Source organism: Carassius gibelio, chromosome B8 (genome assembly GCF_023724105.1).
Source record: "Carassius gibelio isolate Cgi1373 ecotype wild population from Czech Republic chromosome B8, carGib1.2-hapl.c, whole genome shotgun sequence".
Classification (NCBI taxonomy): Eukaryota; Metazoa; Chordata; class Actinopteri; order Cypriniformes; family Cyprinidae; genus Carassius; species Carassius gibelio.
In genome coordinates, this window is record NC_068403.1 from 21847920 (window position 1) to 21917315 (window position 69396).

Sequence of the window (69396 nt, forward strand, 5' to 3'; positions counted from 1 at the left end):
TTTTGGCCCATTTTTCCTCACAAGCAGTCTTCAAATCTTCAAGGTTCTGTGGGCCTCTTCTATGAACTCTGAATTTTCTATTGGATTCAAGTCAGGTGATTGGCTGGGCCATTCTAACGGCTTTTTTTTTTTTTTTCTGAAACCAGTGGAGAGTTTAATTGGCTGTGTTTTGGATCATTGTCTTGCTAAAATGTCCACCCTTGCTTCATCTTCATCATCCTGGTACTGTAGGCATTGGGACTCCTTTGACTAGGGACAGGACAGCTTTCTAAGTACTGATAGATTTCTTCTGGTGTCTTGGATTTTTACCTGTGTCATAATTCCATTTTATTACACATCCTTATTTGTTTTTTGTTTTTCTTTGTATGTATGGATTGCTTTTGTTGTTACCGACATCTGTTGAAAATTTTAAGTCAAGAAGTGAAGAAGAAGTGAAGTGACAAGTATGGTGAGCCATACCAGAATTTGTGCTCTGCATTTAACCCATCCGAAATGCACACACACAGAGCAGTGAACACACACACTGTGAGCAGTGGGCAGCCATTTATGCTGCGCTGCCCGGGGAGCAGTTGGGGGTTCGATGCCTTGCTCAAGGGCATCTAAGTCGTGGTATTGAAGGTGGAGAGAGAGCTATTCATGCACTATCCCCACCCACAATTCCGTCCAATACTTATTTTAACTGATGTACAGTTTTTACTTCCACAATCCTGAATGGAAATGACACATAATAAATAAACATATTTTGCTCATATGACATTTATCAACACAGTCTCGATGCAATGTGTTACCATTTTAATTTTTAAGAAGTGAAAAAGATTCAAACTCATCACTTCATAAGAAAAAAAATGCATTCTCTATTCAGGTTTGTTTTTATCCTAATTGTTGTTGTTGTTGTTTTGGACCCCCATTTATATAAGGTGGCCTTAACTTCTATGGACTTATTGTATTCATATAGTATTGCAAAATAATTGAGCTTCTTTTAGGTGGGTGAGGTTAGGGACAGATTTGGTGGAATAGGTAGTTTTAAGGTGTAAGGGATTTAATTACAGGTATAATTACATGCAGTTTTTATTTATAATATATGTACAATGTAAAAACGTGATTGTGCACAATAAGTCCCTTGTATCAAATAGTTTTCATTTGTTTACATTAAAAGCTATCATTTTCACACAGGATGTACTGAAATCTTTATTTCTGTCTTTGTTTAGATTATCTTTTATTACTATTATTTAAAAAAATTTTGTATTATATATATATATATATATATATATATATATATATATATATATATATATATATATATATATAATTAATGGATATGTTTGAAAGTATAGGTCTAGCACAAGAGCTATAAACATTTTAACAAGTCAACTGTTTAACTGTTTCTAGCCAATTTGATGTCCTAGGCAAAATCCCTATTGGCGCTCCCCCAGATAATCCCTAGTAGCGAAGACATTGCACATTTGCACATAAATTACACATAAATTAATTTTATAACATTTGGATTTGGATACATGTTTAGATATGATCAGTGGCTACTTTTTGTATTTATCTGTTTTTTGTTCAATTGTTTTGTTGTTGTTGCTTGAGACATTGATTTAAAGTGTCATTTATTGTGTTATTATTTCAGTCAACCCTATAAAACACTTTGTTACCCCAAAGTACATATAAAAGCTTGTTCAACGGCAAAAAAGTAATCAATGCAGCTTCTTAATCCTTAGCTACTCATTAACATTTGAACTTTCCCTTTAAATAACGTGACGCTATGCCCTCTTTGTGAATGACGCTGTTCTGTGAAGTTAGAAATGAATGAATTGATTCAGAATTTCAACACGTCCTTAAGGATGCATTAAACTCGACAAAGTGGATTAATAAAGGATTTATTGATCTTGTGAATTAGCAAATTGTACTATAACAATATTTTTTTATTGGCTGTTAAAGTTTAAAAAACAATGCATTGGCGCAAAAACAAACACCTTTTGGACAATCTCGCAACATGATTTATCAACTACCACAAATACTGCCTAAACAAAATACTGATTTTGTGCACTTTATGTACTGTACCAATATTTTGAACTTAGCCTTATTGCAAGGCAAAAAAAAAAAAAAAAAAACAGTGTCTTGCCAAAGCACTGACAGAGCCCATTGATCTAATGGTGTTGATTAGTGCTCCAAATGCAAACTTTACATGCAACAATCAGGCAGCAATTGACAGCACTCTGATCCAGTGGCATACAGCTATCATCATTTTGATAGTACAGTATACTCTAGCCCAATGATGTTGGGGGATCCAGTGGAGGCGGCAGTAATATTTCAGGGTTACCATGCCAATCTTTATCACAACCCTGCTAAAATGTAGCAATGTAGTTCCAGTATGAGCGCTCATGGCATCCCTTCAGCTGGTACCCTAGGCGACCACCTAGCTTGCCTATTCCTAGAAACGGCACTGCAAGTTGGTATGATTATTTTGGGTCTTCATGAATTGTTTACAGTATATTTTGGTCAAAATCCCTGGATGGTTGTACAACTACAGTTATTGAACCAGTCTGAACCAACACTGAACTGAACTTTTTTCAGAGGTGCTTTACAGCAGAATCTGTCTCATATTTGAAGTTTTATAATTTATCCTGTTTATTACTGAAAATACAGCTATGCCCTATTTAAATAAAAGTGACCTGACCTCATGTTTAAGTCTCTGTTTATAGCAAACACGCTGTTTCTGGCATGCACTTTCAAGTGATCTGACAAAGAGGCTTTACTTTATGCAATCTTTCAATGGGGCATTTTAGCTCAATCACTCAGAGTTATTTAAAACTGTGTCATTTTAGTTTAATAAGTGCCACGATTTGATGGAGAAACACACCTCACTCTCACACACACACATATTACACCATCCTCTGTCCACTAAAAGAGACCTAACGTCCTCACATCCCACAGGACTGGACATTTGAATGAAGGTTTGGCCAATCAAAGAAGGCTCTGTTTTTGACCAATAAAGGCATGTTTTGTTGGTGTTAATTAAATGCATTATTAATGGTTTATCACATCTGAAGGCAGGCTCACGGATGAATTCAGACAAACAAATGGGGTGGGATGTAGGAGGCCTAAGACAGAGGTTAACAGATTGTGTACATGTGTGTGTATGCGTCTAGTAAGGGTGGCGCTGATCTGGCTGATGGACAGAAGCCATGCCGGAGCCAGACATTTCTGATGATGGCATCAGCGTTTTGACGGCAGACTGGAAAGTAAAAACATCTTTGTCCTCCATCCATCGCGGCCCGGCTTGCTAATGCAAGCCTTGATTATTAGCCTAGGTAACGCTTGCAGGGTGTGAAAAAGAGCAGGACATTGGCTATCCAGTAAAGCCCTGTACGAAAACATTTAGGCTTATTTTGACAGCTCAGACAGTACATAAAGTCTCACAAGGCTGTAAAAATAAAAATATTAACAGTTACCGAAAGTTCACTAATGCTGACAGTTCAGAATAAAATGGAAATAGTTATTTTGTTCTTCCTTGCTTTTCTTCAACATCTTGTATGGTGCCTAGATTGATTAGCAGGGCTCCAGGGTAATGTGGGTGTTTAGGGAATTAACATTAGGGAGGCATTTTAGCTGCATGAATGAAGAGAAAGAACGAGCTGTTTTCTTCAGGTCCAAGAACCAGCACAAACCAGACCAAGGTGGTTATGTGTTGATGGTTTAAAAGAGGGGTTTGGGAACTCCAGCTCCAGCTGGCTGACTAGTTGAAAAACAACTTGGTTAGGCTAGTTATATAGGCTAAATATTGTGTGAGATGATAGGAATGAAGCAAGCAAACAAGAAAACAAACCAGTGAGAACTGCTAGTTTTTTTTTTTTTTTGCAAGTAGATGGATAGCACTATACTATACTATATTATACTGAATTATTAGAAAAGCAATGCACAGCCAAGATGGTGGTGCGGCCACGACACGAAGGGAAGTGGTATGAATAATTTTGAGCATAACTGTACTGTGTATATTAAATAAATTAAATGTAATGTAAAGTAATTTATAATATCTCACCACCAAACTAATCATTCTCTTTGCTTTAAAAAGTTGTTTGCACTAAATAGCCTAAAATGTTAATTGTCTAACAAAACGAGGTGAACGTGGACAGATAAAACACTGAGGAACACTGACTTCCAGAGTTTGTGGCCAGTCAGTGGGATCTGAACTGATGGACTCAGTTCTGTCTGTCTCAGCATCAGTCTGTGTGGCTCGTCTGAGGCTGTGCATAGGTGTCCAGTGATACAAACAATGGATGGCGTCTACATACTTGTCAAGGCTGTTCTTTAAAATGGTTTTGTTTGGCAATACATTTTACTTGTTTCCCCCCCAAAATTTATTTCTCCTCTTGCTACCGCAGTAACTTTACAGCCCCATCCTAGCCAACAAACCGGATCTTTTTGAGCTGACATGCACTGACCACAACAACTTTAATCACAAAGCCAGCTGCACCCTCACATGAGCAGCTTCAGCTCCTGCAGGGTCATATCACATACGGAAATCATATTCACATTACCATTCAAAACATTCTCACGCACATCATTTATCATCATCAACAAGGATCACAATATCCAAAACAATTGCAATATGTCATTACAAACATTATGCCCTATACCACTAAAAAGCAGTGTTTAATATTCCAGAACAACTCAAGCACGCACAAAAAATAGTTTGCATATGGAATGCTTGAAGTTTTCTTCTGCTGTTAAAATGCAGAGAAGTACGGCAGAAGCAGTAAATAAAAAGTGTTTTGTTTGAAGCAAATCCTCTCACTATTATTCAAAACTTGCAGCAGTGTCATTCTCTCCATCTCTGATTTTCACGGTCCAACATTTACAACATGTACAGTAGCAGCTATCCTCAAAATCACACCAAAAAATATATATATACTTCAACACTCCAAAAATCCCAGAGTTATGCCATGCAATTGGATTTTGAAGGTAAAACAAAAATAATTTTTAATTAATTTCCATTAGTTTGAAAAGCTCTTAATTTTTAAGTACCTAAATGGACTTAACTCTCAAAATATGCATATAAAACAGTCATTTTACAATTTGCTACATTATCTAAATTAATTTTGGTCACTTAGTTGGGGGTCTATGCAGTTTTCGCTATAAAATAACTATTAACTCAAAATTTACCTCAATTTTACCTCAATATTAACTGCTTATTAATAGTTATATGGTCATGCAAAATAAGGCATTAATATGTGCTTTATAAGTTCTTATAAACAGCCAATATGCTAGTAATATGCATGCTAATAAGCAGCTGGTTAATAGTGATAATTGTTCCTGGAAAAGTGAAACCTGATTTTTTTTTATAAATGTATTAATAAATAATAATTAGCAACTCATTCATTCTTATTCATAGCATCTTTAGATTATAATGACATTACAGATTTGGATTTTCAAAGACTTATACAATTGTTTTACACACACACACACATATAAATAAATATACTAATCTTATATATAGGCACTGGACTAAAAATGCATTCATCAGTCATCACTCCCAAAATGAATTCAACAGGTCATCTGGTTTGATATAAATGAATTACAACAAGAAAAGAAAATTTCATCATGAACAAGAACATGAACAATGTCACATTAGACCACAGAAATTACATTTCCCACATTCAACTTCCAAAAGTGCATTCATCTTTGCCATGTTACATTCATTTAGTTGACTAGTACTATATGGAGTATTAACAAAAACATAAATAGCTAAAATGGTCATATGATGCAATTTAAATTCATTCAAGACACGGGCTGTTCCTCTCTTTAGCCGCCAGCTGCCGCTAACTCAAGCTGCAGGTCATTCCTCACTCAAGCCCCTGGCTGTTCTTCACTCTAGCCGTCGGCTACCACTCATTCAAGCCACGGGCTTTTCCTTACTCAAGCCACTGGCCATTCCTCGCTCTTTGCAAGGACAGTCTGGCACTTCTGAGTCTGACTCACGGTATGTAAGTTTGGTTGCACCAGCAACTAAAGCAAAGTCTGAGGTGTGGAAAAGTTTTGACCATGTTTATAATGAGAATAATGAGTGAATAATGACGCAGCATCAGTGACTACGTTTACAAGCTGTTAAAATTCGGGTTATGGTCAGGTTAAGGTCACTATTCGGGTTTCTGAAACATTCGGGATAACCCATTTACATGCGTGAGCAGAGAGAGTTACTCCTGTATACATGGAATGTGTAATCAGTCGCCAATATCCCGATGTAAACGGCGACGCACGGTTAGTGTCTGGATGTACGGACAACATTAAGACGCAATATGCGTGATTTCCGATTCTTCTTCCTGTATTTTATGCACCGTCTCTACTCAAAAGACCAAGATTCCTTGCGAATAGAACATGCGCAGAACACACATTTTGATGGGAATATGCCGAAACGCGTTTACAAGACCAAATATTCGGGTTAGAAAAGGGGTACCCCAGGTATAATATTATGTATAATATAATAATAACAGTAATATTTCTGTCAGACCCTTGAAACATTTGGCCAATCACAACGCACTGGATAGCTGGCTAATCAGAGCACACCTCGCTTTTCAGAATGATGAGCCTTGTAAAAATCGATGCATTTCAGAATGCGGGGGCATAGAGGAGAACATAGAATGTACATTATGTAGAAAATTTATGTGGTAAATAGTTTTTACCTTAAACCACATAAACACATTAAATTACACCAAATACACCAAATAATGTTGTTTTTTAGCAACAACATATGACCCCATTTAATAAAAACACTTAACTTGACAAGCTAAGCAATATCATGTTACTAATCAAAGGCGATTCATCTAATGAACACTATATAGCTGGTTGGTGATCTACGACTCTGTGTACAATACCGCTCCATCTGAGAGCACGTGATAGAGATTTACTAATACTATTAATCACTTTACTGACGTGATTCACATGGCAATCACATATGATTTATCGTGCATACCTTGTTTGTTGATCACAAAGTACAAAGTAGATGAGGAAAACTTGGATGACGGATGCATTCAAAGCACCGCCATTACTGTCCAGAGTGTGTGCAATGGTGCGCTGTGATTGGTTAAGTGGATATATCGCATTCTGCAGAGAAAGATATAAATAAATATCTAAATATATATAAATCTTCATATAAATTATTTTATATAATTTATATGTTTTATAATATTACTATTATTTAATGTAATTTTAATACATTTAAAAATGTCAATATTTTATTTAATAATAACAACAATACTAATATCCTATGCTTATTATTTAATTTAATCATGTAATATATGTAATATATGTAGTATCTGTATAAAATATTATTATTATTTATTTATTTTTTTTACTTGAGATCCATGACAACTCATAATATGGCCTCTATAATCATTCTTAACATTATTAAAAGCATCATGTTCACAGGACAGGGTGTTGTTATTACAGTGTGTTCTTACATTGAGTAACAGAGCATTGAGTAAGAAGTCAGTCAGTGTTATGATAAATGAGTACGAGGAAACAGAGCTCAGTTCATTCAGTCAGCTGCAGACTTTATGAATATATTTGCAGTTTTAACACTATAACTTTCTGTTCAAATTTTTTTTCTTTCTTTCTTTTCCCCTGTACTACCCTAATTATCCACATGTTTTTCTTCCACCTGATTTTGAAAGCTTTCCCCTTTACACTGTGCTTTCTTTAATCTCAATTTACAACCTCATTCCCTTTGTTTTTGTACACTATTTTGCTTTCTTGGGCCTTTCTCTCAAGTCTGTGCCGCCCACACCATAGCATTATTCCAAGCACTCCTGTTTCCCCTCCACCGGTGACACATCCACTCATTCAGAGGAAGTGCAGGGAGGCTACACATTCCCTCTGAGCTTTCTGAAACCCTTTGGGTATGCACTGAAAAATTAATGATAAAACAGGGGTTCTCAACCATTTAGACTCCATGGCCATAGCTTGTGTAATTAAAATTTCATGATTCTAGAAGAGCTGAATGTTAATAATAAATATCACTGCTCAAAGAAATCAAATCCAATGCAATGCACCATATGAACTGATCAAAGAGACAGCAGCCTTCAGCTCTTGTTGGCCAAATAAAGATCATTTGAGAACGTGAGGGTCATCCACACATAAAAATCATGGTGGCATTATATGTCACGCTACACTTCTTTTGTCACAAATCGGTCAGGCTCATCACCCAGCCAATCACAGCACACCCCTTCCCCTAATCAGTTCTAATCACCGGCACCTGTTGGTAATCCACTCACCCATTAACTACTACATATAAGCATTCACCTCAGTTCACAAGTTGTCTGATTTTGTAACTTCACAGTGGAATCCACTCTGATCTAGTTACTAGCTTTGATTCATTGACTTACCAGTCTACTTGCCTCCTCTCCAGCAAATCTCTCCTCTCCTCCTACAAATATCTCTGTGTCTCTCGTGAATATCTCCTCGGATCTTCGTCCAAGTAGTCCTCCAGTGTCTACATTGAGGTGTGTGCTCCATTACTTATTTTGTCAGCCTGTTGAGTTGGATCTGCTCACCTTTCATCTCCCCTTCATTCACTCTCGACCTGTAGCTGGTGTGTAGTGAGCACACTGGCACTTTTGTCCTGTGGCTGCCATCACATCATCCAGGTGGATGCTACACATTGGTGGTTGAGGACCCCCCCCCCCCCAAGCCCCCCCCCCTCCCCCCACATGATTGTAAAGCACTTTGGGTGTACAACAATACACAAAGCACTATATAAATGCATCATTCATTCTCCTTAGCACAGGTAAGATGCCTCTATTGTCTGTGGTTCAGGAGTGGCTTAACAAGAGGAATATGACAACTGTAGCCAAATTCCTTGACACGTCTGTGTGTTGACCCCAGCCTCAGTCCATTCCTTGAAGTTCACTCAAATTCTTGAATCGATTTTGCTTGACAATCCTCATAAGGCTGCGGTTCTCTCGGTTGGTTTGTTCATCCTGATTGCTCAGGAAACCATATTCTAATTTGTTGAGATAGTGAATTGGTACAGTTTTGTTAAATGTGAGCCAAAATCCTCAATTAAAACAACCAAAGACTTAATTGAATATTAAATACCTGAGTTTCACAATTGTACAACTGTAATAATGTCAGATTTTGCTAAATATAAATAATATTCCGTTTTTTTTTTTCCTTGTGTTTGTTCTATATAAATCAGTATACATTTTTGTTTTATTATTTTACTCCTCTCAGAGGAAATTGCATGTTTGAAACAATGGATATCTAAATTCACTCATATAATTTCAACTGCATTTGAAATCAAGCTGTACAATGTCAAAAAAAGTTTTAAAATATGTGTGAAAAAATTACATTCTGCAATGATGCATGTATGTCCTCCGTTAGTGGACAAAATAGAGTATGAAAAGAATATTTTAAGAGCTTATTTCCTAAAGTTCATAGGACCATAACTGCATAAACACCAAGATAGTTCACAAAGAAAGAATATTGTCAATAATTACTTTGAACATGGTAGTTGCTGTCTATGCAGGGTAAGAAAGCTCTCAGATTTAATAAAAAAATCTAAATTTATGTTCCAAAGGTAAACAAAGGTTTGGAAATACCCGAGAGCGAGTAATTAGTAAACTTTCTTTTTTGGAGGGGGGGTGAACTAGCCATTTAAACTTAGTTTTTGCTTTAACACAGCTCTAATATATGGTACAGCTTCTGCGTATGTGTCACTGGAGTGTATCTTCACGTGAATTTCGTATGCACTTCAGTTCACTGAGTGCACAGCTTTTCAGCTCTTCATTCAACCTCTTACCCAACAGTCAGTGGCACAGTGATGTGTTGTAATGAAGGGCCTTTCCTATAAACTATGAATAAGAGGAATTAAGTACATAAACTACAGTGTTCCCTTTAAGTTGGTCACTCTTGACATCAAGCCAGATGACCGAATTGGGATATTGATTCGATAGAACAATGTACTTTGAGTGTAAACGAAATGAGCCAATGTACATTGGCATGCAATTATTGCATCCAGCTGCAGCTGATCACAGCGTGAGTATAAGGCAGCAGCTGCAATGTATTCCAGGTTTTTGCCTCGGAGTCAAGCAACAACATCGTTCTGCTCAATCCAGTGTCTTCAAGTGGGCTACGAGTTTAACACGCTCTTGGAAACCTCTGGTGTTGGCGGTATGGCACTTCAGTGGTGGTCGTTCTGTGTCGAGCAGGTTGTGCACTTCAGGCTGCACTACACCCTGTTGTGCTACAAATGGCTAATTCCACTGTGGGCCCCAGCACTGAAAGAGCATTTTCTCTAAAAAATCTTTTTTTTTTTTTTCTCTCCTTTCAGTGGAGCGGTGGGTAGCAATGCATTTGTGTCCTAAGTCTGCCGCCTCCTGGCGGGGAGACCCACACTATGATGTTACTGTAGGTGCACCAGGGCAAGGCACTGAAGGATCTACACAATGGTGGTTACAATCCGGAAGTTCTGAAAGGGCTTCAAACCAGCACTGACCTAGCCCTGCGAATCAAGATCATCACGAGTTCACTGGGTCTTACTATGTCCACGCTTGTGGCCGATGCTCCTGTCTTGCGGGCAGAGATCACAGTCCTACTGGCAAAGAACGTGATAGAGCCAGTCCCTCCATTTTAAATTAGGACTGGGTTTTTTTTTACAGCCATTACTTCATTGTACCAAAGAATGGTGATTGGTTATGGTCAATCTTTTCCTGAACAGAGTCCTGAACCGGGCCCTTCATCGGTTACCGTTTAAGATGTTGACACAGAAATGCATCTTTAGGTGCATCTGTCCCCGAGATTGGTTTGCAGCTATTGACCTGAAGCATGCATTCATTCATGTCAATCCTTCCACACCACAGACCATTTCTGTGGTTTGCCTTCAAAGGATGGGCATATCAGTACAACGTCCTGCCCTTCGGGCTGTCCCTGTCTCCCTGTGTCTTCACAAACATTACAGAGGTGGCTCTTGTTCCCCTCCGAGAACAGGGTGTTTACATCCTCAACTATCTCGATGATTGGCCTATACTAGCACTGTCTCGGGATCACTTGTGCGAGCACAGGGACTTGGTGCTCCGGCACCTCAGCCTGTTCGCTCTTTGGGTCAACTGAGAAAAGAGCAAACTCTCCCTGATGCAGAAACCCCCTTTAGGAAGGCTGGAGCTTCCGCAGTGTCCCTGTTCCAAGTGGAAATGGGTATGTTTTCCCATTGTTAAAGTTAACATTTGTTTACCCGGTTTTATGAAAGGCAGAAACAAAGGAGCTTAACGTTATATTTTAAAAAAATGCAGACGCGGTTTTCGCCTCAGACACTGGTCTTAACGGCCTAATTTACTGAACGGAAGAGGTACTTTTAATGTAACGTCCATGAATGTCTTATGTCATTTACATAAAATTTTACATTATCTGCACTTTTTGAAGTGTTAATAGACCGTTATGGTTACACTCATGTTAATTTATCTTATTTTTCGCGATTAAACTGAATGTACTGTATGTTAGTCTCCTAAAGGAAACGGCATTGTGTAGTAAAGACTAGCATAATTATTTTGAGGCTGTTGAAGTGGTAATTGTTAAAAGTATGTTTTTGCATGTTATATTTCAGACTTGTCGAGCTTGTGTCTTCATTGTCCTCGCGCCGAGAGTTAAAGACACAGAAGCTGTTTGTGTGAGGTGTCACAGATTGAGTGAGGAGGCGGCGATGTTCTTCAGAAGAGAGGGACAGACGGGTTTAAGGCGAGTAAACTTCAGAATTCCATTAATTTCTTTTTATTTTTACTAAGACTAAAATGTTTTTTTTTTTTTTTTTTTTTGCAGATGTTGAAATCCAGAGACAAGATAAGTTAATTCTTTTGAGACTGAGTAATTATTATTATTATTATTTATTTTTATTTTTTTTTGAAAATATGTTTCTGTTGTCCTGCCTGTTTACTTCACATTTTGATGCAACAACAGTGTGATTATATGTTCATATTTTATTGAAACCATTGATGTCCCTCTTTGCAGAACTCAAACTAACTTTGGAGTTAAGGGCACAGAAGTCTGCTTGTGTTAGGAGGTGGTTTTCTCCGCTTCTTCTGAAGAGAGGGAAAGATAGTTTAAGGCAAGTAAACTTCATAACTTCATGTCATCATTTATCGGTTGTAGTGTTTTTTTTTTTTTTTTTTTTTTTTTACTGAGAGTAAAATGTTTTTGTAGATGTTAAAAGCCAGAGACATGGGAGAGCATCATTCTTTTGAGATTTTATGCAAGTTATTTTTTCGAAAATAAATGTTTCTGCTGTCTCCTGCCTGTTTACTTCACATTTTGATGCAACAACCATGTGATAACACTCTTAAAATCTGAAAATGGATAGAGTTTAATTGTTTTATTTTTTCAAATGTGTTTGTCTTTTTAGGCCACTGAAGAACGGGCGGTGACTAGATGAATGCTGGTCAAAGAAGAAAATGTCCTTTCCCCTAAACTGATGCAGCAGTGGTTTTAAAGGAGGACGCTGCCCTGGATGATGTAGAAGATGTCACAGGCTGTGCTGATGGGGTTTCTCCATGACTACATCAAATATGCTAAAGAGATCATGAAAGTTGACATTGATGCATGATCTGTATTCATGGACTATGAAACAAACTGTAAGTGCATAATTTGTAAAAACAGTGTTAAATGCTGGTTCTGTGTTTAGTAGAAGAATTTACACGCTGTCATTCATACACATGTTCACATTCTTTCACACACAAGTCTGTTAAATGTTATAATAGCAATGTTAATGTTGTGGTTTATTTGTGTACTGTCATGCCAGAATAGTTCGTAAAGAACCTAACTAATTTTTACATTTATTGTATAATAGTGTTTTCGTATATTTTGATACAATATATGAAACTGAACAAAGTCCAATTTGATCGTAAGTTATATTTAACAAATGTTCAATGCTTTATGAACTCTAGCTATTAATGCCATACTTTTCTGCATTTCTTCTTACATGTTACTTTTTGACTTTTCTCTTGTTTTTAATATTTATCTTTTGATAGTTATTATTTGTGTATAAAAGTGATTTTTAAAATGAACAAAACTTGTAGGTTTAATGCCTAGCTCAGTTTGGGTTCATTTTAGCCTAGCAATGCAGTGTTTCCCCACAGCCTTACACTCAATTTGTGGCGGCACTACACAAGTTAATTTTCTGCCAGAAGGAGGAGCTAAGACCGGGAGAGGTAGAGGTTTCTCTGGTAACAGCTGCAAAGCGAACTGAGCTCAAATGTTGCAGTATCAAGCACTACCTGCCAAATGAAATCGAACATTTTCTAAATACAGTAGGTGTCCTTCTGAAACACAGTGATAAAAAAAAAAAAAACACCCGCTCTGGTTTTTGAAACCCTGCAATGTAGTAATTTTAAACCATAAAGAAGCTAAACATTTTTGCCAAAATAACCCAAATTGGGTTGTTTGCAACCCAGCAGTTAGAGTGCAGGAATCCCAATTTGTCAGTCATCTGATGTGAAGTCTCCGTTCCCTGAGGGTTACTTTATGTAATTGAGACATTATACTCACTATATTTCATACATAGACTAATTGTTGTTTTTACTGGACTTGTGGCCATTTTATTCACAGTCCTAAATCCTGTTTAGATTTGCACACATTTAAAACCCATTTGAAACTACTCATGAGCTGAAAGCAAACACAAAGCACACATAACCTATCAGCACTTATGGAGTGAACATATGCAAAGGGCCTAATTTCTTTAGGCGTTTCCTCTTGGCAAGACTCCGGTGTGGAGGAACTTACAGTATCAGTACTCAAGGGCTTTTAACATGAAGAGAGGAACCATATGAAGCCACTCGAGAATTTATCAACGCACTTGAAATTTAGTCTCTCACGTTCTCACATTAGGTTTACAAAACAACACAAGCTCATCAGTGTGATTCTGGAAAAAATGGAAAAAGCAAAGTGCAAAAACTATCATGTGTTTCCACTCTTTGCGTAATGACAGCGATTTCCCCTGCATACTGATAGTCACACTGCTCCAACCTGCGGAGTGTGTGCTAAACATTTGCTTTATGCTCTCATCCTTTCTTCAACAGACAAGAAGAAATGCTGGTGGGATTTCACAGGATGATTCCACCCTTTTTGTCTACATATCTTAAGGTTATTATTATTATTATTTTATTGGGTTACTGATTTTCTAAATGGTAACTCAGAGTTAAGAAATGGAGCCTAGCCTTTAAAACAATATAATCCTACATGCCATGAAAAAAAAAATGATGAAGAAAACATCTTTTAGCTCAGGAGACCCAACTGCTTAAGGCCGAAATGATCTAAAGTACACAGCAAGAACATGATCATAAAATTATGAAAGGCTCAACTGCAAAAAAGTATTTTCTTAAGCACACTGTATAAATGTAGTTCATATTTTTTACTATTTTCTTAAAACAACAACATGCACCCCATAAGAAAGTAGTATTTGATCATTTGTTTTAAGCATAAGCCTCTTTGCAAGATTTATGCTTGCAAAAACTGTTAAAAGGATAGTTCACCGAAATATTAAAATTCTGTCATTTACCATTCTTAAAGTAAAAACAAATAGCTAATGAATTTAGAAAAATACTAAAACTAATTCAACATATATTCTGAACATGTGTCTTGTTATACGGACATTGATGAAGTGATTTAAAGGTGGCTGATATTGTCATACCCTACGCAACCTTCAGTGTTTTTACAATTTTTATTGAGAAGACAGTGAAATGTGAGTGGAGAGAATGGGAATGGGATCAGGAAATGACATGAGCCAAGTTTGAATTCAGATTGTTTGCAAAAGTGTCGTCCAAGCACTCATGATCTGGCTAGTAGATGTCATAACTACACCATCTGGATGCAAAAAAAAAAAACTCTGTTCAGCTGCATTCTACTGGCTATATGTAATAATATTATAGCAGATGTTTTACCAGTTTCAGATTTTTTTGAGGCTCTTGAAAGATTGAAATGATGTCTTTGATGTCAAAGCAATGAAATTAGTGAAGTCTAGTCATTTCACTACAGCTCCAAAGTAATAATTCACATGGTATTTAGAGCTTAGGTGATTGGCTCAAAATAAGTGGTCAGTTGAACTCAACACCATGGCAGGTTTCAAATCACGTACCTTCAGGGTCCTGCACCAGCCAAACAACTGGCACTGACATGAATAGCAATCCAAACCAAGAGCTTTCTCCGGGTATCTTCAGGTATTTTTCTTGGTGCAGCTACATGTAGACCACATTTCCGTTAAAAACAAACAAACAAGCAAAAGCAATTCAAATATTTTGGATATGAACCCAAATGCACTTTTAGTGCACTCTTCTGTGAATTATTATTACATAATAGAAAGGACAACATCTCTGAACAATGGTTGGTTTTGCACTTTTCTCAATGTGTTTCCTTGTTTTTAGAAGAGAATGTTACTCTAGGTAAAATGACATAATGGTTTATACAGTTTAACTGTGGTCTTTTCTGAGGAGTGAACCACAAACTCATTTGACTCTGGTGTTGAAACAGCATTTTTCCTTGCTGTGTTGAAATGCACAGACAGATTGACCAACTGAGCTCCACAAATCATGTGGATTTTGACTTTAGCACGTCTCTGTGCAATTACTGGATAGATATGCTTGAGTGCTTATAGATAGTTTGGCCATCATTCCCAAAGCTCCATTATGCAATGAGGGGAGAGTTGCGCTCCTGAACTTTGATACATTGATTTGTTTCTTGCCAAGCTACAGTGGTTGGAACAGTCATTACAAAAACAAGAGTGAAACAAACTGTCTCATGATATCCTGTGGCGCACGTACATGTCCTTACTCTTATTTCAGTATGTCAACTGGACTTTGACTTCATGACTAAAGCATTTGTCCCTACATTTCAAACCATGGGTGTGCTTCTTCACATAGATGTTTTCTTTATGTGTTTTTTAATCGATTAAGAAATAATAAATATATTTTTCAACTTACTTTTATTAAATAAACAAACTTTTAATTGATGTTTTAAATGATGGTTAATGTTACAAAAGATTTGTACATAAAATTTCCCTAAGATTTTCACATTCTGTTCTATTCATCAAAAAAACCTGAAGAATATGTTGAAAATTTTGTTTCATGGTTTCCACAAAGATTTTTATAAGAAATGTTATTTGAGCAGCATATCAGTATATTAGAATGATTTCTGAAGTATCATATGTAACTGAAGACTGAAGAAATTATGCTGAAAATTCAGCTTTGATCACAGGAATAAATTGTATTGTATTTTATTTTTTTAAGACAGCATTGCTGAGAATAAGAGTTATTTCAAAAGCATAAAAACATCTTTATTATTATTATTGTTATTCACAAATTAGAATAGTAAAAAAAAGCATTAAACAATTAAACAATTATTATTATTATTATTATTATTATTATTATTATTATTATTAAATATATTACAATAGAAAATAGTTATTTAAAATTGTAATAGAATTTCACAATATTACTGTCACGGTTCATGGGTTAGTGCGCTCATCTTGCGTCTCTGTCTGATTGTGTGCATCTGTTAACTAGCAGCAGCTGCGTTAATGAGCACCAGCTGCAGCTCATTTGCGCTGCCTTTAAGTTTGGCTGGTTTCCTGTTCGTGTTGTTGGTTCGTTGATTCTCGTCTGTCTTTCTTGTGTAGTTGTGCTCATGTCCATCCAGTTGGGATTCTCTGGACCTTATTCCTTGCCCGCCTAGGATTCCTGTGCTTGGTTTGAGTTACTGCAGCTTGAGCGATCTGGACCTTATTCCTCGCCCGCCTAGAATCCCTGCGCTGGGTTTGAGCTACTGCTGCTTGAGTGGTCTGGACGTGATTCATCTGGGGTTATGCCATTGTCTTCCTACGTTCTCATTGCTAACTGTCAGAGTTACAAATAAAACATTTTTACCTCGCACTTGGATCTCATGACTCGATCACTGTGACAGAATGAACCAATCAAGATGAATCCAGCGAGCTCATCAGAATTTCGAGACTTTTTAACCAGTCAAAACTCTCGCATGGAACGCCAGGAGGAATAAATGATGGCCACGGGTTGTGTTGTCCAAGCCCTGGTCGTTCAGGTTTCGGAACTTACCAATCGGTTTCAGCGCTTCAAGTTAGAGACCATTTCTTCTCAGCAACCACCTGCGTCCAATCCACCAGCTGGCGTGGATCAAAGCAATTGTTCTCCTGAGCCTCATCTACCACCACCAGCCTTTTATTCCAGGGAGCCCAAGTTGTGTCGCTCGTTTGTGGCTAAATCTTCCCTCTATATTTCTCTTCAACCGTCATCATTTCCCACCGAGGAATCTAAGGTAGCGTTCATTATAACGCTGCTCACTGAACGAGCGGCAAGCTGGGGAACCACCTTGTGGGGACAGAGATTCCGTGCTGCGCCTCCTTCCAATTGTTTTAGCAGGAGCTGAAGAAGATATTTAAATGCGCTGCTTATGGGAGAGAGGCAGCTAGACTTCTCCCGGAACTGCGACAAGGGAATCGCACTGTAGCCGATTATTCTATAGAATTTCATACTTTAGCTGCGGAGTGTGGCTAGAATTCTGAGGCGCAGTTGGACCTGTTTCTTCACTGACTTTCGGACACCATTAAGGACAAAATGTATTCCTCGGATTTACCTGCAGGGTAGAATAAGCTCATTGAGCTGGCTATGGAGACACTACGGAGAATACCTGACGTCACTCATCAGAGCAGCCTATCATCAGTCTCTGGTGAGAGTGAATTCTCTTTTCCAAATCCCGAGCCCATGCAGATGGGCAGATCTCACCTTTCACAGCAGGAGAAGCAGAGACACAGAGAGAGAGAGGTTTGTGCTTATACTGTGGAGCATCCAGTCACGTCATTCTGTAATGTCCAGTAAAAGCCGGTGCCCACCAGTAGGTAAGAGGTTACAGACGGGTGGAGCAACTCTTAAATCCTATCTTTTTGTTACGTCGCTACCGGAAAGGCTGACTCTCCATTCTCTCTCTTTTGACTGTGAGGCTTTGTGGGGCAGAGGGTAATTTTTTAGACATTAATGTGGCTAAAAGACTTAAGATACCCATGGTGAAACTCTCTCAGCCAATCTCTGTGGGTGGCCCTAAATGGTCAGCCATTACCCTCCATCACACATTCTACAGTCTCCTATAAACTCATCTTCTCTGGACAACACACTGAGAACATTGACTTTCTGCTCACTGACACTCCTGCTGCTCCTGTGGTTTTGGGGCATCCCTGGCTATTGCTCCATAATCCCCACATAAACTGGGGAAAGAATTCTGTACTGTCCTGGAGCGAATATTGTCATGCATCATGTCTGTTGACAGCATGTTCTCCTATGTCTTGTTCTGTGTTTCAAGATGATCACACTGACCTGTCTAACATGCCATGTGAGTACCTTGACCTGAAGAGAGTGTTCAGTAAGTCTCAGGCTGCTTTTCTAACTCTGCATCGTCCACATGACTGTGCTATAGAGTTATTGTCAGGTACGTCTCTGCCTAAAGGCAAATTATATTAGCTTTCCAATCCGGAGAGGGAAGTCATGGAGAAATATATTTCTGATTCTCTTGCAGCCAAGATCATCCACCCCTCTTCCTCTCCAGCGGGTGTGGGATTTTTTTTTCGTGAAATAGAAAGACGGCTCTCTTCGTCCATGTATTGATTATCGAGGGTTGAATGACATCACGGTGAAGAATATTTATCCTTTGCCTTTGATGTCGTCGGCTTTCGAGCGTCTGCAGGGGGCGTCCTTTTTCACCAAATTGGATCTCCGTAACGCTTATCATTTGGTTCGCATAAGAGAGGGGGATGAATGGAAGACCGCTTTTAATACCCCCAGGGGGCACTTTGAATATCTTGTTCTTCCTTTTGGATTTTTGTAATGCCCCTGCGTTATTCCAAGCACTCGTCAACGATGTGTTGAGAGATATGGTAGATCAGTTCATTTATGTATACCTGGATGACATACTGATATTTTCTCATTCTCTCCGGGAACATGTTCAACACGTCAGGCGAGTGCTTGAGAGGCTGTCAGAGAATGGGCTTTTTGTCAAGGTGGAGAAATGTGTTTTCCATGCACAGTCTGTTCCTTTTTTGGGTTACATCGTCTCGGCCGAGGGGGTTCGCATGGATACCGACATGATTCAGGCTGTGGTAAATTGGTAAACCCCAGAGTCTCGTAAGGCCCTGCAGAGGTTTCTGGGCTTTGCCAAGTTCTACCGGTGGTTTATTCGCAATTTCAGCTAGCTAGCTGCCCCTTTGACTGCCTTAACCTCCATCAACACTGCCTTCAGGTGGTCTAGTGCAGTGGAAGCTGCATTTACCAAACTAAAGAGCTGCTTCGTTTCAGCTCCCATTCTCATTGCCCCTGATCCTTTCCTGCAGTTTGTGGTGGAGGTTGATGTGTCAAAGGTGGGGGTTGGCGTGGTTCTATCCCAGCGTTTCCTCAAGGACGGTAAGGTGCATCCTTGCACGTATTTTTCTCACCGTTTGTCCCTCGCCGAACATAATTATGACATTGGTAACAGAGAGCTGTTGGCAGGCAAGCTCGCTTTGGAAGACTGGCGTCATTGGTTGGAAGGTTCGGGGATTCCTTTTATTGTTTGGACCGTGTTTTGACCGTGAAATGAACAAATTGTACCTGAGAAAGTCTTTATTTCTGCAGTCACGTGGGGCATCGTAGTCAATGGTTCGCATAGCCTCGCAAGGGGTAACACCCCCGCCCGAATGCCCACCAGGTCGGTTGTTTTTGCCAGAGGCTTTAAGGTCCGAAGTCATCCAATGGGGTCATTATTCCAAGGTAGCTTGCCATCCTGGGGTTAATCGTACCATGTTTCTCATTAAACAGCGGTTTTGGTGGCCAGCCATGGCTCGTGACATTCATCATTTTGTTTTGGCTTGCTCTGTCTGTGCTGTTTCGAAGTCTTCCAATTGACCCCCTGCTGGACTCCTTCAGCCGCTGTTAGTTCCTTCGAGACTCTGGTCCCACATTTCGCTAGATTTTATGTCAGGTCTCGCTGCTTCACAGGGAAACACGGTGGTTTTGACCGTGGTGGAACGGTTCTCGAAGGCAACTCATTTCATTCCTCTGCCTAAATTACCTTCTGCCAGAGAAACAGAGGTTGCTCTCATAGATCACGTTTATCGCTTACATGGCCTCCTGATGGATGTGGTCTCTGACAGGGGCCTCAGTTTGTTTCCAAATTTTGGAGAGAATTTTGTAAATTACTGGGTGCTACTGTTAGTCTTTTCAGTTTAGATTAGGGTACCAGCCACCACTTTTTCCAGAAATGGAATCTGAAGTCGCGGTCCCCTCTGCCCATGCATTTATCCAGAGGTGCCGATGCACCTGGACCAGGGCCAGATTGACCCTGCTCCAGGTGGGGGCACGCACCAAGGTTCAGGCCGATCGCCACCGTATTATTTAGTATTATTTACAATTCAGAATAATAGTGAATTAAAACCAATTAAATAAAGCTGGAATTTCCATAGATATTTATTGGCTCATTTTCTTTATGTATATATATATATATATATATATATATATATATATATATATATATTAAGTAATTAATTAAATAATTATTTAAAAAAACACACACTACAAATTCAAAATTCCTCCTAATTTGTTTATAAACAGCCCCTGCACTGGCCAGATTTAGAAAAGTTTAATAAAGTATAAAATAATAATAATGATAATAATAATAAAGAAACGTTACTGGAATAGCTGAGGTAGAGTGGGAGGCAAGCACTGTTTTGCTCTGAACGTTTCCTATTTCCTTCAGCGCTCTTGATTAGCCTCCCATGCTAATGGAGAATTTCCTGTGTTAAGAAAACGCCACTCAAACAAACCGAGACAGGGCAATACTAAATTACACACAAACAGGCTAGTCACGACATGCAGGCTGAAATATCAAAAAGAGAGAGAGATCAAAACAGCCTTCAACGTTGCAAGCCAACATTCTTTTGGACATACGGAAACATTGGCTTTAATAATTTCAGCTATCGAAGAAAAACGTTTTAATGTTTGACATGGATTAATACACATTATTTTTCTTGGTACTGTATCCAACTGATTTTAATAGGAGCAGCACATGGAAATATTAGTAAAGGTTTCATGCAAACAAACGCTTCAAAATCACCTGCTGCCGAGTTTCTTTTGATTCGAACTAGAGATGTAATTCTCCTGATAATTTAATATTTTTCTGTTCTGTTTGCTTTGTAATATGCAGCTCACTGGTTTTGAGCAATCACATGATTGACATATTTTAGTGAAATCTGACACCATTTCTGTTACTTTTGCCATATATGACCATAGTGTGTTCATTTTCATAGTGGATTCCTAGAGAAGCTAAATGCCAATCCTGCCTGAGAGATCTTCAGAGCAACCTAGTTGCATATAATTTACAAAGCCCTTCTCTCATCTTTTTTTAACATGTTCCTTCATTTTAGCACATTTGCAGTTTCAACTCCATAGTACTTTTTTCTCGGATGTCCTCTAGTGACCAATACCACATGCCACACATTCAAGTTAAGCAATCTTGCTCTCTAAATTGCATTTGCACTTTCCTTTCATCCTTAATTCCACATTTTTCACCCTGCTTTTCCCCCTCAAGGAAAGGGATCACATCGATGTTCCACAAAGAGTGCCGTCTCTTGTTTGGTCCCGACGTGCGCAGACGTTTCCATGGCAATTAATAAAACAATCCCGAAACAAATTAGTGGCAGGTGTATGATAAACATGCGGACTAAGGCATTCTGACTGTGCTCATAACTTATGGCCAAGCTTGATAGCATCTAGCTAATTCAAGGAGGCCTGCTCTTTGTAAATGGCATTTCCACCCTTTGAAGGACAGAGCTACAGTCTTGTAAACTTCTTACAATCTGGCTAGGCTCTTCTAAGGCAATGCTGAGGGAGAGCGGAGGCGGACAGATGTGGGATGGGTCAAGGAAATGGAGCAAAACAAATTTACGAGGCATAGGGACTATGTGGATACTGAAGAGATTATAGATTTGAGTTTGCCTGCAGTGATTAAGAGCTTTTCCTGAGTCATTACTGGGACGATGTGAATGTTCTAGACGGGTGGTTCTCAAGTGCTTCTCGACTAATAATCAAGGCCCTTTTTGCTGGTGTTTCAATGTTGAATTACAACATTATTTCGTGGAGCACCGTAATCAAGTGCAGCTCTTGAGGTTCCTTACATGACCACAAGAATGTGGACACCTGGACACCACACTGAAATAGACTTGCTGAACTTTTCATTTCTAAAGACCTGACATTAATATTTCATTCAAATTTTTTAAAGCATTGTACTGAAACAGTTAGTCCACCCTGTCATCCTTTACTCATCCTGCAGTTGTTTCAAACCTTTCATGCATATTCAAAACATAATTGAAGATATTTTTAATGAAACCTGAGATAATTCAGTGCCACCATTGGAATTCCATTTCATCAACACTTTCTGGCTTCAAAGACTAATCCAAATGAGTTGAGTGTTCTAATCCAAGTCTTGTGATAAGACGCAATTGTTTTACATGATGAATAAATTTAATTTAGGCTTTTATTCACTTGTAAATATTGATCAACATGCATAAATAAAGACCATAAAACATGAAGCTCACCATATTTGCTTAATGTGCAAAAACAAACATGAAACTAAAAGCATTAAATTTTTGAAGGAGGGACAGAAATCTTTCAGGTTTAATTAAAATTATTTTATTTGTATTTGTATTTCAAAGATTAACAAAAATCCAATGGGTTTGGAACAAGTGCACAAGTACACTGGCAGGTTACATTGTTAAAAAATAAAGGTTCCAAAAGTGTCTTTTTGCAGTGATGCCATTAAATAACCATTCTGATTTCCTTTAAAGAACCTTGTGTGGATCAGAATGGATCCATGGATGCTAAAGGGATGGTTCACCCAAAAATGAAAATTCTGTCATTAATTACTCACCCTCATTTCGTTCCAAACCTGTAAGACCTTTGTTAATCTTCAGAACACAAATTATGATATTTTTTAAGAAATATGTGAAGTTTCTCAACTCTGCATAGACAGCAATGGAACTACCATGTTCAAGACCCAGAAAGTAGTAAGGACATCATTAAAATAGTCCATGTGTAAATTTATAAAGCTACGAATAGGCTTTTTGTGTGCACAGCCAATATATATATATATATATATATATATATATATATATATATATATATATATATATATATATATATATATATATATATATGATTTAATGATTTCTTCTCTTCAGGGTTCATCTCTGGTGCCATTCACAACAGTACCCTGATACATTCTGATGTATATTTCAACAATGTGATTTCTGGGCCTTGAACTTGGTAGTTGTGTTGTTGTCTATGAAGGGTAAGAAAGCTCTCAGATTTCATCAAACATATCTTCAATTGTATTCTGAAGAGTGTACTAGATGTTGGAACATGACTCTGAGGATTTTATCTTATTCAGTTTTATTGAGCCAATATTTGTCCCTTTCATTGTGATTATTGCTTTGACAATGAAACGTGAATGCAGTGGTGACATTCCTACCTTTAGACTTCTTGTCCATTGAATGATTGTAATCTCTATATAATTACATTTAGGATTTAATCATCAGATACTACACTACATGATCAAAGAACATCAGTGAGGTTGAGTGAAGGCTTGCTGTTAAAATTCATACCAACGTTGTATAATAAGGGTTCCTGTCTGGCTTTGGGGCAGATCAGTCAGATTCTTCCCTGAGTGAATATTTTCTTCCTGAACTTTGGTGTGCCCCTTTCCAGTATGTTTGATTTTATGCAATTGTTAGTCAAGGGTGTAGCTAAAACAGCCAAAATGGATATCTAAAAATAGGTGTTCACATGCTTTTGATCATGTAATAAAATATTTGATGATAAAAACTTGCGCCACTGCATACAAATTTCTATGTCAAAGTGATAAACACAATGTAAGAGAACAAATATTGGCTCAATAAAACAATTACCATGACCAATAAAGGGGAGGAATCTCGCCGCTTTGCCAAAGTATTATCAGATGTTTGCACCAAATATATTCTGGTTTCCAACTATCTGTGCTTATCAGTCATTGGCTCAGAAACCCAAACACAACCCAACTAATGGCTAGACTATTTTGGTCACTTTTATCCAATCAAGAACAAGTTGTGTCAGTCAGTACCTCAGTGTATCCAAAAATTTAATTTAGCCGACTTGATCAAAGGCTCATTTGATCAATGGACAAAGACTAACTAAGTTAAAATGTAATTTTGCCAATATCTGTCAGGAGCCGTATATTGACTGTTATCTGACAAGCCAAGCATACCACTTTTAAAAGTTTATTTGGGCATGAAAGCAGTGAGGTGAACTTTCTAAAGGGCCACTGGACGTCAACACCTCAAGCTGTGCCAGTCTTCACCCCAGCCCTCTGGACTACTACCACAGCCAGCTATGGCACGTTCTCACGCACAGACTAATGACCACCTGCCAAGTCTGTCAGCTCCGACACTTACTGCTGCAGTTCCCACTGACAACCCTAAAACATACACACAGAACAAGAAAACACTCAGATGCATGAGAACACAATTACAAATATGTGCTGTTTCTATATACGGCCAAAAAAACAATATGCCCTTTATTTGCAGTCTTAAAGGATATCCACTCAAAAGCTCCCATTGGAGAAATACTGTCCCCCCTCAGGGCTTTTCACTGTTTCCTTCAAAGGGAGTGTCCACCGTCCTCCAAAAAAGGGTGTAACGAGTGCTGACAGAAGCTTTCCAATTCAAATCATTTATTTTTTTCTAATTCTAATTCTAGTGTTCGTTTCTGCCTGCACACTAAGCAGTGGACATCTACATTTGGTGACTTACTTCACTTATGTTCCAACATCAAACACTGCTACAGTAGTTCTGCAGATTAGTGAATATGAGTATAATGAAATGAAATGAAATTATTTTTTATATTTTCTAAATATTTTCTTTTTCACTTTCTTTTCTTTTCAAGAAAACCGAAGGTAAAAATTAAAGCAGCAAGCAGCGATAAAAGGGCAGTGGCTAGGTGGCCATAGTAAAATAGTGAACAGCAAGCGATATACTGTTAAAGTGTAAATATAAGAGGAATATGTTTATATGTGCCAAATGTCCTGCTGCCAACAGGTGGCACTATGATTATAACTAAATATTGGCGTGTAGATGTCTTCAGGCCAGGACTCTTATCAAACATGTGAAGTTTGGGGGAGATCGGACTGTGCATGTTTAAGTTGTTTTTCTAGCATGTTTAGCACACAATGGCATATTTTACTGTGTTGCTAATAGTGCATCACAGTGTTAAACATGTCACTTCCTTTTGCCAGTAGGTGGCGCTATAACTATAACAAAATATAAGCATGTAGATGTCTTCAGGCCAGGACCCTAATCAAACGTGAAGTTTGAGGCAGATTGGACATTGTATGTATGAGTTGCAACAACTTCCTGTTTGATTGCATTAATAGCATGCTTTAGCACATAGCTAAATGTTGCTAGCATGTTTGAGCGTGTTTCTAACATGTTTAGCACACAATGGCATTTTTTACCATGTTGCTTATTGTGCACCACATGTAAAACATGTCACTTTCTATTGACAGTGGGTGGCACTTTGACTGAACTTATCTTGAGATAGAGGTGTTCAGGCCAGGACTCTCATCCAACATACCAAGTTTTGGGCATATTGGACACTGCATGCCTGAGTTATATCAACTTCCTGTTTCACTGCATTAATAGCATGCTTTAACACTTAGCTAAGTGTTGCCAGCCTATTTAACACTTGTTGGCGCTTTTTAATATGTTCCTAGGAGTCCATAACAGTGTTAACCATGACACTTCCTGTTGCCAGCAAGTGGCACTATGAGTATAACTGAATATGGGCATGGGTATGTGTTCAGGACAGATCACCTATCAAACGTGTGAAGTTTGGGGCAGATCGGACATGCTTGACTTCCTGTTTCATAGTGAAATATCTAATTTTGTCAGGCCACCAGGAATACGCCACTTGATAAAAACTCAGGATCTTCGCAATTGAATATCACAAAGGCATTATGATAACCCTCACCAAATTTGAAGAGGATCTGATTAAAACTAAAGAAGGCATTTGTCAAAGTACGATGCCCGGAAATTGCAAAAACTGCACAGAAGAGTAGAAGAAGAAGAAGAATCCATCCAGAAGGTTTTCTAAAAATCTTATTGCGGCAATACTTTCATGAGCATTTATGCTTTTATGTAATAAGGTACACATTTTAAAGACATATAATTTGTGGACAGAATAATTTTATTTTTGTATATTTTTTTATGTAAGTGACAGCAAGGATAAATAATTTATAATAAACACTGCATATTTGATAAAAAAAAAAAATGGAATAGTAAGTTTTGATTTCATGGGGGGGAAAAAAGATGTCCAGACCCTTGACTACCTTTTTCATGTTTATTTTCTGTATATATGATTGCAGTTATGTATTTTAACAACCTTCGCAGTGCCAACATAACTGCTCCCTACAATTTGAAATCTCACTTAAGAGAAAAAAGTTGAACAAGAGAGAGACAGAGGAGAGGGGGCACCTGTGCATTGTCATCAATCAAAATAAGAGACTGCAGAAGAGCTTTTATTGCTCAAACCAATTAAGCCCTTAACAAGTTCAGATGAGCCTCTCACTAATGAGTCACTCCACTTCCACAGTACATTCATCACCCAGCTTGCTAATGGACTCAGAATCAGCAGTGACCACTCCAAACCACATGTCTTGTCCCACATTGTGAATACTGTATGAGAAAATTGCTATATGAATTATACAAGCTTTTTGTGTGTTTCTAGTTTTATGACCACATCATAAAGTTTATTATTAATTCTATACATTTCCTTGAGATGATTCAATATGCAAGCATATATCACTACTTCTGCACAATTAAAATGCATTTAGTACAAAATGAGTTCTTCCAATTCAGCAGACTGTAACTATACCAATTTAGAAAACCAAGGGCCAGTTTTACTAAATAGGGGAAATTAGTGCAAGAGCGCAATTACAAAACAGTGCCGATGGGAGGGGAAATTCCTGCGGGTGATTTACTAACAATGCACAAATTAAAGAACACATCTTATTTACATATATTGACCAACACAATATACCAAGCACAATGCAAATTAGCATAGTCACAAATAAAGAATAAAGAAAAAAAGAAGCCATAGTACATTGAAAAGACCTGGTATTGCGTGACACCTAGTTGAGGGTTTGTCTTTTATTTCCGGAAAACAAATAAAAATAACATGGCTTGGCAAACAATATGATATGCAAACGAAATGTGTTCTTCTGGCATTCAAAATAAATGAATACCTGTGGGGAAAAAATCCTCTCCCTTCTATCATGTGCTCTCTGTTCTCTGCGGTGCCTCTTCCTAGCACAAATAATTGCAGCCATTTTAAGTGCAAAATAGTTTAAGACATTCTTTTTTAAAATAATGTCCCAAATGCCAGTGATTTGATGAGCGCAAACGTTAGTAACGCTTTGCCCGATACATTTGAATACTTTCTTCCCATAACTTTTGTGTCTGAAAGGGAAACTCCTACAAATGCATATTCAATAAGATCAGGCACAAAAATAGCTGTCCACGGCATTTCAGTGCTAATTCAGCACTGCATGTCTTTAGTAAAACCTGACCGTACTATTTTAACACCAAAAGATGGTCTGCGCTAGCTGTTAGTAAAAATTGCAGGTTTTTTTATTAAGCACATAAATATTTAAAAAAAAAAATTTGTATACTTATTAGTATAATTAGTATATTAGTTTTGAGATCAAATTTAGTACAATTTTACAACTCAACTGTTTAACTCTAGGGCAGTTGGAAAATGAGTCTATTAAAAAATAATAATAATAATAATAATAAATAAAAATAAAATTCCTGTAATCTTATCTGGTCTCTTAAAGGGAGAGTTCACCTAAAAATGAAAAATTCTGTCATAATTTACTTGTCTCATGACATTCCAAAACTGTATGAGTATATATATATATATATATATATATATATATATATATATATATATATATGTGTGTGTGTATATATAGATTTATTTATTTATGATGGACACAAAATAATATATTACGAAGAATGTGTCTAACCAAACAATTGTTTGTAGCCATTCACTTCCATAGTATGGAAAAAAAAAATATATATAATGTCACTGTTTTGCTTTTACACATTCTTCAACATATCTTCTTTTGTGTTCAAAAGGAAGAAATGAATGCAGATTTGGAACAACTTGAGGGTGAGTAAATGATGACAAAACTGTCTTGAAGTAAAATCGTTTCAATGAGAGAAATATACCCATAATGCAAACATACTGAATTAAACTGAGAATAGTTTTCCATCTCATGACTGAAGGTATGAATAATATATCTGAGCATTAACCAAAATGTTTCAATTGAAGTCGACGCTAACATGAAGCACTAGATCTTCTGAGGACATCAGTGTTTAGCAGTTTATATGTAGCCTCAGTCCAAACTTATTTAGAATGGCATGAGGCTTGTGGGTCAGTGAACATTCTGAAATCTAATAAAATACTTAAATAACATCTGGGTTTACAGAAGAATTTCTCTGAAGATAATGAACACCGGCAAACTTTCATAGTGCTCAGATGGAGACACAATACACTTTTGAGTTCAGTCTGGTGTATACACCTTTAGCTGCATTTGATCACTTTGATATTTTCAAATACCTTCATTTCAATAAAATCTTTAAGAGAATTTATTAGATTTTCCATCCCACAATTTTCGCCAAGTACTTCATTGCTTAAATGTCCCAAGAGAACAACAAAAGCAATAAAAACTCACTTAACTGAAAAAAGAATAATGCTGTGAAGTCTTTATGGGGAAAGAGAGGAAATACAGTTTGTTTTTATCTGTGTTCATCTATATCCAGCACCGTGTGACCGGAACTAATTGTGAGCCTTGTTTTCAATATTAGACTGCTCTCTGCCAATTTCTTTGACAAAAGTTAATATAACGTGATTCAGTTAAGACAATCTTAGAGGAAATATTCTTGTCATATGAACGCATTTTTCAGAATCAAATATAATGTGATCTCTGGGTCTAAATATCCAATTATTCTATCTACATGTGTAATGCAACCACTTTCCAGGAACAAGCAGTTTGTCTGGCCACACTAAATTTGCAACAAAACACTAGTCAGTTGAAGACAGTTATGTTTAAAACAGCCAATTAGATTTCTGTGAACCAATGAGATTTCACCTTGATGCCAGCTGTCACACCCACTTAGGAAGAAATCTCAGATTTATATGGAACATGTAGCTTTAAATGTCATTTTATAGCCTCACACCTACTTAAGACAACAGAGTTAGTCAACACTTCCCTTGTGAAAATAAGGTGTGCTTATTTCTATTGAATGTTTACTTTAGTGTACTTAAAAAAAAAAAAAAAAAAAAAAAATTGACAATTAAAAAAACTGTACTTGTATAAAATTAAAGGCCAATTAAGTGTATTAAAAGAGTAATTGTGAAATGACTTATAATGATGTATTTAAGTGCTACTTATGTGAGTCAAAAACACAAAAATTATACTAAAATACTAAACTAAAATGAACTAAACTAAAAAACTAAAATATACTAAAATTATCCATTTAATATCAATTTAATCTTTCTTATATTTTCAATTAATTGCAGTTTACGTGCAATTAAATGTCCAAAATCATTGCATTCAGTGTGCACCAGTATATTATATTCAGTATATTATTTTAAAGTGAAATAGTGAGTAAATGTACTTCTTTGTCACAAGGGTTTGCAACCGAGAGCACACGCTAACGTATTGAGTGGTGTGAATAAAATACGATAATGCCAAGCAGAGAGGAGGAACAGAGACAGAGGAGGGAAGGAAGTACTTGATGACAAAGACCTTGGCGATTACTCTGCCCAGATTTTTGCAGCTGAATGGCATGCCAGGCATTTGTCTTGATTGTTCTTCCTGGTTGTGGCCGGGTTGGCGTGAGTCGCAGGCCAGATAAGCATCTATTATTTTTAGTGCTGAACAACAGCCCCAAGGGAGCTGGTATCCTGTTCATATCGCGAAACACTGCAACAGAGCACAGCAGAATGTGATCGTGGAAGATGCACCACAACAGGTCGGGATGTAACATGACAGACTTTGCAGCTGCCCTCGCAAAAATTACATTTGTGCTTTTGTTTAAAGTAATTAACTGAGCTAATGCAATAATTTTCTTGTAAAAAAATAAAAAATAAAAACATTCCCGAATGGTGATTTCATTATAATAATAATTATGGTATATAATGAATCTTAATCTTAATATATATATATATATATATATATATATATATATATATATATATATATATATATATATATATATATATATATATATATTATAACATAACATTTATTTTAGGGGGTTACAAACGACTTCCAGTTAAAGCCAGACACTATAGCAGTGCACAATAAGCATACATGCACTATCAGCCATCAGTTTGACTCTAACTAATCTGAGCACAGAATGATTGACAGAGCCACAGATAGCCATGACTGAATTCTTGACATACAAACACATTTCTGACTTCCTTTGAACATGTAACACCAGGACAATACAGAAGGAGATGGGTATTAGCAGATAGCTCCGTCTGAACAGGCCTGTCTGGTTATGGCAGCTAGCCTTGGGGTGAGATGAAGACCAAGACATGGGACATTAAAAGGAAAATGGAAACATGGGATGATTATCGGAATCTCTTAGGAAATTATTACTTCCACGCCAAAATAAAAATTCATTTTGATATAAAGTGTCATGTCATGCATGATACTTATCTTTTTTGTGTGTTAATCCTCAAATTGGCACCTCTTTTTAGATTAAAAGTATATACAGGTAAAAATACATCACTAAATTTACATTCTTCTAAACTTTAGGATTAAAATCTGAATTGTTAATCACTTGACTCATAATTTATCACTTATTAGAATTAAACTGGTCAAAGACATTGTTCCAAAGGGAACACACATACTGATGAAATATATACACTAAGATGCATTGGAAAAATTGTAATGGTATGTACAGTACATCAGGAATAAATAACATCATAGTTCTCTGAGTACAGCAAAAAAAAAAAAAAAAAAAAACTAAACATATAAACACACACACACACACACACACACACACACACAAACACACATATACACATATAAATATTATATATATATACTTTTTTTGTAAACAATGCTTAAGCTGAACAAATTTCATTAAAAAAATATCAATTACAATTAAAATGTTTACTGTAAGATTACTGTAAGGTTTCAATTGACAACAGACCCCAAACTTAAATTCAATTACTATTTATTTTTAACTATAATAATCAACACTCAAATTAAAAATGTGTATGCAAACATATAAATTGCACATAATGGCATTTTTAAGTCAACATCAAACTTATACAATTTCTATTATAGAATAATTTACACTGTGGCTATCATAACTTGTTTCATAAAAGATTTATTTAAACATATATTAAATAATTAAGACATCACTAACAGGAAAAGTTAAATTTAATAATGTATATAGTCTAATATTTCTTTCATAATGCTCTTCTCTAGACTTCATTTCTCTAGCAAATAACGAGCTGTAGACATTGCTGTCAATCGATTACAAAAATGTAATCTGAAGCTTCCTCATCATCTTACTGTTTGAATGCTCGTTGACTAGCGCCTGATGCTGATGTGGAGTGTGTGTCTGAAAAGTCTCCCGTTTTATGTGGTCATAAAGATGTTCTGTGTCTAAATAAACCAAATTCTTGTTAAGAAAAAAGAAGAAGAAAATGCAGCAGTTGTGAGTGGGGTGGCCAACCATAGCTCTGTCCCTGCATTAAATGTGTTAAATATTTTTTATGTCTTAAAATGGAAAAATTAATCTGTTGCATTAACATAAAAACAAATAAATAAATAAAAAAAACACCAATTTATATACATACAATTAAAATGTGTTCCTTTAATGTTAATTTATTAATCAAACTAAATAATACTACATAAAAAAATATTCAAGTTAAAAACTTGATCAATATTTTAAAGACTTCTTGGTAGGTTCACATTACTGACAGCCTAATTATTATTATTATTATTATTATTATTATTATTATTATTATTATTATTATTATTATTATTATTATTATTATTATTTAATTTAGCTACATTTGTTTAAGGTTCTTTACTGGCATCTATGTTTCCATAAAACCTTTAACATCCATAGAAACTTTCCATTCCACAAATGGTTCTTTAAAGTGAAAATTCCTTTGAGTATTAATGTTCTTCAATAACAAAAAAAAAAAAAAAAAAAAAAAAAAAGGTCCTTTTAAAAGCAGTTCTTCAGGGGACTCAGAAATGCTTCTTCTTCTGTGAATCCCCTTCTTTTGGAACCTTTATTTTTATTCTGCAAAAAAAAAAAAAAAAAAAATGGCATGTCTAATTCAATGTGTTATTTGCTATTTCTTTGTAAATATTTGTGAAATATACTATCAATTTATTGTTACACTGAGGTACTTCCCTTTAGACATTAATATATTTTGGTGTATATATTATTGCATGTATGTCTATTTCTGATGCTTAACAGACAAGATAGGAATGTTTTATGTTTGCTGATTGTGTACTTGTTGGATAGAGAGACAGAGAGGGGGTGTTGTTTTTGTGTGAGGCACTCTTTACAACTCCACCCCCCGGGTGAAATGTGACTGCAACTATAGCATGCTGAACGCTCAACTCAAAAAGAGAGAGAGAGAGAGAGAGAGAGAGAGCGTGTTTTACCACTTTTGACTGTCGGCAGTGTCACTGCTCCTTTGAGCTTTTGGCAGTAGAGGCAACTCCACTCGCTCGCTCCACACACGCGGTGGTAACAAGCTGACTGAACCTTCTCCACTTCAGCTCAAACTCCACTCCACGGACTACTTCAACAGGACGGCTGCTAATCTGCCTTTTCTCTGGTGGTTTTAAGAGCTTTTCAAAAAGTTCAAATGCTTTTTCCCTCATCCCTCATGGACTTTTTCCCTCCTACATCTGCAGTTCAGATGTGTGGGAAATGACAGATATGTTTGCTTCAAATGCTGCAGGACGCGGGATGTGAATGACTTTCAGGATGATTGAAGGAGAGGTGAAACAGAATTGATGCTGTTGTTCAAGATTTGGAGATACGGTGGTATAAAATGCAAGATTAAACGCAACATCATCATGGTATCACAATTGCTTTAGACATATCCAGCACCTATCTACGTCTCTTTGCTGCTGCTGGTTTCTGATATTCAGTCTGAAAAATTGCATGCCTTGATCTCCGAATACTGAAACATGGAAACTCTGATAAGCACCACTCTACCATCCAATGTGAGCAGCAGTCTATCAAACAATACGACATCTCCAGGGATTGAAGGAGATGGGTTGAAGTCCTTGGTGCTGTTCATCATGGTGATCATCGTCACCATTATCGTCGTAGGTAACCTTTTGGTCATCATCGCTATCACACGCACCTCCCAGCTGCAGACCACGACAAATATCTTCATCATGTCTCTGGCATGTGCTGACCTAATAATGGGAGTGCTGGTGGTGCCACCGGGTGCCACAATAGTCGTAACAGGGGAATGGCAACTCAGTAAGACTGTGTGTGAGTTATGGACATCGGTTGATGTTTTATGCGTAACCGCCAGCATAGAGACCCTTTGCATCATTGCAGTGGATCGTTATATTGCAATCACGCGGCCTCTGCGGTATAAACTGCTTCTGAATAAGTGCAGGGCTCGAATTATTGTTTGTGTCATTTGGCTGGTCTCAGCTCTAATCTCCTTCGTCCCTATTATGAATCAGTACTATCGTATGGAGGATGACGTGAAAGCAAAGAAATGTTATGAAGACCCCAAGTGCTGTGATTTAGAAATAAACATTCTCTTTGCTATCATTTCGTCAGTGGTTTCGTTCTACATCCCACTACTCATCATGATTTTCATCTACGCACGTGTCTTTCTCATTGCCACACGACAAGTGCAGCTCATCGTCAAGAACCGCTTGAGATTCCAAAACGAGTGCAAGGGAAATCAGGCACTGCCGACGCTCCAAGGCAACAACAACTTACCTTCGACGTGCAATAACGTCGGAGGAATGATGGCGAGGCGGAAAAGTTCCCAGAGGCGACCGTCGAGATTGACCGTCGTCAAGGAGCACAAGGCCCTCAAGACGCTGGGCATCATCATGGGTGTCTTCACACTCTGCTGGTTGCCTTTCTTCATGGTGAATGTAATTATGGGGATCAAACGAGAGGTGTCGAACCAGGAAGTTTTACGTCTCTTAAACTGGTTAGGCTACATCAATTCCGGCCTCAACCCCATCATCTATTGCCGAAGCCCAGAGTTTCGTGCAGCCTTCAAGAACCTTCTTGGCTGTCCCTGGATACCCTCTCTGAAAATGAACTTCCTTTACAAGGGGCTTCAGAATCGATGCCCCTGCTTGTTAGGGTCTGCTGAGCCAGGAATGCCTGGATCGTTCCAGAAGCCCCCCAAATCACAAGAGACACTGCCTGAGGACGGGAGCAGCCAGAGCAGCTACAGGAGCGAGGAGCCATCGCCGGGACAGCCGCACTCCAACGGAAGCACCTTCTTCAGTGAATTCTCCGAAGCCGAGGCATAGTTGTAAGTTTCCGTCTCTTCTTACTTCATTGCTTTTAGAGTTTTCATAGAGTTTTACACTTACCTTGCCAAAATTTATTTTAGTACTCACAATATGTCTGATCAATTTTCCAAGATGTTCAGAAGAACAAAATTGTATTTCTTGATAATGCATGTAAGGTCTGCACTGCTGAACAAAGAATCAGTGCCATGACGGTAAGGTCAGCTCGCTCTGTATCACATGTCAGGTGAATTTCAAACCTGCTGTAGTCATATGACCAAAAGTTGTGAATGCGTGTGCTTGTGGCCACTTTTCTCATGGGGGATGAAGACCTGTGAGAAGTGCGTCAAGGTTGAGCTGGGCAGTTCTGAAGTTGTCTCGGATTACAGAGCAATTGGACGTGTACAACATTTCACACAAAAATGAATGACTTGTTATGGTACTGCTTACTGTGGAATGTGAAAAAGCCAGGTGAAGTTTGTGCAAGGGGAAAAAATACAAGGCTTAGGCTCACAATTGCTCGTGTTTATAGCTGGAATACACAGAAACAAACGAGCCAGTCAAACCTAATGCAGATGAAGCTTTCTTGGGGGAGCTACAACTCTTAATGTTCTTAAGGGAAACTGGCATGAGGAAGAATTTTTGCTTTGGTTTGAACATTTTGCCATTATCTTTAAAAGAACGTGTGTCAGGAGAAAAGTATGAGGAATGGAACAGGACACAAGCTCTTATATGAAAGAGAAACCATGTGCTCTAAATCTGCCCTTTTCTCTTAAATGCTCAAGAGAAGTGACCATCTTAAAAGAAGCACATTTGCCCTTTTGTTAATTTTTGTTGGAATTGAAATAGATAAGATAATAGTGAAGTAAATTATTTAATTCTTAAATTTTTAATAAAAAAAAGTATATATATTTTACTTCACAGAGAAATCTATGAAAAGTGAAAACTGATATAAAAAATGTACTGTATAGCACATGGATATACAGATATCCATATTAAAATTAGCCATGAGACCAGAGTACACAGTCTGCACATTTAACTATATTTTCAGTGTCACTTCAACGAAAAGCAGCAAAAATCATAAGGGGGAAAAAAGGCACAGTGTCAAATAATGTTCGCTTTTTTTATTACAGAGTACAGACCTAAATTTCTTCATCCAGACCAAAATTATAATTAATCCAACATTGTCCGCAGGAACAAATACTATTGTTTTGTTTCATAGTGCATTTGCACTATTCAGATTTACAATGCAAATAGCGATCCAATAATTGTGGGTTTTTATCTAGAAAGTATGGTAGTTATTTTAATGACCCACTGCAACAGGCCAGTTGTACAGTAGGTGTTTTTTTTTTTTTTTTTTTTTTTTTTTTTTTTTCAAATGTATAAACTCTGCTTCTGCAACACAGGAACTTAATATTTAAACTACACTACATATTTCCAAACCTAAAAAAATAAATAAATAAATAAATAAATAAATAAATAAAAATTGGTGTCAAAATACATGTTTGGTAAAAATCTCACAGATAATAATAACAAAAATTAACATAGGATTTTGAATTCATAAAAAATATTAAAACTAGATACTGTTTTTGCTCTGTTTACAATGGCTTTTCAGGAAAGGTTTTTCCTAGAAGAGGGGAGACACACTTGATTATCACAGTACTGGTTTTACAGCAGCTGTTAGGGGTCTGGGTGGGCAAGCCCTGGAGACATTTCCTAGCCACAATGAATGTGGAAACAATGCACACGCATATGCATTTCACATCCAAACACAGTCATGTGCGCCAGACACTACAGCAGAGACCTTTTTATTTAAAAAAAATATTGGGTTTTGAGGAAATATTAAAAAGAGCACAGTGCTTTCTCTCTTTCAAAAAATGACCAAAAATTGGTAATTTTGTTGTTGTTGTTGTTGATTCAGTACATCCAAAAATAAATAGACAACACAGCAGACTTCATATAAGGAACAACATTTTGCGTTTGAAACCCGAAAAGGGAAAAGCGGAGAGAAAGGAACAACTCAGAATCCAGTTATTCTGCGCGACTTCAATCTCACGGGTTCATGGGTGTCAGGTAGCCCATTTTAACAAACAAATCACATTAATCAGTGTTTAGCTCACCAAATTACGAGTACATTGAGTAAAATTTGATCAGCCCTGTGATGTCTAAAGGCCTTTTACGTAAACTGTGTACTTTGGTTTTCGTACAACGTGACCAGGTTTCCAGTGAGATTCATTAAACACGAGGCAGCTCGAACATTATGTCTAGCACAATATAATAAGACAAAATGAGCATTTCAAGTATTTTTAGTGCAGCATATTATGAAAGTTGCTCTTGTAGACATACAGTAATTCAAATAATGAGAGATGGGAGATAATGGCTGCATTTTGTTTAACGGGAAGTCAACATTTTGCTGCTCCATGCTGCTGATGGGTACATTTTGTGTTTGTGCCGGCAGAAACATGTATGTGAAGCCACATTTGGTTTGTGTTTCAGAGTACACTGGGGTTGAAATGCTGTGTAAGTGTATTGATTAACCCTCCATGAGAAAGATCATTTGTTGCATTTGTTTTCTGTAAGCAAGCATGCATTTTTCATGCAATATGAATTTTTGAAGTGGGACATCAACTGTTGTCTGTTAATTTGTTGCTACCACTGAATTAACTTGTATGTGTGAGAATGAGGTTTCTGTAGTGTTTTGGCAAGTTTTAGGGCCCCTCTGTTGCTTCTCTGACACCCCTAGGAGCTGATAAACTTTATCACTGAAACGCAACACTTCCGCCTTTGAGGAGAAGCTGTTTACGACCTAAACAGAGCAAGCGCAGTGAATGCTCAAAGCGAAGGCAAGATAGTAAGCAAACTCTTGACACGAAACCTCAATTTCTGCTTGGAAATGAGAGAAAATTTTTAGTTTCATGTCAGGAATTTGAAGACTTCAAAAAAAATAATAAAAAAAATAAATAAAATAAACTAACAAAAGTTTACGGAGCCTGAAAAAAAAAAGAAAAGATAATTTTTATTAAATTTATTGTGTAATAATAACTATATACAATTTTAATATCAGTATACATTTATTATAAAACAGAATACATTTTTCAAAGCAACATTTTTTGTAGAAATTTTTTATTTATATATATATATATTTTTTTTTTATTAATCTGTAAATAGAGTCTAAAATATAATTCTTATTTTAAATCCCATATCTAAAAAAGAAAAAAAAGAAAAGAAAAGACTCATGGTTCAGTGAGGGATTCAGCCGTAAACGATTCACTGATTCAACAAAGTTCCATAAATCTTGACTGAATCATTGAAAATAACTAGTTCATATGAGTTTCTTAATTTTGAATCAGAAATACTGGTGTAAAAATTAATGAAACATTTCATAAAGGTATTTACTTGACTGTTTTCCCTACTCTCACCAGTGGTGACTACATATTAAATTATTATTGCAAATTTGCCACATTTGCAACTATTTTAGTCAAAGTCTGGAGCGCTTTCTGATTGATTTGGACTGTATTCGTTGCTTTTGCATCATAGTGTTGGTTTGTGCCTGATCTTGACATATCATCTGCAAGGTCAGTAAACACCGTAAATGCAGAATTTACTTCTCCAAAACATTTGCATACTAAAGTCGAAGTCTGTTTTGATTGGAGCACGTCCAGTTGTTCTCCTGCTGATGATTGGCCAAAATAAATAAACTGCGTTCACCTATGCATGCAAACCTCACATTAGATGGACACTTCAAAAGTAAAGTTTTGTCAGGATAATAATCAAATGAGTCAATTGAGACTAGAAGATCATCTGCACAGCAGAGCATTCTGTCTGCATTACTCCATAGGATTACAATGTTCAACCTCTTAAAATGAACAGTTGATTTATGGAAAATTGAACCGCTTTAAATCAGGATATTATTTCAATATGAGCAAGCCTGGAAATTTCCATTTGCCGCGTTAAAAATGCACATAATGTCGTATGATATTGTACAAATTAAGATGTCGGTTCCATCTGACCGTGCCTGCACTGATTTAAAAACCATTTGCGAAGCGGGCTGTTACTGTACGGCTGTCTGACAAATGTGTGTGTATTTTCCTGGAGCCTGACTTTGCAAACAGGTGCATAATCACTGAATAGGTTTATGAGGAAGAGCACAATACAGCTGACAAGCTGAGGCTGGTATAATGGCTTATCTGTCCCCATCGCCTTCGTTGCTGTAACAGTGGGGCGCCATGTTTCCACAGATCACAGGTTTATCGCCACCATCAGCTACTGGTATCGCTCTCTGGCTACTGTTGATCTTTACAAGAAAGGAGAGCTAAGATTGGCTCTTGATTGATAAATAACAGAGTGGCATGACAGGTTTCGGTTTGAGATCTTAAATCAAGGAGCGGTAGAATAGTGGGAGCTATACACCTTTATTTTCCCCTCGTTCCATTTAAGTGTTTAAAAACACACTTTAAAAGCCACAAAAAGTGTTGGTTTGGGAGGTGGGGGATTGTTAAATTCAAAAGGAGAAATTTTGATGATGGTATTGGTTGATCTTTTCCATGTTATACAATCAGGAGACTGAAGCATTCAAGACTCACCTAGGATTCAAAACAGCTAAATACATTATGGAAGTAGTCCATGGAACTATACACAACATTTCATTAAGAAATATAAAGCTGTGAATGATTTGTGAACCTTTTAAGTAAAAATAAATAAATAAATAAATATTAAAAAAAAGATTAAATTTACAAATAGACTGATTTGATTCTCAGGTTCAGCTCACTGGAGCAGAACATCAGTTTTATACATTATAATTTTAGTGTTTCTGCATCCAAAAAACATACAGTATGAGTAATGAACAATTATACTGAATTATAACTCTACAAAATGTACATTTTTGAATGAACTGTTTCTTTCAAGTTGATTTCGAGTAGCAAAATTACAAATAACAAAATTGTAATGACCATTAATATTTAAACAATGAATATGCCCCTATTGCCTTCGGTTTCATAATAATGCTCTGATGTTGGCCTTCGGAACATGTGCATTGAGCCATATGTTGTACATCAGCACAAGCATGCCTTCAAATGATTGCTCTATCATTCTCGGTGAAAAAAGAGGGAGAGCTGGAGAAAAAGAAAGAATGACCAAAAAAGTGCAGACAGAATAAGCAATGAGGTAATTCTCTGCAACAGGATATGAACTCAATATGGAAAAGAGCTCTTTCTAGCCATCCCTATCTGCCTGCTATGAGATGACCTCAGCATTATTCTCATTGCAGGAGATCATCTCTTACTGAGGCCACCTGAGTCTAAGCTTACAGTGGTTTATCAGAAGAAGATGCGGCATCAGTTCAGTTTATGGAGTAAAACTTTCATTTTTGGGCATTTAAGATTCTTGTTTCTCTTACCCCAGTGATGTATCTCTAAATAATAATAATAATAATTGTAATGTTGAGTTCAACCTTTTATTGTTGCCGTGAAAGACTTATATAATAATATAATATAATATAATATAAAAAATACTGCAGTGGTTTGCTTCCTTCTGTATGCATCTGTTGACCTTAAACATCCATTCTGCAAACTATATCTTCACATTATAAAACTATTCTATTATATGGCATCACTAGTAAACTGCTCTTTTGGGACCTTTATTCTCAGGGTCACATTGGCTCCAGCATAAACCCATTGTAGAAAAATATAATAAAACAAATCCAATTAAAACACTAGTAGGAGTCTCTCATCATCAGTGAGATAAATGTATATGCATTTTATATCATAATTATATATATATATATATTAAACTATTAAAATGGCTTTGGTGTTTCTCCCTGAATGGATAATTGGAGCATTATGTTGACAAAAGACTTTTTATAATAATAATTCCATATTTGCATAACAATTTTATGAATACTACCACTCAAATCGTGATAAATCATCTTTATTATGACCATATGTTGCAGACACAGCAGAGTGGAAATATAATAAGCTGTAAAAATATATACTGAATGGATTAAGATAAGCATTCCAATGTAAAAGTTCAAAATAAAGTAAAAACAGCATTTATAATATTACAACATTTTATTATATATATTTTCTCTGTTCTCTGTTGAACTTTCTATTCAAAGAATTCTTAGGGGAATAAAGTCATCCACATCTAATGATTACAGCCGTGAGTCTACAGCCAAATCACAACCATTTGGACAACAGCACTCTTGCTTGCGTGATGTTTCTTCAAAACATCTTAAAAAAACCTTGCGTCATCTATATGCATCAGACTCCGCTGACATGCAGAACGTGTTTAATGATGCACTGGCTCGTCCATAATATTAACCTCTTGATTTTGGAAAGCAAACATAGAGTTTTGCTTCAGCATTGAACTCTGTGAACTCTACAAGTAGCAGACGAGTGAACTGGAGATCACATTATAGATCCATTAAAGCTTATTACATACGAAGTATCACGGCAGCTTGCTCTGAAAAACAATCGGAAACTTTGCGCACCACCTCGGCGAACAATCATTTTTGCTGCAATTGGAGGACAAAAATGATGATATCTGAGCGAACGAGCTAGAGAATAAAAAACTAAGGATGTCACAGGGTTAATAAAGGATAAGGAAACAAGATTTGCAGGGTGTCAGAAAGATGCGGTTTCTCTTGTTTTGGATGTCGTGCTGAGATCAGAGTTCTCCTCATGCAGGAGAGATGGAGAGGGCTTTCAAACAGCAGGAGAATAATAACTCAGGCAGCCGCCAATGTCACATTCTGTTATTGAAACGAATACATGGTACTTTCAGCCCCTCAGGAACAAAAGAGTGTAAAAGCTGTGTCTGAGAGCGTTTGAGACTTGAGAGGTTTTTCTTTCCGAAGAAGATCTAGGTATGGCACAGTACCCACATCAACACCTTGAGACGCTTTGCAAGCCTATCACGTATACAGCAGGCGAGGGGAATGGGGGCAATGAAAAAAAAAATGTTTCTCATGGTTCATTTGCAACAAATAAAGCTCTTTTTCTAGCCTCAAAAAGATTTCTTGACAGCTGAAAGGAAATTCCACCAATTTTTCAAAATGTCCTCAGTATGTTGGTGTGTGGACGCAGACAAGGCCACTGTCTATTATTACAGGCATCTCATTAATCGCTGGTCATTCAATAACAGCTTTGGAAAACACAGTAATAGAAAATAAATATATAACTCATAAGATATGAAGGACGTGTCACATTAACTGAGCTCCTTCAGTGGAGGGCCTATTTACTCTAAACCAGAAAAAAATATGTATTTTATGAAGGCAATAAATAAAGCCAGCTGTGAAACCTTCTGATCCACCTTCTGGCTTTACTGCATTTAAACTCTTAATACATTTGAAGACGGCAGCCTGAAGGCTAGATAAAACAATTACACACATGTACATCTGTCGCCAGGGGAGTTGATAATATGTGGAGGATTGTGGGTAATATATTTTGTTTAATTCTTAATTCCTAATAACTTCTCTGCCCTCAATACATGGCTTTATACATCTGTTTATGCAGCCAGAAAAAAAAGTATTTCTTGTTTAAATATAAATACACAATATAACATATATTATATAACTGTATTATTATATAATTATACATATACTATATAGTTTATGCTAGAACTGTATATTTAGATTTTACATTTTTTAGTTATATATTCTTTGATTTATTTGATTTATAGAATACATTGCATTTAAACTTTATGTTTCTTATTTAAAGTATAATATATTGTTATTATAATTTTTTTTTTCTATGGAAATTATGATTTTTAGAGATTCAGTGTTATTAATAGCCATAATGACATAACTTCAAATTAAATTTGATTAACCTCAACTAATAACTGGATACTAATAATGTTTTGTAATATTTTCATATTTTAATAATAATAATAATAATAATAATAAATTATTGTGATTACTGATTCATTTTCTTATCAATAAATTGTTAATGTAAATGATACACTTTGGACGAATATTTCTATGAGCAACAGCATCTGTACTGAAATATTGCCAGATCGATTCTCCCACCCTGAATTCAAGATAAATTCTTTAAAAACAAGTTGCCTTATCCTTAACAAATGAAGCAAATCTGTTTTTTAAGGATTATTCTATTATTTAGTTTAGTATTATTTATATTATTTAACAGAATGAGACAAATGCTGCAGAAAAGAGCAGCTAATGTGTACATCTACTGATCTGGATCACATTTTGTAGTGGGTCTTGTACAAAGTCTAAAGCATGGAGATATTGTCCAAGAGAGTGAAACTCAATCTCCTGCGGGATTGCAAATAAACTCACCAAAATGTGTTTAAGCTGTCATTGGCTCAGAGTTTAATTCAATCTTTGGTGACATGATTTGCATAGTCAGTCGTGGATGAGCTTTCTGTTCCTTTCTCAGCTGTGCTTGGCTCCCTCATTCTGCCAAAACAGCTGCGTAATATAGTCAATATCTCTGCATTTCCAAATTTCTCATGAGAGGGAAGAGTCAAGTTGCTTTCACATCAAAGGTAGAGAGAAGCAGCTGCTCCCATATCACAGAAAGCTTTGCCAAAATTTGCACGCGATTATGATACAGTGCAGTTTTTCAGTAATTGACCAGCAGCGGTGGGCCATTTATAAGGTGATGACATTCACACCGAAGCCTTGTTCACACTGACCTAGATTTAATTGCTGGAGGTCGCCAAATGTCTGAATTATTGGTGGCCAATAGTATATTCTGCCACTGGGAGACCTAATGTTAGGAATAACTTTTGTACAATACTTAATATGATTTGGTAAAAAAAAAAAAAAAAAAATACACACATTTGAGCCTTAATGACATGAGAGTTCAAAAAAGGATTGTAAACATTGCCTGTGGTATGTTTTTAAAGCAAACATTGAGCACTCTGTAATTCGCTATCCAACACCAATCGGTTATTTTTGTGTTTGTACTCTTCAGAGCCGAAAATCAGTGTATGAGAACCTCGATGTTCTGCCCTATGAGGCTTTCAGGCTGTTTTTAAAGTTTGGCCTGGTTTGAATGTCTCCGAGGCATATTGTATATCAAATCAGTTAAGTCTCATTCGGTTCAGAAAAAGAGAGTCAGGGGGAAAAAATGCAGAATGCCTCTGTAGGGTAAAGCACTGGAGGTCAAAGGGCAGCTCTGTGGTTCAGTTATGCTATAGAGTAAAAATGCAGTAAACACCATAGAAACTGAACTGGCAGATGGGACGGGGGGAAATACTTGTTCAAACCATTGTCATTCAGCTACCGATGTTGAAACAGTTTTGTGTTCGCTCTAGCAGAATATTAAATAACATTTGACAGGGTTGGAATAGGATTACTAAGCGCCACTTTTAGAAATATTTATTCAGAACAAACTTAAAACGATAGTTCACCCAACATCTTAATTTTGTTATCATTGCCCGTATGACTTACTTTCATTCTGAGGAAAACAAAGCAATTTATTCTGAAGAATGTTTAACTTTGGTTCATATAATGAAAGTCAGGGGATCCAAAAGTACTGGACCAATTTTAATTTAATCACGTGGACAAAAAAAAAAAAAAAAAAAATATATATATATATATATTATATAAGTGTTCCTCAGAACAAGGTCAAACAGGTTCAGCATGGCATAAAGGAGAGACATCGTGACAGAATTGAGATTTTAGATCAATTATACATAAAATAATTATTGCAAAAGTAGATTCTACCAGAATACTAAATATTTGACAGGGATGAAATATGAATACTAAGGACTTCTTTTTAAAATACTTATTCAAACAAGATTTCCCTTATTCCCTTCTTTCTGAGGAACATAAAATAAGTTATTCTGAAGAATGTGGTTTGGTTCACAAAATGCAAGTTAATGTGGTCCAAAAGGTATGGACGTTTTTTTTTTGTTCAATAGATATATTTTTGTATGTGTTCCTTAGAAAAAAGTCAAACAGGTTAAGAATGGCATGGAGGTGGGTTAATGATGATAGTTATGTTTGGTGAACTGACTCTTTTGATGATCAAAATAAAAAATAAATAAAAATAAAAAATAATAAAAAATAATAGCTGACTTTCTTAGTCAACAAACTCTCTCTATATTTGTTCAAGCCATTCTTGTAGAGGCCTGTAATAGATTAAGTGTAACACTTGTGAGAACATTTGTTGATTGTGAAGTCACTTCCTCAACCATGCCAATACTGCGGTTTGACTAAGTGGCTGAAATTATATCAGCGTTCTGAACTCTAACCTCAAGGCTTTACAGTTAATTTACAGTTAAACTGTGCAAATTAGATGGACAACAGGCACATTACGATGCTGCTGGATCTATGGGACCTTTGGTTCATATAACTGTTTGGTACAGCTGGTACTGGAGCATGAAATCAGCCTTGGAAGAGCTCCATTTTACTGAATGATAGGACAGAACTACATCCATGGAAGCACATAATCCAAATATGACATCTTATTACTCAAAATGACTGCACAAACATTTATGTACACATATAATGACATCAAATTTCCTTGCCAAAAGAGATGGATGTGTGTGTGACAAAAAGCAAACAAACGCGGGCTGGATTGCCATGAATTTAGCTGATGAAGAGATGATTGGGCTGAACTAGAGCCAACTCGCTGAGATTGGATCATGTAGGGTTTTTTTGGAATGGCCGGTTGGAATGCTAAAGAAATGTGTCACCCCGTCCTGTCAAGATTTAGTTCCCACTTCCTTCTTTGATATTTGTCGAAAGCCTTTTCCTCCGATACTGGACAATGTCTCTCGTCAATGCTTGTCAGCAAACACGGGCGTTTTTCTCACGAGAAACCAAATGGTGAAAAAAAAAAAAATTATAAATGGAAGTTGTTGTTTCTTTCACTTGTATGCAGCATCTATAAGAAGAATTCCATGTACGATACATGAAAGGCCTTCTGGACATCCAAAGGCATATTTGATAAATGAGCTAAAGCTAAACAGGAAACTGATTTTCCACCCACAGTACAAGCTAAACCTTTCTATTTAGCCTGATATAAATCATGCTTTCCACTCCTGGTTTACATTTTATTACAATGGCGACCTCACTTTCCCTCAGGCACTATGACAGGTATTGTGCTATACAAATGGCTGTGATTCATCTAAAATGGAAACACTACGGCCAGTGAGGGCTAAGTACAGTAAATCAAGGTGGAAGAGAGCAAGATATGAGAGTGTATATGTGACTGCGTTATTTTTTATAAACTATTTATTTTTATAGGTGTGGTCAGAGGGGCTATTTTTAGTATGTTTTCATGTTCAGTATGAACATAACAGTTGGAACAGTATGAGTCTTTGCTTGTAACCATGTTGGATTGGAAAAACAAGGTTTTCTAGATTTCAAATCTTGCTATCAAATTTTGTTTGATACTGTATGAGTGACTTTAAATCAAAAGGAAATACTTTTAGAATTCTAAGGTCCTTGTTCAGACAGGCAGAAAAAAAAAATGTTTGCCTGTCCAACTTAAATCTGTGTCTTTTTTCAATTATTTGGAATAGGGAAAACAACGTATTAAATGTGAATTTTCACAATAACCTTTTTAGACGGTGTTAAATCTGATTAAAATCAGTTGTGTTTCTGAGTGATCAGATCAGATTTCATGTGGTATTTTTGTCATTCATTAACCAGCAGGTTGTTCCATCACATTCCTACCAGCATATTAAATTTCAACTGAAATCAAGTAAAGTTTCTGTCCTAACATTACTTAATGAATGAAGTGTTATGAACTAACTATAACAACTCTGCATGGATGGATAGATGAATGAACATTTGGTCACAGTTTACAGCAAGGTTCCATTTGTTTAACATTAACATGAACTAACAAGGACAATTATTAATCTTGGTTATTGTATATTTCAACATTGACAAGACATCATTAAAACCAGTATTGTATTCGTTAAATATTTTTTAATCGACCTGAGCTAATGTGAACAATGAACCGTTGTTTTTTTTTTTTTTTTTTTTTTTTTTAACTAGCATTAATAATTGTGAATACTGTAACAATTGTATTGCTCATTGTGAGTTAATAATGATATCTATTTTGACCTTAAAAAGTACCTTTAATATAATAGTCAACAAATTTTAAAGTATGACAAAAGATTATTAAATAATCATTTAAAATTTACTTTTAGGTAAAACCATAGTCTTGAGGAAAAACTTAAGTTGACATTATTACATAGTGCAATTAAGTTAAAAGAAAAACTTTTAGAATACGTGTGTTACGTAATTTTAATAACATTAAGTACAAAATTCAATACACATTTAACACAATTAGACACACTTTTTCACAAGGGAAACCTTGAACCTAAAAAACAGTTTGAAAAGAGGGAAACTTGCAGGAAGATGATGAAGTTGATGATGATGTGGCTGTCTGAAGAACATTACATTTTAAACAAATGTACAATGGAAATGAAACTCCAGCTAAGACTCTGCGGCTTTCTTTTCATTGTCCTCACATGGATATGGATGGCGGCAGACAAAAAGAAGCTGCACATTCTGTCAGCGCATCAGAAACCAAAGGTTAAAAATACCCCTCGTTCCTATGATTCTTTCTGATGTAATCAGAAATGAATCCATAACAGCGGCAGAGAGCTGAATGTGATGAATGATTGGGGTGCCACCATCAAACAATTCCAATAAGTGGACAAAGCCAGCGGGATATAATAATAGTGTGGATATGAATATTGAAATGGAAAAACGTACAGTAATGTCATGACACACATTCGATGATAAATTGGAATAATTACACTGGGAATAGTACACCCCCAATTTGAAATTATAACATAACAGACCCCTTTGACCCCTAAAGAGTCAGGTAACAAAAAGTTCTCAGTTTTAATGAACAGCTTTGTAAGAAAAATAGCAGTGGAAGCATGACAGGAGGGAACGGCTCGAGCTGAGTTAGCGAGATCACAAAAGGAAGAAATTCAAAACGTGTTCCAGGTGGCCTTTCTGGGCATGGCAGCAAGGCCAGATGTGATTAAAATATTTTCAGGTCATCAATCATTGAAGTTGACCATGTTTTACATCTGACATTTCACTGGACCCCTTTCCCAAATAAAGCAGTGTCCAATATAGTGGCCAACATAACCATCTACCTTTACTCAAAAAGAGACATTTTAAACTAAATACACAGTATTTGAAAAGATGGGAAAATATCCCTATTTTTCACACTTAACAGCCTCTCGCAGACAAACCTGAAAGCACCGGCCAAATGTGAAACAGAAGCAAGACTGCACTGCCACTGACCTCCGCTGATAGGGGTGAAGTGGGCTTCCGGCTGATTTGGCTAACGGCGGCCAAGGACGGGGCTGTGTATTGTTTAATATAGCAAAATGGACAATTAATCATGGAGATTATTCCATTTTGGAGAACACTAGCAAGAGAACACTAGCCTTGGCTGAATGTCGATGCATACACCAATGTGGTGGATCGTGATATGATGTCAGTCAATCAAAGCAGATGGTGCGGTGTTGGTCAAGGTTAGAAAACAACACAGAGATAGTCAGATTCCCAAATGAAAACTAATAATAATAATAATAATAATAATATATTTGTTATCTCTGTATATAGTTATATAAATATGTTTAAAATTATTGATTATACAAATAACAGCTTTTGTTCCTTAATTTTTTAAATAATACATTTATTTAAAATAGAAATCTTTCACATTATTATAAATGAATGGCTTTACTGTTTACTGCTCTCAATTTAATGCATTCTTGCTTAGTAAAAAGGTTTATAAATATGTTTATAAATGTATATATAAATCCCAGGGAACACATGTTAGGAAAAATTGTTAGACTGAATGAAATGTAAGTCGCTTTGGATAAAAGCATCTGCTAAATACATATACTTATATGTGTGTGTGTTTTAATAAAATAGAAGAAAATTATATATATATATATATATATATATATATATATATATATATATATATATATATATATATATATATATATATATATATATATATATATATATATATTTATTTCAAATATATACAAAGAGTTATTTTAAATTGTAATAATATCTTGCAATATTACAATTTTACTGTATTTTTTTATCAAATAAATGCAGCCTTTGTTAGCACAAGTGACTTCTTTCAAAGACATGTAAAAATCTTATTTCAGAAACATTAAACTTACTGACTGGAAACCAATAAGAAAATCTAATATTTATGACAATGTACTGAAAAATTCATAGGAACTGCAATGTAGCTACTGCACCTTTTAATTAAGAGAGACAACTGTCATGCCTTTCTCTAAACAAAATGTCTTATACAGGGTTTTTTTTTTCTTTTTTTATGGCTGTTTATTAAACCTAGAACCTTTGAATGTGTCCGGTCATCTTATATTCCATCACGCTGCCCCCTGAGGATGGAGCGGTGGGCTGGGTACTCTCAGAACATTTCTCATTTTGTTTTTTCCTCTTCCCTCAGATAGCACATAAATGCTCTGTATTGTTTATGTGTTCCTGTGGAGACATGTACAGTAGCTGAGATAGGATCAGAATCTCAGGCATTTAAAGCAAAAGAAAATAGTGGAGAAGAAGAAGAGGTAGGACTCACAGCAGTGTGACGAGGTTAAGGAGAGGACGCTATGACTTGAGGGATGCTTAACTGAGACTATAACTGTCACTCAGCTAGTCAGTCTTTAATAGAGAAACACTGACAGTGGAATGAGATTGAGGCATGTCGTAGATGGTCTAAAATTTGCTTTGGCCTTGTAAGAGATATAGACGTTATAACTGCTGAATCCACAGATCCAACCGTCAAGTCAATTCTAATTAACAGAATGTCTACCATCTGCTAAGCTTCATGCTAATTTTTTTATGAGGGGGCACCAATTTGCACTCCTAACTCATTTGCTGCCCTATAGGCAAGATGAGACATGACCAAAGAAGAAGAAGAAGAAAAACACTTCAAGAAAACACTGGGTTCAAATTCTGACATGATATAAAAATGTTTAAAAGTTTGGGTTCAGTGAGAATTTTTTTATGTTTTCGAAAGAAGTGTCCTATGCCTATTAAAGTTACAGGTTGTAGGACCTGCCACTAGAGGGCGCACTACCAAAACAATAACAATCGCGTGGTTTGATGACAGTAAGAAGGGGCGTGGAATGATAGGATTTGTCGTCTTCTAACCAACCGCTGACGGCCATCAATCAGACGGAAAGATAAATCATGGATTTAACGCAAGTTTAATGATTTGCGCTAGATTACGTACAAAGTCAAGGCAAAGACTCAATCAGACTATGGATCAGACACGATGCCCCGCATTTGGCGTGTATGCCCCATAATAATAATCTTGTTGATCGTTATAATAGCATAACGTTTTCTGTAAAGATACGAATCAAAACAACTCACCTGTTGAGTAAAATACAAGGGAGATTGGCATCTGTTTCTAGTTGAAGTTAGGGTTAGGGTTAGGGTTATGTGTGTGTGTGTGTGTGTGTGTGTGTGTGTGTGTGTGTGTGTGTGTGTATATATTTTTATAAAAATTTGACAGACCAGCATGTTAGTGTGGAGTGGATTAACATTTAAGATTGATCCATTTTACTTTAAAAGCCTGTTCATTTTCAAAGCTAAATATACTGTATGTGTCCCTTCTGTTTAAATGGAAGGAATCTGCTATATCCAACATATTTTTAAGCTAAGACACCATGGATTTGGTAACTGGCCTGCGACAAGGGAAAGGGGCAGTACTAGTCCATCCAAATAGTATCTGACAAGTTAATGCCTTTTACAAGCCAGTGACTGTCAGACCGAGATTTGCATTTAGACATGCAGCCAGTGTTTTTGGCAATGTTTCCATTCATACTGGCTTTATTGGTGTGCACAGCTTTGACCACTTAAATAAATGTAATATCAGACGGCTACTTTTGAATTTCCAGACGTGGCAAGTTTTGTAACCCTTAAAAGTAAATAGCGTTTTTCTCTATCAAACAGACAGACAGATAGATTTTTTCAAGCAATTTCTCAGATTTCTCAAACATTGGTCAGAAACATATATAGTATAGTAACACCCTAATCTTGGTTTATGAACTCATGTTGTATCAGTGTTTAATAGCACCTACAAATGGTTTACATATAGCTGTCTTTGCATATTAAAAGGATTTTTCACCCAAAATTGAAAATTCGGTCATCATAATCCAAAAAATTGCTAATCTCCATTGACTTCCATAGTATTTTCCCTATTAAAGTCAATGGGGACCACCAACATTCTTCGAAATATCTTCTGTTGTGTTCCACAGCAGAAAGAACAACTTTAGAGTGAGAAGTGATTGTAATTTTCTTTTCTTTTTTTTCTTTTTTGGGGTGTAATATCCCTTATAGCTGGAAAAATAAGTATTTTAATAAAAATTGGAAGAAAAAAAAATAATTCTTTAATCTGATATTTCAGAATTCTTTTTTTTTTTTTTTAGCTGTAACCTACATGGGCAGGATGGCTGAAAGTCCCTAGCACGACTGAAAGAAAAGGACGCTGAGGAAGAAGCAGGCAAAAGGACTGACCTACATCACAGTTGGCTGGACTTCCCCAGCAGAGACCACAAGGGCCCAGGAAAACATCCATGAAGCCATCAGGGGAGCCTGCTCCAAAAATGAAAGACAAAAGAGTGCACAGATATAACCACAGGGAGACAAGTGCTGAGAGAAATTTCTCACAAACAGCCCGTCTTTGGAGAGAACAACTGAACTGGTACTGCTCATGGAGGAGTGTAGCACGGAGCGATCTGAAACTGCTTACGTTCTATCAAACCGCGGAGTTCTGGCGCGATCCACTTCAGCCCAGTTTGGTCCGGTTTGTTTGGCAAAAAGAGAATCAGACCTGTAGGTCCTCCAACATGTGTTTCAGTGCTATGTTCTGAGAATGGACTTCTTCAAATATATGGACACCACAATAACTCTGAATAGACTCTTTAAGCACAGTGTGTTTTTTAAATATAAAAAGTTTAGATTTTGTACAAAGTCCTATACTAAATTATTATTATTTATTTTAATCCCCACATTTTAGCTGTGAATGTGTAAAATGCTTGCAACAATAATATATCCATGTTGTACAGGTTAACACTTCAGCAGTCCACTGATTTTTTTTTTCCAGTCCAGCCAACTCAATATATAAGCTACAAGATTTCCCGCTCTAAAAACTGAGAACGTTGAGAGCATGTGGACAGCTTCACCAATTTGAACAGGAGCGTTCGAATTTGGTTGCTGTGCAGTTGAGTGTAAATTGTGTAAAATTGAAAACAGACAATGAGAGGAAGGCCAATTCTTCACTCAATCACTCACTCAAAAAAAAAAAAAAAAAAGGGGATGCACTGATATAAAAACTGTGGTCGTTACTAATAAAACAATAATTATTTCCATGGTACAGCTGATGACCAATGAATAGCTGATGTAGAAATTCTACTCTGTTTAGTTTTAATAAATACCTTTGCTAAATATTACAATTAATATGATTAATTACTACCATTTTCTCTCAATAAAAAAATAAAGATATTAACACTTTTTTTGGGACCAATTCTCACTACTAATAACTAATAAACTGTTTATTATAAAGCACATATTCTGATCATATTCTCCCTCCCAAATCCTACCCAATACTTAAACTTAACAACTACCCTTCTAACTATTACTAAGCAGCAAATTAAGAGTTAAGCTAAAGAGAAGCTAAAGTTGTAGTTAATGGTTTGTTAATAGCAAGAATCGAACCTTAAAATAAAGTGTGACCATAAAGTTTGTATTACAATTAACAGTGATTACGAAACTTGATTTAGATGTAATCAAGTATACACAATTACACACAAAAAAAAAGTGGTGCAGAAACAATTTTCACTCAGAAATTGCTAGTAAGTTGTTCATAAAGAAAAGGCAAATAACACATTGAATTAAAAATATTTAAATATTTTCTTGTAAAACATATTCTAACCTGTTTAATTTTGAAATATCACTTTTTACATATCCAATATTGAGGGTTAACAATAAATAAAGAAGAATATTTCATATTATCAAATGACCTGTACTGTATCATGCATCCCTATTCAAAAATCATGTTATATGTATCTGTTTTGCTGGCTCATGTTAAATGCTGCTATTTTTAGTTTCTTGTACTCCTCCAACCATTGCAATGTACAGGACTCTACGCACAATATTGCTTTTATTATAGGCTTACAACACAAGAAGCACCTGAACCTCATATTTTAGAATATATTTTTGACATTGTGGGCCGAGAGGGAACACATTCACCAATTTGTTGTATAATATGACTTCCTATGCTTAATGTGATGCTTGCCAAAAAATGTAGTTTTGGAATTTTTCCTGTTTGCACTGATCACAATGCCATCTCATACCAAGTCGAAACAGACCACTTCCTCTTTCACTGAATTTCCTCTGTAACGGCTTGAATTACAGTCTATCAAAATGTCTTTTCTAGCAAGGACTGGACAGTTGTGGCAGGACAGAGAAGAGGATTTTAGGTACAGTACATTTGTTTTTTTCCGGGTTTTTCATCAGGTACAGTGGTAGATATAAATGTATTATTTAAGTGACAATGCAAAAGGAATCCAGAAGTGAAATTTCAGATGAATACCGATTGATATGAAATACATTTTAAGCAATCACAACTTTAAGAAGACTATCTTTGAAAATCTGTACATAAAACCCTCATAAGTGTATGTAATTATATGTATGTGGGGCAAAAGAATGTTTGAGCTGACAGAAATGCTCAAAACTACAAAATAAAATAATAATAAAAAAATATATTCAATTCTTTGTGGGTCTCAGAGTGAGTGAGGAATACAATTCTGATGCTTTGAGTTTAAATACATCACATCTCATTGACAAAGCAATATGTTCATCACCAATTTAGATTTTTGAATAGTTTTTTAAATGTGCACTTAATAGTTTATCTCTCTTTACAATGTATTACACACAAAAATCACTTTTAAAATCTGTTTAAAATCATTTACACTTACACGAAGATTCCAGTCATCCATATAGTGAAACTTAATGTGCACTAGTGTGCTTTAAATCTTAAAAGCTCATTAAAAAAAAACTCTACTTAAAGATAATATAATATTAATGACGGAAATGGCCACTTTAAGTACACCTTCATGAATGTTTCTTAACACACTTTACTTTTTCCTAATGTAATGTGCTGTTTTTACATTTTACTTTTTTTTTCACAAATGCATAATTACAAATATTTGTATATACACAACATACAAGGTTCAATAGAAACGACATTAAAGCATATTTTGGTTTACCATTAAGACTTGTCATTACATATGGCATATTTCAAAGAAAATAGAAGTTCAACTAATAGCATTTCATATCATTTTAAACTGTGACAGATATTCATTTAATTGTAATCTAACATTCAGTTAATTGTCTGAATACTTTACATTCAGTTTCCACTTGCAGTACATTATTATAAAGTATATTTATAATATATATTTTTTAATTATACTAAAGTGCTTTTGCCTAAAAAAAAAAAAAAAAAGCAGTTTTCTTTTAACATTTAGTGACATGTTCAGATCACAAAACCAGCCAACCCACTTTATTTTGTCAAATCCAATCGATAACTTGAGCTATTGTGCATCCACACCACTAGATATCAGTATAAGTCTATATATTCAGCAAAAAATAAACAAACAATGACCGAGTGCATCATACATAAAATTATTTACAGCTCACCAGACAGACAAATAGAGTATGCGTGCATGAGCATTTGTTTACCAGCTCATTTGGTGAATGCAGTAAACCAGGATGTAACAACACCCTTATCTCTCCAGCTCGACTGGCTGGAAACAATTAAAGGAGAACCCTCATTCACAGTACAAGATGAGCTAACGACCAAAACATGTGGATACAGAGCAAGGCAAAACAATAACCTTGCAGCATTTACAAAAGGAAAAACGTCAGAACTGGCATTTAGACTGGCATCGGGTATTTGACGATACTTCAACACCGGCTCTGCATCTCCTCTCGGTCAATGACCTGCACTAAGTACAGAGAACAAAAATTCATCTCAGCAGATACTGATCTCCAAACCTCCCATGCCGCTCAAAGCCATAATAAACAGCATCATGTCAGGAGGGAAGATGAGTTTTCCTAAAGAGGTATATCAGATCATGACTGAAGAGGGACGGAGCGGCTCAGAATCTCTAAAACAAATAAACAGTGGAATGAAGGGGATTCGAGATTCAACTAAAGGTTATCAATGCAAACATCCAAACAGTTACAGATGTGCTTTAACTTAAATGAAAGTACAGCACTATCTGAATTCTAATGAAGGTTTCAAAGTAGCATTAAGATATTTGTTCAAAGTACAGTAAAAAAGAAAAAAAAAAGGTAATTTGAGTGGTTCTTTATAATAACCTTTTTTTAAAGAGTTTTATAGTCACTATCAAAAATAAATGAATGATAATAATTTAATAATTTATTTTCAAATATGTTAATTTATTTTCAAATATATTCATTTATTTTAAAATCATCTAAACATGTCTATGTGTTTTAATAGAAAAATGTAGATGGTGCAGGGAATTATAGAAGAAGAAGACCAAGAAGAAGACGAAAAAGAAGAAGACGACGAAAAAGAAGAAGAAGAAATGACTAATAAAAATTACATTATATTAGTATTTTTTTAAACATGATTTTAGATGGTGAAGATCTATGGTTTAGATCAAAACTATGAATTAACACATGTGTAATTATATATGGAATTATATACATAACAAAAAAGTGTGAAACAACTGAAAATATGTAATATTGTAGGTTCTTCAAAGTAGCCACCTTTTGCTTTGATTACTGCTTTGCACACTCTTGGCATTCTCTTGATGAGCTTCAAGAGGTAGTCACCAGAAATGGTCTTCCAACAGTCTTGAAGGAGTTCCCCGAGAGATGCTTAGCACTTGTTGGCCCTTTTTCCTTCAGTCTGCGGTCCATATCACCCCTAAACCACCCCTAAACATATATATATACATGGGCGTAGGTTTAGGGGGGGACGCTAGGTACTAGTCCCTATCAATATTTTGAGATGACTAATTTGTCCCCACCAATATTTAGCAAGCTCCTTTGAACTGCTATTTGGATCGATTCTAACGGCCAGGATGACGACAGTACAAGAAACGCTGTAATTTGATTGACGGCGGGGTATTACTGTCTATGGGTATCTGACAGGCTACACGACCGGGCCGGGACTACTTTTGTGCATGCACTAGCAGCGAGCGGGTGGTGTGTGTGTGTGTGTGTGTGCGCATGTTGATGACTCCGACGGTAAGTTAGGGCTGTCTCTCTGCCACATACAAAGGCCAGAGTAAAAACATTTTAATATTCCGGGTTTTTTTGTCCCTTATTGTACTTTGTAGATGCCACCCAAGAAGAAGAAAGGGGACATATGAAGCTTTTTCATAAAGCAGAATCCGGGTGTAAGTAGGCAAATTAACTAGCTAGCCACACAAATAAACTAGCAGTAGTGACTGACCAGGCTTTCAAATGCAGATTCTGCTGTGGAAAATAGTATTAACTGGTGATAGTATGTGTTACCCAGGATGATAGAATACTACGTTGGCAAGTAACTGAATGTCAATAAGCCTGTACCTTAACTTAGAATCTTGCAGTCAACATAAATGTGAGTGTACTGGAAGGTAAATAGTGTTTATAATAGAAAAAGGTTATTATATTTATTTATTTAGATTTGTTTCCTTGTGACAGAGTATCTTTTTTTAGTGTAAATACTAATGTACATAATAATTGATGTTAATAAAACGTTTGGTTGTTCAGCATTACACAGTCTCAGGTTTTTATTTTTTATTTTTTGAGAGTGCATTTTTGAGATTATACAGTTATACTAGCTCTTTAGGGACAGTATACAGGATGGTATATCAGGGTCAGGATACAATATAATGAGATGAAGTAGATTCACTTCTGTATTGTGATATTCTGTATTGCCAACAATCTGAAATAAAAAAAGGAATTCACCATTAAATCACTGGTATCTTAAATTCTACAATACCTGAATATTTCACTTCATTGACTTAAAATAGTATCAACCCAGACAACTCCATTACACACGAGTATCTGAGCAACTTCATTCCTATTTCCTCCATAATTCTAAATAATGCTGTGCTCGTTTATGTGTTTGTGTGTTCCTCAAAATAAACTGCAGGTCTGGGCAGGGTGCCGATGCCAAGATTACAGGGGCACCGGAGATAACGAGGGTAACAGGAGTGTGAAGTAAGCGGGTCGCTCTTTTGAGACGTACTAAAAACAGAATGTGGAGAATTCCTCAGAAAATAGAGGTAAAAATGTCATAGAGCAGGACAGATTAGTCAGGCATCTGATAAGCAGCTCAGCCAACAGTCGGACTCACCTGCCAAAACAATGTGTACAAGAATTTCACCCTGCAACAACACTGAGGCACAATAAAAATCCCAATGGGTTAACTACAGTTCAGAAGTCTTTTTCCCCCTTCAGTGATTCACAATTATTCACACAGATCAGATAGTGAAAAGATAAAGTAAACCCCGATGACAAATCCATCCACACATTTTTCTAAAGAGATACACTACTGTTCAAAGTTTGGGGTAAGATTTATTATATTTTTTTATTATTAAATACTGTTATTCAGCAAATATTAATTAAATTATATTATATTATATATACTGTATATATGATGCTGACAAATCAGCTTTCCGTCACAAGAATAAACTATGCTAATATTTATTAATTTATTTACAACTGTTGTTTATAATAATATAATACCTAAATGACATGCTACTTTCTCTATTTTATCTAATAAATGAGCAAATAATTTGATTTTAATAATAATAAAAAAAAAAGTTGTCTATGAAATACTGCCATAGTGAGCCAGTCTATACGAGTAAAGATCTAGCAGGTCACTGTGGAAAGACCAGGAGTGTTTACCTGCTTTAGACAGAAAGATAAAATACAGAAGGAAGAAAGTCAGTGCATAGGTGCTTGACATGTGAATCAGAAGACAATAGTTTCATTTTAAAACACAAGTCGGTAATTTTTAGAGTGATAATAATCTTTCATTATGAATCACACCCTCTGACCCCTAGACTGATACTTGATCTGAAAGATTATGATTTAACCCTTGACCAAAACTAAATATATTAATGTCAACCTACAAACAGAAAGAGAGAGATTACTGGATTACAGAAAAAATTATTGTTGTAGTAGTTTATAAAATTAAATTAAATAAAATCACATATTTTATCAGTATTTTAGCCTACAAAGGCTGTGTATTATTTATATACAGCACAAGCATATACGTGATTATAACTGACACGTGTAATGACATGCTGTTTTAGGCAAAATGTTAAAGCTTCAGGCAATATATAAATTCATATATAATATATTATTCAAGAATAACTTGAAAACAAAAAGAGTATGAACATAAGGCACATACCTGCCACCCCATTAATTAGTCCATTAAACACAGATATGATAAAAGCGTCAGACTTATTCATGAAATAAATACATCTCAACAATAAATAGCTAAACCAGCATATAAAAAAGTACATATAATAAAGTTATAAAAAAAAAAAAAAAAATGCCGTAGGATGAAGTTTTCTTTAGGCGCAAACGTCAGAAGTCTTGGCGCGCCCTCTGGTGTCTGAAGAAGCGCGTCACGCGCCGGAAAAACACCTGAAGTTCATTATCAACCTATCCAATTTATCAGCTATCTGCGTGCAGTGTTTTTCCTCGCTATTTACAGGTGTGTTTCCATGTGAATGACACAGTTTATATTACTGTTCAAACTTTGCTACAGGTGTCTGATACACTAATCTTGCCTGCACAGTGCTGATTATTATATCAGGCAAAGGATTATTAAGCGCCGCTTTGTAAACAAACATTTACGATTGTGGCCGAGCTGACTGGTTTGTGAAGAAAAGGTGCAGAACGATTCTCTTCTCACGCCGTTTTACCTCAGCAGCGTTCATGCTCTCTGAAATGACCAGCTGTTTCATCGAAGATGACTCCGTAGCTTCAATCAGTCTGTCTGAGTTCTCCAGCTCCTCATCTGTGTCTGACAGAGCATGTGTTCACTGGGGTAAGAACACTCCTGTCCTGTACAACGAGCGTTTTCAATTGCCTGAATTGTTTTAGTTACTTGCTCTTTCTTTCCTGAAAGGTTGTGTGCTCAGTGCCTCTGAGACCACAGCTGTCTTTCAGGCAGAAAATGACCTTCTGGAGAACCAGTTTTTCATCAAAACGGTAATTTAGGCCTTCATGGTCCATCGTGCTAATATTTACTTACCTTGATGTCGTTACAAAATGACTTTATTTTATATATATATATATATATAATTTATTTATTTATTTTATTTTTTGACTGCATCGTTGATTTAATTATTCAAAATAGAGTACTGGACTTGTAAAGGAATCATTGTATCATTTGATTCATTTAATCAATCTCAGTCAATTCATTTCGTTCATGAAAGAACATCAACATGCAAAGGAAGCCATGTTTGTCATTTATTCAGTCGTCCATTTATTCAAGGCTTGAAATAATTTGCAGAAGTGGATAAAAACTGTAATGCATCAGAGTCTTATTATTTTATAGTTCACGTTCTCTCTTTATAAAAGACTGGCCAGGATATTTGTGGGGTTCACCTTTTCTGTTTATGGGTCGTTTACATTTTTGTTCATGAAGGCGAATAAATGACCTTTTTTTTTTTTTTTTCTTTTTTTTTTATTATTATTATTATTATTTTTTTTTTTTTATTATTAAACTTTTTGAATGATCTATTAGAAAGTCTATGAGTGAGCCTGATGACCTACACCCACATCCATAGTGTTCAACTGGTTTGTCATTACAGTAAAATGGCCTGATTTCTATTTTCACAGATATGTCTTAGTGAGGAGGCAGGAGACGAGATGCATATAGTGGCCGTCTGTGATGGTGTCGGAGCTTCCAAACCGTTGCCCATTGCCACCCTCCGCCACTGTATGCCAATGGTTAGTTATTATGGCTGATAGTTTGAAAGTTTTCTAAAACTGCTTCTCATATACAATACTGGATATGTTTTTCATGTGTTGCAGATCAGTTTTCCTGGTTTGGAGCTTATTCCCCCCGTCACCTTTAAACTGTGCTCGGGTAAAGGACCTGTGTTTATCTCTGCTCAGCATATAACATGTAAGAGCTTGCACTGGAAAACTTGGTTTGTGTTTTTTAGGGTTGGGCAAAACTCAATATTTTAGCTCCTTGCTAAGTGTGAAAATTCTGGGTGCTGACTGTAAATTTAAATTGCAATGACAGGAGTGTTTCTAGCCAGAGAGCTTCAATACCCCAACACAAGTATAGTCTTTTTCAGTTGATTGCATACATTTCTTTGAGGCTATAAAAACGAATAAAACGGGCACCAAGATTGATTTTCAGTTTGCTAAATGTCCACCTCAACACTGACAGATAATTAGAAATACTGACATAAATTGTTAACTTGGATATAATAATTTCCCAAAATTGTCCATGGCTCCCATGTATGTGAACATTTGGGATTTTAAAATGTAGAGAACGAATACAAATTCTATTTGTTTTTTTTTGTTTTTTTTAATTTAAATGGTGCTCAATCATGCTATTGCTAGACTTATTATTTATTTATTTTTGCAGTGAATCCCATTGAGCTGACTGAGGGGGAGGTGGATGATGATGATGATGATGATGAGGATGAAAGCTTATTTTGACCCTTTGAAACATATTGGGTCTGGGCGGTGATTGTGCCAGTATTTGTTACTAAAGCATTACAGTGTTAGTCAACATTAAAAAAACTATCACTTAGTGTTTTAATGCTAATGGAAGACAGAGTAATAAAATATGAGTCTCAAAGTGTAAATAATACCACACAATTTTATCGGATGTAGCCTATTTTTCCTTATATGTAGACTGAGATGCATACCTATTTGTACACAAGATGTTTAATAAAACATGCATTTGACCTGAAGTGTGAAATAAAGTATATACAGTACTGTTGGTAAAGTATCTGTGAATCCTACTTTTGGCAGCATGATAATTATAGAATTCATTTTATTATTTCTTATTTTTATTTCTAGCTCAGTGGTATAACATCAACCTATGGCAGAGTTTATATGAGCTGTTGCTAGGAAACAGTCACGCATCTAAGCAACAGACAGTAAACAAACCCTCGAGGTTGTCATTGACCTAGAGCTGCAGAATGACTGCTGTTTACAGTGAGAAAAGAAGTCAATGCACCAGCACAAGGTGTCTGTTCTCTTTCTGTTTGATGACGCAGTGTTCATGTCATCTGAAATTGAGCTTCTAGAGGATTTCAAGTGAGACGCGCACCCCAATAAAGTGAATCTGGCAGGGAGGGGTGAGTGAATTAACTGCCTCTACCCACTGATCTATATATATGTATATATATATAACTTCTATATTATAGATCAGTGCCTCTACCCCACACTTGACACGGACTATCGCCTGTAATGATGATGAAAAAAAAACCCTATAAAACAAAATTGAATTTTAGCTGGTTTGTTAGATTAAGTTAATTTAAATGCTAATGTACAAAATGTTAGAAATACTAGAACACACACCAAAAAGATTGATGATTCCATCTGCATGATTTGCCAAATACTGTACCAGTCTTTTTTTTTTTTTTTCTTTTTTTTTTTATACAAACAATAACTTTTCTTGCAAAATCCATTCTATTCTCCAGAAATACTAAACCATAAAAAAGACAGTCTATTTACACTAAAGGTTAAAAGTCTGGAATAATAATTAATTTGTATTTTTATTATTTATTTTTTAAAATCTTAATTTTTCCAAACCGTTGAATGTTAGTGTACATCAGTAAATGTTATTTGTTTTCAGTAAATGACATCACACTGTAGACCATCTTTCTATAAATTTATTCCCACAATTGTTGAAAGCTCAAATTAATCCCCAGCCCCGACTGTTATCCACAGCGACTCACAAGCTGAATACACTGATAGTGCATGAGAGGCTTAGTACATACCCACTGTGTGGTTTGTTTGCAGATGGTGTAAAGACGGTCGCCTTCAACTCTATCTGGAAATGTCAGTGCAAGCTGTAAACCACATTTAGCTTTTGATATTTGAACTACAGAGATAATGTGATGCAAATGGGTAAGTCACACACGTCAGTAATTAAAGATATTGCTGCTGAATAAAAACCAACCACCACTGATCACTTTACTGTTGTTATTAAACTGATTAAAGGCCTGTTCACAACACACGTTATCTTTATAGTTACTGTTAGTGTGAACTGGCCTTAACACTTAATTTTTAATAGTCCGGTTAAAACAATTAGCGGCCTGACACAAACCCCAGCCTTCACATTTCCTTCATACTTAAGCTTTTCAACCAGGTGGAATAATCATATCCACACAAATTAAACGAGCAATGATTTCCATGGGTCATATGTACCCCAGGGGGTACTTACGGTTGTTAAACCTATAAAACAGAAATTGTGACTCTCGGTTTCTTTTATAAATAAATGAGATATTTGGTCTTTGTCAGAGAGAGTTACTCTATGATTGTCCCCCAGAGCTGTCAGAACTTGTGACAGACAAACAAGCTCATGTACCTTATTATGGCAAGTCTGTCTTCTCATACAGATTGGGGGCATTTACAGTTCAGAGGAAATGTGCCCATGAGCTCAGACATTTGAGCAGAGTTTATTTTGAATGCAATTTATGAAGCAGTGTGTATCCGTTTCTAAAAAAATAATGCATGATTTTCACTAAATGTATGCATTTATCCAAAGCAACGTCTCGGTTACGTATGGTAACCCTCGTTCCCTGAAGGAGGGAACGGAGACGCCACGTCAGTGACCGCCACAAAATGGGATTTTGCTTTGATAGATCAGTCCACTTCGAGTGTAAACTTAATGAGCCAATGCACATTTGCATGCAATTATTTCATCCAGCTGCTGCTGATCACAGCGTGAGTATAAGAAAGCAGCAGGTGCAATGCATACCAGGTTTTCGCTGAGGAGCCGAGCCCTTCAGGGAACAAGGGTTACCATACATAACCGAAACGTTCCCTTTCAGTCGGTCACTCTCGACGCCAAGTCGGTGAATACACATATTTGAGGTGATTAAAACCCTCTTGGGAAGGCAGAAGTCTGCCGGGGAAACATGGGCTCTAAGGCTATACCGTGGACTATACACATACGGTACCACTTAGGTCTCATGGATTCATCATGAATGTCTGGTGCCGGACTTTCTGCTGCGTCCAGCTACCTAGGGTGATGGAGGATCTCAACAGGGTCTACAGTACGGAGACTCTGGAGCAGTTTAAGCAAGCCATTACTAACTGGGGCCTCTCAGTGCCACTACCCGTTTGAGGTGAGAACACAGGAGGATACCGGCTCTACACGAAGGCTATAGAACCTAGCTAATGTGTTAGGGGTCGCCCAGCCCGCATCTCTACAAATATCTGTCAGCGGGGCACCTTGAGCCAGCACCCAGGAAGATGCAACATCTCTAGTTGAGTGAGCTCGCAACCTGAATGGGCAGGGAACACTCTGAGCCTGATAAGCCAGGGCTACAGCATCCACAATCCAGTGGGCCATCCTCTGCTTAAAGACGGCACTCCCCTTCTGCCGGCCTCCATAACAGACAAAGAGCTGGTCTGAGGTCCTGAAGCTTTGTGTCCGGTCTACGTAGCATCTCAATGCTCGGAGGGGACAGAGCAAAGCCAGGGCTGGGTCTGCCTCCTCTAGGGACCACTTGCTCATTGAAGAGTTTAGTGGGAACCTTGGGCACATAGCCAGGCCGGGGCCTCAGAATTACCTGGGAGTCAGCCGACCCAAACTCTAGGCACGAATCCTAGACCAAGAATGCATGCAGATCCCCTACCATCTTGATGGAGGCCAGTGCAAGCAGGAGCAGAGTTTTCAATGAAAGAAACTTTAGCTCAACTGAATGCAAAGGCTCGAAGTGGCCCTGCTGTAGTGATTTAAGCACTAGAGTCAGGTCCAAGAGGGTATAGAGGGGGGTTGGGAAGGATTTAACCTCCTCGGGGTCATGGTATGCAGCAATAGCGGCAACCTGGACTTTGAGGGTGGAGGGAGACAGCCTTCGCTCCAGCCCTTGCTGCAGAAAGGAAACCACGACCGCAATCGGGCATCTTCGGGGGTCTTCTCGGCGAGAATAACACCATTCAACAAACAGGTTCCACTTCAAGGCATATTTCTCGTAGACGGTTCTCTTGCTGAAGTGATGGTGTTCACTAACTCTTGGGGTAGATCACCTAGAACCTCCATGTACCATCCAGGGACCAGACATGGATTTTCCAAAGGTCTGGACGTGGGTGCCAAATGGTGCCCCGTCTCTGAGTCAGCTTCCTCAGAGGAATTGACCAAGGAGGGGCTGTTGCGAGGAGCACTAGGGGAACCAGGTCCGATTGGGCCAATACGGCACCACTAGCAAGACTTGCTCCTCGTCCTCCCGGACTTTGCACAGTGTCTGTGCAAGAAGGCTCACTGGGGAAAAACGCATACTTTGTAGGACCCACGGCCAGTGCCGAGAGTTCCTTCGGTCAGCGGGTAGAACTACTGGCAGTGAGAGGTCTCTGGAGAAGCAAACAGGTCTACCGGTGCGGCTCCGAATCATCTCCAAGTCAGCTGGACCGTCAGGGGATGGAGTCGCCATTCTTCCGGGAGTATTGCTCGAGACAGCTCGTCAGCTGTACAGTTGAGCAGGCCCGGAATGTGAACGGCACAAAGTGACCTCAGAACTTCCGACTTTAAAGGAGGAGGTGGCGGGCGAGTTGTGACATGCAACAGGAGCGCAGACCACCTTGCCGGTTGATGTACGCATCGGTCGCCGTGTTGTCCGTTCGGACCAGCACATGCTTGCCTCTTAAGAGACCTTTGAGATGATTCAAGGCAAGGTGAACTGCTAACAACTCTGGGCAATTGATGTGCCACTGCAACTGTGGGCCCGTCCAAACCCGAGACTGCATGCCCGTATCTGCATGAGATACGAAGGCTGGTGTAACTTGGACCCGGTGAGTGCCGCGCTTCCACGCCCACCTCGGGACTCGGCCATAAAGCCAGTGCTGGAGAGTTCTCATATGTAACAGGCTGAGCGGTGTAAGTGCCACCGCAGCCGCCATTTGCCCAAGGAGCCTCTGAAAAAGTTTCAGTGGGACCGCTGTCCTGCCATTGAACATATTCAAGCAGGCTAGCACCAACTGCACACGTTTCCATACCTGCCTCGGCAAGAGTTTGCTCTTTTCCCAGTTGACCCGAAGGCCCAACTGGCTCAGGTGCCGGAGTACCAAATCCCTGTGCTTTTACAACTGATCCCGAGATTGTGCTGGTATCACCCAATCGTCTAGATAGTTTAGAATGTGAACACCCAGCTCTCTGAGGGGAACAAGAGCTGCCTCTGTGATGACATGGGGAGACACAGCATTGTACTGTATACAAACATTGGCAGATGTAAACATGGTACTGTGGTCACAATTATTAATATGGTACTACTTGATATAAACTGCTTATATTTTATATGTATAATAAGCAGAGTAATTGCAACATAAAATGAAAGTAAGGATAGAAAGCATGAAGCTTGATCTATCAGAATGCCAGTCTGTCAGTCAAGTTCGAATGGAGTTCAATGGGACTTGCGACCATAGTTAGCTGATAATGTTTTTTGGAAACACATTCCAGATCTGCTACGCACACTGCTGCTGTAGAGCAAATACTTGCTACTGACTAGATACACAGACTTGCTGTTAACTTGCTGCTGTTAGTAAATCATGCTGATAATAGTTGCTTTCGTCAATGAAAATTATGACTAAATGTTGTCAACGAACCTTTATCACATGGTGAAAACGAAACGAGACGCAACGTAAATGCTGGTCATGTGACGATGACTATAATTAAATGTATAATGCAATACTGTTGATGAATAAATATGGACTAAACATGGTTTACGAAATCAAAACCTATGCTAAAATATCAAAACGAGATGAAACGAAATGTAACATTATTTCGTCTGGTTTAGTCACATTATTATTATTATTATTATTTTACAGTATTTCTGTTTCTTGTGTCTCACTTCAGGTTGTACTGCGCAGATGCAGGTGATCTTGAGTCACTTCCTCAAGCCACACTCATGGCATTATTTAGAAGAGGACAACAAACAAAGTTAAGTCTGACACAGAGAAAGGAACCGATGTGTGTACTTCTAACATGTTTGGTTGGTAAAATAAAAGTTGTAAATTCAAATCAGAGCATACAAAATATACAATTTTCATTGGCTAAAACTTCAGTCTAAATGTCATCTGTTTTTGTCGACTAAAACTAGACGAAAATAGTAATTGATAGTTCTGACTAAAATAAGACTACAATGCTCAGACTTTTAGTTGACTGAAACTTGACTAGACTAAAAAAAAGTATGAACGTGACTAAAACTAATAAAAACTAAAATTACAGCTTCACACAACTTAAATTAAAACAGGCCGCCAAAAACAACACTAGTTGATAGGCAGGAGGAGCTGGAGGAAGTGAGGGGTTTTAGTTCAAACTGCACTGCAGCTTACAGCGACCACTGAAAAGCACCTGCATTCTAGAGTTTTATGCCTGAACTAGATATTCCGACTTAAACAGCATGTTTTTGTGTGTATTTCAAAAACTTTGGCTCACATATTAGAAGGCCTTAAAAACAAATTGTGCTGCCGATCAAGTACAAAGTTAGTTACAAACTAGCAAGTAGTTAATGGGCCTGTAATGTGGACTTTATATTCCAATTTAAGTACTTATGAAGAGCTGTTGCAACCCTTGCTAGTAATTTTAGACCAAACCTAAATATAAACCACACAAACATTAGATTTTGGAATATGAAGTCATAACACAATCATTTACACATGATAATCTTGCCATTTACATTTTAAGAGAGTGAACATTACTGTATGTGAACAAATTTACTAGCCACTAATTTTAGACCAAATCTGAATATGAAACAAACATTTGATTTTTTAAATATGCAGTTGTAACACGTTAATTTCTCTATTGCTTCTTGAAGACTCACAGGTAGGCACCTTTAATGCAGCAGGGATTGAGGATATAAAACATTTTCCGTATCTGGGATGCGGAATCCAATGGAGTTTGTGTGGAAAACATGACTTGGAAAATTCTCCAGAACAATGTGTGGTGGTTCTGTTTGCTTCAGGCCACCATCCCACTGGTGCTGAACTTTCTCAGGAGGATTGGAAACGTGTGGCTGAGGTCATGGTGGTAAAATCTCACAAACATGAAATTGATCTTAAAAACTCTCCCAACTGGCTAGAGTTAGAGAGTTCTATAATTTATAGCGATCGTTATCAGGTGTGTAAAGCCAGTTAGACCCTTCAGGGTAAGATCAATTATATTTCAGCTTCACTAAACATCACACTTTCTTTCATGGTTTCCTATCCATAATTCATAGTCTCTATGCACTTAAAACAAGTAGACTAATAGGTATGGTTAATAAAGCAGATGTACTGGGTACAACGGTGCTAAAGGCACACACCTTAAGAAAGACATATGTTTTTATTGAACATTTATGAATCAACACATTTTGTTAGAAGATAAATCATATATTTTATTTTTCTGTATGAGATGGTGAGGGGGCAAAAGGCAGTATTGATGCAAACACTTGTGTCAGGCTGAAGTATTTTTTAAAGTATCTAAGTTAATACTTCAATCAGTATTACAATCAGCAAAGTTTCAAATATAGTGTTATTAAAATATGTTCTGAAAACAAACAAAAAAAGGTTTTACAGCAGTAACAATATTTTATATCATATAACAAATATTATTTATTATGTCAGTTATTGTGCCTAAAGGGAGACCTTTTACCCAAATAAAATACTTTCACACATTCTTCATGTATTTAAAAATAATGAATTAATCAGTAAAGTAATTAATAATCATAATAATAATCACCTTGAACAAAATAGAGAATAATGAACTTTTTTTCTCAAAACAGATTTGATAATTGTTTTGATTCTCATTTGCTACATAACAAAACAGTACATATTAGATCAAATTATAGCACAGTCCTGTTCCTCGTGTATATACTATGTACCTATTATAGTATTTACAATAACTATGTAATAACTAAGTGCTAACCCTGAACCTACCCCTAAACCTAACCCTACCCCATGTAGTTACCCTGTATTACCAGAACTTTCTTAGATAAATATAGTGTAAGTACACTATAAGTACATGTAAGTACACTACTGTAAAATAAAGTGTAACGAATCTACTTTGCATTGCTGCCCACAAACATCAAGGGTCACAAGCTCCTAGGACCAGCCAAAAACACGTTTACGAAAGTGCTGCATGTTTTTGTGCCCTCTAATGGTTTAGAGGAGAATTAAAATCAATTTTGCTTATTACCCTGGTGTGCTTTTAGCCCTGTTGAACCCTAACAGATTGACTATTAATGGCTTTGATCTCATCATGATTAGTTTGTAGCAGTGATTCTCAACTGGTGGGTCGCGACCCAAAAGTGGGTCGCACACCTGTTTTGGGTGGGTCTCCATCCCACGTCACTTGAGCAGTCAAATCGATCTTACCATTCAGCACAACCTATTTGTGTGAAAGTGGCTTCTCTACCTTGGTCCAGCTCAAGTCAAAGCAGAGAAACAGGTTGGACACTGAGCATGATCTGAGAGTAGCTCTGTCTACTGTCACCCCAGACTTTGAAACTCTTATCAAGAGTAAAGCACATCCCCAATTGTCTCATTAACTTCCACAAATGACCTGGTTAGGTGAAAACTTTATTTTGAGTGATTTTGACATTGATTTTATTCACTTTTGTACACACAGTTGTCATGGTCCTCCTTAGTTTCTTATTAATTTGTTCTGAATAGAGTAAAAATATCTTGTTATGTGGCCTTATTTATTTAATTAACTTTTGTACATGCGGTTGTCAGGGTCCAGTTACTTATTAAGCTCTGAGATGCACGTTGTATGGGATAATATATGTACATATGTAGGGTTATGTTTTTGAAAAGATGATTTATGAGTGTTTTCAACAGTTATTTTTGAATAAATAAATTGTATTGGTTAAATTCTAAAAAAGTGGGTCACGACTTAATGACCATGGGAAAATGTGGGTCCCAGGGTGGGACCAGTTGAGAACCCCTGGTTTATAGCATAGTTCGAGCTTTTACCAATATGAGCCACAGAGTGGGTGAGTAGCATTTGATACATAATGGTTCCTTTAAATGAAGCACCTGTTAAGCATAAATCCCTCTTACAATCCCATTCCATCTCTTTCTCTTGATTAGAAGTGGCAGTTATTTCCATTCTTCTTAATGGGTGCCCAAGGCTTGTGTAGTAGTTATCTTGATCAAGATGCCTGGCCTGTTCACCACTGTGTGTCTTCAGGGCTTGAACTCCTCTGCGCTCAATCTTTTTTCAAAATCTTGGCCTTCATGGTGTATTTACCATTTGTATTTGGACTAAAGTTTAGAGTAAAGATTTTACTCCAGACACATTTCTAAATGTGATTAACATGCTGAGCTACTAGAATTATATTGGATATTCATGTTGACAGGTGAGAGAGTGGGGCATCTTCTCTGCATGTTAAAGCAGTACCTGCCGGCTGTACGATCTCCAGCTGAGAAACTTGTTCAGAAGCTTTGGTGGTTGCCACCATAAGTAATCCTGCCCATCTAGTTGAGTGGTGAGAGTAAATGCTTTCATTTATCATTTTTGACATGATTCAAATGCTAAT

The 69396-nt window shown here is 36.7% G+C and overlaps 2 protein-coding genes across 3 annotated transcripts; both read left to right on the forward strand.

Moving 5' to 3' along the window:
* The first annotated feature begins 32785 nt into the window (after positions 1 to 32785).
* Positions 32786 to 53414, forward strand: LOC127964079 (beta-4C adrenergic receptor). Its single transcript, XM_052564234.1, has 2 exons — positions 32786 to 34676; positions 51073 to 53414. The coding sequence occupies exon 1, from the start codon at positions 33346 to 33348 to the stop codon at positions 34672 to 34674; it is 1329 nt and encodes a 442-aa protein (XP_052420194.1). The 5' UTR covers positions 32786 to 33345; the 3' UTR covers positions 34675 to 34676; positions 51073 to 53414.
* Positions 53415 to 58270: 4856 nt separating this feature from the next.
* npm2a (nucleophosmin/nucleoplasmin, 2a) lies at positions 58271 to 60647 on the forward strand. 2 transcript variants are annotated; one of them, XM_052562824.1, is made up of 6 exons: positions 58271 to 58391; positions 58611 to 58727; positions 58809 to 58891; positions 59525 to 59635; positions 59720 to 59813; positions 60288 to 60647. In XM_052562824.1, the coding sequence occupies exons 2-6, from the start codon at positions 58616 to 58618 to the stop codon at positions 60359 to 60361; spliced, it is 474 nt and encodes a 157-aa protein (XP_052418784.1). In that variant the 5' UTR covers positions 58271 to 58391; positions 58611 to 58615; the 3' UTR covers positions 60362 to 60647. The 2 variants fall into 2 exon arrangements, with proteins under 2 accessions (XP_052418784.1, XP_052418783.1); XM_052562823.1 differs by having other exon boundaries at positions 58281 to 58391; positions 58608 to 58727.
* Positions 60648 to 69396: the final 8749 nt, after the last annotated feature.

Coding starts and splice junctions, on each gene's coding strand:
- LOC127964079 (XM_052564234.1), top strand. CDS start 33,346: ATGGAAACTCTGATAAGCACCACTCTACCATCCAATGTGAGCAGCAGT.
- npm2a (XM_052562824.1), top strand. CDS start 58,616: ATGCTCTCTGAAATGACCAGCTGTTTCATCGAAGATGACTCCGTAGCT. Junction 58,728..58,808: donor CAGAGCATGTGTTCACTGGG/GTAAGAACACTC, acceptor CTTTCCTGAAAG/GTTGTGTGCTCAGTGCCTCT. Junction 58,892..59,524: donor ACCAGTTTTTCATCAAAACG/GTAATTTAGGCC, acceptor CTATTTTCACAG/ATATGTCTTAGTGAGGAGGC.